The sequence below is a fragment of the Gorilla gorilla genome, chromosome 3 (assembly GCF_029281585.2).
Source record: "Gorilla gorilla gorilla isolate KB3781 chromosome 3, NHGRI_mGorGor1-v2.1_pri, whole genome shotgun sequence".
Classification (NCBI taxonomy): Eukaryota; Metazoa; Chordata; class Mammalia; order Primates; family Hominidae; genus Gorilla; species Gorilla gorilla.
Window position 1 is genome coordinate 93,918,537 of NC_073227.2, and position 72,089 is coordinate 93,990,625.

At 37.4% G+C, this 72,089-nt stretch overlaps 1 protein-coding gene and 2 long non-coding RNA genes across 3 annotated transcripts; 2 read left to right on the plus strand and 1 right to left on the minus strand.

Moving 5' to 3' along the window:
- Window positions 1-21,289: 21,289 nt before the first annotated feature.
- Window positions 21,290-42,109, minus strand: LOC134758253 (uncharacterized). The gene is made up of 3 exons (XR_010133234.1): window positions 42,023-42,109; window positions 27,245-27,483; window positions 21,290-21,490 (listed from the first exon to the last, which is right to left on the minus strand). It is a non-coding gene; the product is annotated as an uncharacterized lncRNA (long non-coding RNA).
- LOC134758252 (uncharacterized) lies at window positions 31,299-35,529 on the plus strand. Its single transcript, XR_010133233.1, has 3 exons — window positions 31,299-31,347; window positions 34,337-34,455; window positions 35,168-35,529. It is a non-coding gene; the product is annotated as an uncharacterized lncRNA (long non-coding RNA).
- Window positions 42,110-59,240: 17,131 nt separating the features above from the next.
- CXCL8 (C-X-C motif chemokine ligand 8) lies at window positions 59,241-64,773 on the plus strand. Its single transcript, XM_019025753.4, has 4 exons — window positions 59,241-61,782; window positions 62,602-62,737; window positions 63,009-63,092; window positions 63,505-64,773. The coding sequence occupies exons 1-4, from the start codon at window positions 61,719-61,721 to the stop codon at window positions 63,518-63,520; spliced, it is 300 nt and encodes a 99-aa protein (XP_018881298.1). The 5' UTR covers window positions 59,241-61,718; the 3' UTR covers window positions 63,521-64,773.
- The last annotated feature ends 7,316 nt before the right edge of the window (window positions 64,774-72,089 follow it).

Below are 72,089 nucleotides of genomic sequence, written 5' to 3' on the forward strand. Positions count from 1 at the left end.
TCCTCGGGAGGCTGAGGCAGAAGAATCGCTTGAACCCACGAGGCGGAGGTTGCAGTGAGCCAAGATGGCACCACTGCACTCCCTCCTGGGAAACAGAGCGAGACTGCTGAAAAAAAAAATTGGTTGAAGTTTTTCTTTTAATAGGATTTAGGCAGCATACATGATGCCAGCCTGCAACTATACCAGCCATAAGTGGAGTTGATTACATAGAGTATTCGAGGGGGTGGGGATGAAAAAGAGTGGGAAGACAGCAGGAATATATTGAAAGTGAAAAGTTGACAAAATTAGTAGAACTTCAGGATTGGTTAGTTATTGAAGGTCAGAGGGAGTAGTGAAGAATAATTCTGTTTCATGGACTCTGTTGGTTGGATTCTAATGTCATCAAAGGAGAAAGAGTAAGTTCGGAGAGGAAATAATGAGGTCAGATTAAAACTGCACTTTGGCTGTTGGCTATTCATTCCTATTGATCATACAATGTTAAGTTTATTAGAGCACTATCCAGTTTTAGTGATATCTCAAAATGCTAAATTCAGGCAAGGAGTTTATAGCATTTCAGGACCTGGGCTAAGTGATTTTAAGGCAGGTTCTGCAAGGAGGGTAGTAGAGATGAGTGAGGACAGTGAAGCAAAGGTCTTGAAGCAAGTCTGGATGAGAAATTATTTAGTCTTCATAAATAAGCTGTCTGGCTCACAGCCTTAAATTTCAGGAAAGAGTATTTCCTGGATGAAGCAGATAAATTATTTTGCTTGGCCCACTATTATTTAATATATACACGCAAAGAGTATATGCAGCCCCATGACCCCCTGCAGTTTAATGCAGGGACTAAGGAATTATCAAGATGTGAATGGAACATTCAGGCAGATGAGTTCACCAGGCTATCTAGAAACTAGGCGTGGAAATGGAAATAATGATTTCAAGTCACCTGAACAGAACATACTTTCTGACTCAAGCAGGAACTCAATAAAATATCTTGCAAATCTCCTCTGAGGGGTATTCTATCAAGGGTCATTCAGGAGACTAAAACTTGGGAATGCTCCCAGAATGTTAGTCACTTGCATCCAAACCCAAGAGGGAAGGATCAAGTCAACATGATCTTCTTCCTCTTCTCGTTTTATTCTCTTTGGGATCTCTCAAGCTAAGAAATTACACTGCACATCTCTTGTGACCTCCAGCAGAGCTTGAGGAAGAGAAGCGTATCTAAATAACTGTTAGATTTATTAGTATTTTGAAAGTTTTATCAAGCTTCCTGAACTTGACCAGTTAAGCCAGACTGACAAAACCAAGGTTGGAATTTTTTATAAAGGAGGGATGGAGAGATGCAGGTCATTATATATATCAGCTACCTCCTCATCGAGCCTCTATCCCTAAACTTTAGCCACTGCTTCACTATCAGAACAATTAAAGATTTAAAACATGCTTATAAATGTTCCTTCTAGGAAAATTACAGGTTTATAGTCATCTCCAGAAAATAAGGAACAAATATGCTTTTACATTGTCCATGATCTGTAATTGTTTTTTGAGATGAAGCCATTTTCAAGCCTTTGTAAGCGATAGCAGAGGAAAAACCAGGTGGCAGAAATGACCTTGACTATTTTTCCACCTGCCCAGTGTTTTAGCTTGTTTTAAAGGATGATCAAATGTATTGAATGTATTTAATTAATGCATTCAACAAATTAGACAGGTGTGTGTTTGTTAGGCACCTACTATATGCCAGCAGTATTATAGGATCTGGGATACAACAATGGACAAATAAATGTCTCTGCTCTTCTAGAGCTTGCATTCTAGTCACAGACACAAGCAAAAAATAAAAACAAATGAATATATTTGGATAAGTATATATGTTGGGAGTTACCAGGGCTATGAAAAAAATATAGCTGAGGAAGAAATACACATTCATAGGAGAATGCTTATCTTAAAAGGAGGGAGGTAGGCCTCTCATTCAATATTTGAGCTCAGACTTGAAGGAAGTGAGAGAGTGAGCATGCATATATATATCTGGGTGAAAAACATTCCAAGCAAAGGGAACAGCAAATGTGCAAAGGCCCTGCAGCGACTCTCTGTGTATTAATGGCATGTTAATAGAAGGAAATGGGCTCTCATTTCCACTTAAGTAGTAATATCTGGTGGCAGTGCTGTGGGACTAGCCAGGGTTGGTATGGAATACACCAAAGAGGGTATTGGTAGAAACCTAGGTGGAAACTAAGTGTCCATCAATGGATGAATGAATAAAGAAAATGTGGTATATATACACAATGGAATACTATTCAGCCTTAAAGAAGAATGAAATCCAGCCTTGGTGACTACGTGGATGAACTGTTAAGTGAAATAAGCCAGGCATGGAAAGACAAATACTGCATCATCTCACTTATATGTGGAATCGTGAAAATTTGATCAGATAGATGCAGAATGGAGTGGTGGTTACCAGAGCCTGGGGGTGTTGGGGGTAGGGGGAGATGTTGGCCAAAGGATACATACTTACAGCAGGATAGAAAAAATAAATTTCAAGGGATCTGCTATAAAGCAAGGTGACTATGGTCAATGATTATATATTATGTTCTTGAAAAATCTAGAGTATATGTTATATGCCCTTACCACAAAAATAACTATGTGAAGTAATGCACATGTTAATTAGCTAGATTTGACAATTCCACAATGTATATGAACTACAAAACATCATGTTGTGCACTATAAATGCATACAGTATTATCTGTCAATTAAAAAATAAAAGAAAAAAAGGATTTTGAATTTATGTAAGTATGCAAATCCAAGCATACTCATTTGAGACCACGATGTACACTGCAAAAGTCTTTTTTCTTCCACTGACCTACTTACCAAAAGATCTCTGTGCTGTCCCAGATTTCAGACTTTCAGGCTTAAACATGTTGTCTGGGTTCTGACCATTTCAAAACCGCTTTATCACTGGCTTCAGTCTCCTTATGGATACATATTCTCTACATGTTTTTTTCTTTCAGTTAATCTAACCTTGGTGCAAAGATTTTCTCTCTGTATATGAACTAGCTCTGCTGCCCCAAGGTTTCCTCCATATATAAGAATATAAAGTGCATTTGATGAAAGTAAAGGTTTTGAATCAAAGGGTATAATTTAGAAAGTTTAGGGCATTCAAAACTGTCCCCCTCTCCTGCCTTCTGAAAGAGCTCAATGTCTGTTACTAAAGAATGAGGGAAACTGTTTCTAACTGTAGAAATAAATCCACTATGTATAATAAATCCGCAATATTGAGAAACAACTCTGCATGCTGTTGTCTAAGGTCAAGCTAAAACTTCCCAGGAATTGGAATCTCAATAAATATTTGTTACATTGAACAGAACTTTGGCAGATTTTCTACTCTTTGTGTTGCACTTTCAGCAAATAATATTTTCAATAAGTACCTCCAGTAAATAACAGCAACATTTGGGACAATTTTGTAAATGAGATACTTATTAAAAATATATAATGCCTTTGTTATTCTCTTAGTAACTCAGTGTAGATATAATCTTAATTTACCACCTAGGAAAGCTCTACTGCAATGACTCATTCCTTTTTAGAGCTTAATGGAACCCAAAAGATTCCTTTGCTTATTTTGCATCCAGAGATATGAGCTCCAGAGAAGTTACATAGGGTTAGAAAACAAGTTCCTGATTCTCAGGCTGGGATTTTTTTTCATTACAACATTCTGCCCTTCATGGATTCCCATGATTGCTTCATAGTCCAGAAGCATCTTACCTTTTCTTGAGCAGAAAATAGAGAGAGAAAACATACAGCAGTAAATCTGAAATTCCGGAGAGAACAAATTTCTTTTTACTAAACCTTTGGATCATAATTTGGCCCAAGGCTGAGGCTAGATATAAGATGATATCCTGGTGTTACAAACAAATAGTTATTTCAGACAAACAAAAGATGCCTGCTTTTCTTTCTTACTATATTGACTACCTGGGTTGTTCTTTGACCGAACTTGTTTTGTCATCAGATAGAACTTGACGAGCTTTTCTAACTTATGATCAATGTGAGTGGAGCTCTTCAACAACTGGCTCAGAGTTCTGTGGAATGACAGAATAATAGCTCAGTCCATATTTTAAGCATAGTAACTAATTTCTTTCTTACTAGTCACATAAAATGACTGTTCATTATTCTTTTATTTGCATTGGGTAATAAGGTAACAAAGCTGCTATTCATGTCAGCAATCATTTTTCTACAGACAAAAGAACACATCTTAGGTAAATAGAAACCTCTCTGCTCCAAAAACAAACGCAAAGATTTTGATTCATAGCTTTGACTGAAGTCTTATAAAGGGTAACTCTTAATATATATGACTCATAAATAACAAATATACATTAAAAAATGAGACAGAGAAATTCCCCAATCCTAAGGTGGGCCTTGGTAATGTATAGTACTATTTTATATGCAAAGTTCAATGAATGATTACTTAAATCTCCCCCTCTCCTTCTCCAGTGTTCTCTTTTTCAAAAAAAGAAGTTTTGATTCCTCAGATGGAAATAGACTCACAGCAATCAGGGGAAGTTGGGCAGTGTGGCAGTAGTTACAGAGTAAGCAATATTTTGATTTCATTTTTTTCTTGCTCAAGTATAAAATGTTAATACTCCTTGCAAAAAACCCCACAGTTATTACTTAACCCAAATCTACTATGGAAAATAATACTCATAATAAAAAGAAAACAAAAGCATTTGCATAATAGTCATGATAAGAAAAATTAATAGATGTCTCCATTGAACTCTGCCTGCACATGACTTGCATAGATCTCATTCAGGAATAACACTCAGCTCTTTACTTTTTATTTCATATTAAACATTTGAATCTAGAACTGTTCTATTTGTCTTGAGATTATTATTTCTTGATTTCTTTTATTTTCTTCTCATTTTCTCCAAGCTTAGTCATCTTGATGAAAGTCAAGAGAGGAAAAAATTGACAAAATGAATTGTCACCACATTCTTTTAAAGAGTCTGCTACATGCCAGACTATTCTAGGGACCAGGAAAGCCAGTGATCCTCACTCACTTTGAGTTTACATGGCATAGGCAGGCAATATACAATAAATAAATGGACACAGTAATTATTTCATATAATAGGGGTTCATTTGGTTTGGGAATTCAGAAAACACCTCAGCTGGTGATGGTAGTTAACTGTAACTTGAAACCATGCGTAACTCTGGGGCCAGAGCATTCCAGGCAGAGCACAAGACTCTCCATCAGAAGGGAGATTAGCATGCTTGAGGATGAGAAAGAAGGCCTGAGCAGCTGGAGCAGAGTCAGTGCCACATGATAGGCAGGGATAGGCCAGAGTTTGAGAACCCTGAGGGGCCATGGTAAAGTGTCTGTACTTTATTCTAGCTATGGTAAGAAGTTGTTGGAGAATTGAAGCAGGACAACAAAGTGATTTTATTTATTTATTTATTTATTTATTTATTTATTATTTTTTAATTTAAAGATCACCCTTGCTGTTGTGTAAAATAGAAGCAAGGAAACTGTTGTAATAATCCAAGTAAGAAAGGATGATGTTTAGAATAAGGTAGTTGCAGTGAAGACAGAGAAAAGCAGACAGGTTTTAGATGCATTTTGAATGTAAATATACGAGGACTTGATGTATTAAGTGGCATTGTGGGAAGGATAGGGAGAAACTGAGGATAAGTTATTGGTGTTTGACTTGAGCAACTAGGTGAATAATGGTCTCATGTACCCAACTGAGGAAGCCTTGGGTGTGAGCTGGTTTGCAGAGGGAAAGAGCTCTGTGTTGGCCATAAGATCCTGGGGAGACCCCAAGACTTCCAAGTGGAGCATTATTGCTAATGATACCTTCCATTTATAGATTATATCATACACTGTTACAATTTCTATTTGTGTGACTGATGGATTGATTGCATGGGCAGATGAGGAGAGCTGGACATGAAGGAGACGTAAGTGAAGAGAGGAGAGGACACAGAAGCAGGAAGGAGAATGTGCTCAAAGATGAGATGATTGTTGGTGACTGTCATGCAGAATCTAGCCTTGGCTCTGCCATGTACCCCTGAGAGGAATATCAGTTCTCTTTTCTCTCCCATGTCCTCCTCTGACTATCTTTATGGGGACTGAAATGAGGCACTTTTCAAAAAAGGTAAGCAATAATTGACCCATATCTCCTTTCTTACGCAATCCTCATTTATCTTTGAGATGTTATCACACTTGATATATTTGCATTCCAGTTGTCATATTAAAGCTTCTTAGTCTATGAACTTCTAGATTCACTTAGATTTAGGAGCCAGGAAAAGAAAATATTTATTCTAATATGTTGACATTTACTACTCTGATATTTATATTTCAATAAGTATAACTTGAATGATTTATTTAAAGTATTTTCTAAAACCATAAAGTAACACTGAAGACAGATCTTATGAATGATGTATTTTCTATTATGTACTCAGTTGCCAACTGAATTTTAATTTTCAGAGGAATGCTATCTTAAATTACTAGATAATATTTATGTCAGTAACTATAATTTTTTTATTTTTTTATTTTGGAACACATTCATAGGAAATAGCAAAGATAGTACAGAGGAGTACAGTGTACCTTTAATCTGGTAACAGGCATTATTTTAAAAATCTGAATATAACACGCCCAACACAGGATGACCCAGATTCATAAAGTAAGTTCTAAGAGACCTACAAAAAGATTTAGAATCCCACACAATAATGGTGGGAGACTTCAACAGTCCACTGATAATATTAGACAGATCATTGAGGTGAAAAATTAACAGATATTTGGACCTGAACTCAACGTTAAAATAAATCTGATCTGTAGAGAATTATATTATCAGACCTCTACAGAACTCTCCACCCCAAAACAAGAGAATATACAGTCTTCTCATTGCTATATGGCACACACTCTATTAATTGACTAGCAGTCAGACATAAAACAATCCTCAGCAATGCAAAAGAACCAAAATCACACAAACACACTCTTGGACCACAGTGCAATAAATATAGAAGTCAAAACTTTAAAAATTGCTCAAAACCATACAATTACATGGAAATAAAACAACCTGCTTCTGAGTGTCTTTTGAGTAAATAATGAAATTAAGGCAAAAATCAAGACTTTTTTGAAACTAATGAGAACAAAAATACAACATACTGGAATCTCTGGGATACAGCTGAAAGAGTGTCCCAGGGATACAGGGAAATGTATAGCACTAAACACCAACAACAAAAGGGAATATTTCAAATTAACAACCTAATATTACAACTGAAAGCATCAGAGAAGAAAGAGCAAACCAACCCCAAAGCTAGCAGAAGATTAGAGATAACCAAAATCCAAGCTGAGCTGAAGGAAATAAAGACATGGAAAACCATTCAAAAGATCAGTGAGCCCAGAGTAGGTTTTCTGAAAAAATTGATGAGATAGATAGGCTGCTAGCTAAACTAATAAAGAAGAAAAGAGAAGATGGAAATAAACACAATTAGAAACAACAAAGGAAATGTTACCACTCACCACACAGAAATAAAAATAACCATCAGAAACTACTATGAACACCTCTATGCACACAAACTAGAAAACCTTAAAAAGATGGATAAATTACTGGACAATATAACCTCCAAAAACTAAACCAGGAAGAATTTGATTACCTGAACGCACCAAAAATGAGATCTGAAATTGAACAAATAATAAATACCCTACCAACCCCCCAAAAAGCCCAGGATCAGATGGATTTAGAGCTAAATTTTACCATATGTACAAAGAAGATCTGGTATCATTTCTACTGAAACTAATTTTAAAAATTGAGAAGGAGGGACTCCTCCCAACTCATTCAATGAGGCCGGCATCATTCTGATACCAAAACCTGGCAGAGACACAACAAAAACAGAAAACTTCAGACCAATATTCTTGATGAATATTAATGCAAAAATCCTTAACAAACTACTTGCAAACCAAATCCAGCAGTGCATCAAAAAGTTAATCCACAATGATCAAGTAGGCTTTTTCCCTGGAATGCAAGATTGGTTCAACATACACAAATAACTAAATGTAATCCATCGCATAAGTATAACTAAAGACAAAAACCACATGATTATCTCAATAGATGCAGAGAAGGCTTTTGATAAAATTCAATGTCTTTTTATGTTAAGAACTCTCAGTAAACTAGGTATTGAAGGGACAAACATCAAAATAATAAGTCATCTATGGCAAACCCACAGCTAACATCATACTGAATGCGGAAAAGTTGGAAGCATTCCCCTTGAAAACTGATAAAAGACAAGTATGTCCTCTTTCACCACTCCTATTCAACATAGTATTGGAAGTCCAGGCCAGAACAATCAGGCAAGAGAAAGAAATAAAGGCATCCAAATAGGAATAAAGAAAGTCAAACTGTCCCTATTTGCAGATGACATGGTTCCATACATAGAAAGCCCTGTAGTCTTGGCCCAAAGCTTCTTCAGCTGATAAACAACTTCAGCAAAGTTTTAGGACACAAAATCAGCATACAAAAATCTCTGGCATTCTTATACACTAATGACAGCCAAACTGAGAGCCAGATCAGGAATGCAATTCCATTCACAACTGCCACAAAATAAATAAATAAATAAATAAATAACCTAGAAATGTGGCTAACCAGGGAGGTGAAAGGACTCTACAATGAGAATTACAAAACACTGCTCAAAGGAATGAGATAACACAAACAAATGGAAAAACATTCCACGCTAATGGATAAGAAAAATGTATATCATTAAAATGGCCATATTACCAAAAGCAATTTACAGAGTCAATGTGATTTCTATCAAACTACCATTGATATTCTTGACAGAACTAGAAAAAAAATTTTAAAATTTATATGGAACCAAAAAGGAGCCTGAATAGGCATGGCAATCCTAAGTAAAAGAACAAAGCTGGAGGCATAATGTTACCTGACTTTAAACTACAAGGTTAAAATAACCAAAAGCAGCATGGTACTGATACAAAAACAGACACATAGGCCAATGGAACAGAATACAGCCTCCAGAAATAAGACCATACACCTATAACCATCTGATCTTTGAAAAAGCTTCCAAAAATGAGCAATGGAGAAAGGACTCCCTATTCAATAAATGTTGCTGGGAAACTGGCTAGCTATATACAGAAGATTGAAACTGGACTATTTTCAAATGCCATGTAGAAAAACCAACTCAAGAAGGATTAAAGACAAATATAAAACCAGAAGCTATAAAAACCCTGGAAAACAACCTAGGCGATACCATTCTGGACGTAAGAACAGGCAAAGATTTCATGATAAAGACGTTAAAAGCAATTATAAGAAAGGAAAAATTGACAAATAGAGCTAAACTAATTAATTAAACTAAAGGGCTTCTGCACAGCAAAAGAAACTATCAACAGCATAAACAGACAACCTACAGAATGGGAGAAAATATTTACAATCTATGCATCTAACAAAGGTGTAATATCCAGTATCTATAAAGAACTTAAACAAATTTGCAAGAAAAAACAACTCCATTAAAAAAGGGGGGCATGGGACATGAAGAAATACTTCTCAAAAGAAGACATACACAGTGCCAACAGTCATATGAAGAAAAGCTCAACATCACTGATCATCAAAGAAATGCAAATCAAAACCACAATGAGATACCATTTCACACCAGTCAGAATAGCTATTATTAAAAAGTAAAAAATAACAGATGCTGGTAAGACTGAGGAGAAAAGGGAACCCTTATACATTATTGGTGGGAATATAAATTAGTTCAACCATTGTGGAAAGCAGGGAGGTGATTCCTCAAAGAGCTAAAAACAGAAATACCATTCAACACAGAAATACTGTAGAACTTGGGTTATATAATAATTATATACTCAAAGGAATAGAAATTGTTCTATCATAAAGACACAGGCACACAAATATTCATTACAGTGCTATTCACAATAGCAAAGACATGGAATCAACCCAAATGCCCATCAATGACAGATTGAATAAATAAAATGTGGCATTTATACATTATAGAATACTATGCAGCCATAAAAAGAATGAGATCATGTCTTTTGCGGGAACATAGATGGAGCTGGAGGCTATTATACTTAGGAAACTAATGCAGGAAAAGAAAACTAAATCCTGCATGTTCTCCCTTATAAGTGGGAGCTAAATGATGAGAACTCATGAACACAAAGAGGCAAACAACAGATATTGGGGCCTACTTGAGGAGGAGAGGATCCTAAAAAAATAACTATCAGGAACTAGGCTTAGTACCTGAGTGATGAAATAATCTGTACAACGAATCCCATGACACTGGTTTATCTATATGGCAAACCTGCATATAGTACCCCTCAACATAAAATAAAAGTATTTTAAAAATATGAATGTATTTACCTTTAATTTGAAAAGGAAAACCTCTCTCACAATTAATTGAGTCCTTTGGTGAAAAAATATTCATTTCCATTGTGTATATATCCAGAGTGGAATCACAGGGTATGCATATGTTGATGACTAGCTGTTTAGTAATAAAAGTGATACATGTTCATTGCATTTAAACATTTAAAACAACAGTAGCAAAAAGAAGAAGAAAAAATTAAACTACTTTAATCCAAGAACTCATATAAAAATTGTAAAAATATGTGGAAAGCCTTCCTGTGTGGGTGAAGGGAGAGTGTTCCCAGAAAAGGGATAAGCTTACTGAAGCACGGAATTCTAGAAAATGTATCACTTTAAAGAACATAACTTTTAAGAACTGCAGAAATGACAGAATGTTAGAGTGTAAGTGTAGCAGAAGTCTAGGCAGAACTTGGTAGGAGCCTGTTAATGGAAGGCCTTATAACACCCAACCTAACTTTAGCCTTTATCCTAAGAGCAATGGGAAAGCCGTCCCAAAATTTGGAGATGAGAAATAACATGATCTGATATGTGTTTTAGGAAGATCATCTCTGCCTGCAGTGTAGAGAATGGCCTGGAGTGTACCAAGACTTGAGGCAGGAAATGAGATTTTCTAGTAATCCAGGCAAGGGATGATGAGTATGTAGACAGGTAAAATGTCAGTGGACACAAATAGGGTTTGGAGGGTTATTGATAGGATTCGGGTGGTGAGACAGGGACAAGTCCAGAAGACAGCCCAGTGTTCTTGCTTGAATTATGAAGTAGCTGGTGGTTTCATTCACAACAAGAGAAGAGGAGATCTGGAGCCAAGAGGGAGATGATTCATTGGCTTTGGATTTACTTGAGGGAGGTGAATCATAAGCCATGTAAATGAATATGTCCAGGAGACAGTAGAAACACAGTTTCTTAATTCAGGAGCAGTCTAAGAGTTATTAGTAAATAACTGGTTACTTGTGTAAAGGAATTTGAATGAATGAATAAAGAAAAAGACAGAGACAGAAGCCTGAGGAACAGCAATTAAAATAAAATGAAAGAGAAAGAAGACTCTGCAAAATAAACTGAGGCAATTGTAGCCACAGAGGAAATAGTGTAATCAGAACTGTGTAATGTCAGGGAAGCCAAATGAAGAAAGATGTGCAGGAATAGGAGTGTAGGCAGCAGGGTCAACAGTTCTGAGTGGTCATATGGAAAGAAGAAGTACTAGATCTGTATACATGCTCATCCTACCTAGTTTAATCAATATGAATATTCACATACCTCTAGAAGCATAAGTTTTTCAAACACTGAGAACAATTATAATTACCACTGCCTAGGTGGTAAGAATCTCACATAATATTTTATTTGAAGAAAGTTGTTGATAAGATTTGGAGACTGACTTATGTGAGTATGGAATGGAAGGGCCATGGAAAGATGTCAGAGGTGGGATGCCAGGGCACAAAGCACTCTCCATAGTGAGGGGCAAGGGAGGTGTAGGGGTATTCCTAACTCTGAACTCCCCTTACAGCCAATTAACACGGCTGGTAGAGAGAAAGGGATAGACAGGCATATTAGCTCATCAACTGGGAGTGATCCCCAGCAGGAGCCAAAGAGGAAAGCTGATGTCAACACTTAAATGAAATTGAAGGAGGGTAAAGAATAGTATTCTGGAGGAGAAAGAGATGACTTGCTAGGAAACAACAAGTGCTGAGAGGATGTGGAGAAATAGGAACACTTTTACACTGTTGGTGGGACCATAAACTAGTTCAACCATTGTGGAAGTCAGTGTGGCAATTCCTCAAGGATCTAGAACTAGAAATACCATTTGACCCAGCCATCCCATTACTGGGTATATACCCAAAATATTATAAATCATGCTGCTATAAAGACACATGCACACGTATGTTTATTGCAGCACTATTCACAATAGTAAAGACTTGGAACCAACCCAAATGTCCAACAATGATAGATTGGATTAAGAAAATGTGGCACATATATGCCATGGAATATTATGCAGCCACAAAAAAGGATAAGTTCATGTCCTTTGTAGGGACATGGATGAAGCTGGAAACCATCATTCTCAGCAAACTATCGCAAGGACAAAAAAACCAAACACTGCATGTTCTCACTCATAGGTGGGAACTGAACAATGAGAGCACTCGGACACAGGAAGGGGAACATCACACACTGGGGCCTGTCGTGGGGTGGGGGGAGGGGGGAGGTATAGCATTAGGAGATATACCTAATGTAAATGATGAGTTAATGGATGCAGCACACCAACATGGCACATGTATACATATGTAACAAACCTGCATGTTGTGCACATGTACCCTAGAACTTAAAAGTATAATAAAAAAAAGAAAAGAAAAAAAAGAGAATGTATTTGTATATCACTTCTGTAATTAAAAATATAATTTTAAAAAAAAGAAAGAGATGACTTGCAATGTATCTCTTTCTGGAATTCTACACTGGCTGTCTTGTATGCTCTTATCATCAATAATCCTTAGGAAGCAAAGAAACACACCACTAATCCAGTGCTTTTCAGTGATAAATAGCCCTAGTAGAGTCAAGGGTACTTAGTGTATGACAGTTTAGATAATGTTTTTGATTTGATTCAAGCCAGAGTGTTTAATGGCTTAAAATTGGAACATTTCCCTGCCTTTTTTATGTCTTCCAGAGAGGGAGGTAGAATCTCTCACTACCTTTCTGGATATTATTATCATTTTTTAATTACAAGAAATTGAAAAAGAGAAGACAGAAAAGACCCCAGGTCTCACAGTCTGGGACTATGCTAGGCCTAATGGATCCAGCTGCCAACAGCACGTGTGTTGTTTTCTTCTTAACTGTATTTGCTATTTTCTTTTGTTCGATTCTACAAGCACAAGTTGTGCAAAACCACGTTAAGCCATCATATGGAGGAACACAGATGAAAGACATGGCTTTTTCTTCTTCAAAAGCAGACGGTTCCATGGAGGCAGTGTCAAAATCCACCATATTTATGTCTATACTCCCAGCACCTAGTACATAAAAGGTGCTTAAAAATATTTGCTTAATGAACATACGAGTATTGCATGGAGGCCAGGCACATATCCAAGTAAGTTTAATAGAGACACTGTGATTCATGCTGTAAAAGCAGCACAGATATTGCTGATAATATCTGCAGGGAAACACTGAGATATCTGAACACAGGCACAAAACACAATCTACTTCATATTAATAATAAGCAAATAAAATTGTAGATTCATATGATGTGAAACTCAAAAATACCTTTAAGATCATCTTAGATACATTCTTGTTTCAAACCATGTCAAAGCTGCACATGATACAGGGACTCAACAATAAAATACCTCTTAATCCACTTTCTGAGGCTGAGTTTATAACGTCTGTTTGGACACTGTCATATTTACCTGTTAAAATTTGAAAGGCTTATATTTTGCAGATCTCTCTTTGCAATATTTGGTTTCATGTCTACAGTATTGAGTTATTCTATGGGAACCGGAAACATTCCTACCAGGTAAATATTTTGAGTATATTTGACAAAGAAATACAAGAGTGTCTGTGGGGTGACTTCACTAAACAATCAATAGAAATCAAACACTAAAACCAACAGCGCAACAATATGACTGTGTGCAATGGCTCTTTGAAAAGTTCTATTTGTGAGCTGATACACTTTAATTTTTATAAAAAGTGAAGTCTCTTAAATTATAGTCTTCTGTAAAGAGATGAAGAATTAAACTGATTTCAGGGAAGCCATTTAGAATTAAACTTTTCCTTTCAAAGAAAAATTCTTGGGCAAGAAGGATAATTTAACAAGTATTTCTATTAATTCTATTAGCATCAGAACAGATTGAGGCAATCTGTTGTAGAAAAAGAGAAATGAATGAAAGGCACTCCATCCCTTCCCTGTACCAGCCCTGCCTCTGTTGCCAGTGCTATTATCCTTGGAGTTTCTATTTCCTCGTCAGAGAGATGAAGGAGTTGGGTTAGATAAGTTGTCTATAACCATACAATTCAAACTCCTCCTTAGCATAATAAAAATTCTGTATTATTCCTTACTATCCAGAATTATATTATATTATAATAATTATATTATTATTTACTATCCAGATTATACTGCAGAAGAAATATTATCTCTGTGCACACAAAATTTAGTGAAATTGAATATAATAATCTATCTATAAGGTAGAAATAAAGGAAAAGCAATTTATATTTAAATAATATGTATTTTATTATATAAACATTCTGGAACACATAACAAAGCAGACAGATGCTTGAACTTTTTTATAATAAGTCTACATTTGAGAGAAGCATGTAGAGCCACTCAACATAAGAAGTATACAGAAAAGAAAGCCTAGAAATCTGAGTGTGGACAATAGAATTAAAAAAAAATTGGGATAATTAATATTAGACCTGGCTGATTTGTAGGTGACAAAAGAAAGGAAATGAACAAAATTAGTATGGCGTTTTTGTCAAAGTCACCAAAGATGTGTTGAACACATCTTTGGTGACTTTGACAGCTTTATTTGCTGTTTCTTTGAAAAATGTTATTTAATCTGGATGCTTTTACTACTTCATTTGGAAAAAAATGTTGGCAGAGTGACCACATTGGTAATTCAAATTCCATGGGGATATAAATGAAATAGCAAGAGCTAGGAGGGTTGTTGCCTTTTATGGTGTGATCAGAAGGCCCCTCTCAAGAGGGAACATTTGCACAGAGAACATAAAGAAGCAAAAAAGATGGTCGAAAGCAGAGGAAGACTCTGAGAAGTGTGTTGACATGTGCCAAGCAACTACAAGGAGACCAGCTCAAGAAGTCTGCAGCAGATAGCACAACACAAAGTGTGGTTGTGGCAGAGGATGAGGCAGAGAGGTGTGTGGGGAGTACTGGAAGTGGAGTCTTGAAATGGTGTCTTGAAAGCCACTGTATAAACTTCTGACTCTTATCTTAGTTAGATAGGAAGCCACTTAAATTTAATGTTGAGCTAAGTAGTAACATGATAAGCATTGCATTTTTACGGGAGCTTCTATTTCTTTCATTCATTCAAAAATGAATGCATTTATATTTGAAAATAGTGTGTAGGGCTGTAAAGGAAAATGTAAGTAGACCAATTTGACCAATTAGTAGACTATAGCAATACTGCAAGTGGGAGATGCTGGTGGCCTGGGCCTTAGTGGTAGCAGGAGAGGAACTAATAAGTGATTGAAATTTAAATATGTTAAATAGGAGCAGATAGAAGTTGCTGGTGTATTGTGTGTGGTCATGGGACAAAGGGAAGAGTCATGACTGAAACCAAGGTTGAGGCTTGAGCAACTTGAGGAGGGGACTAGGATTTACTGAAATGGAAGACTTAAGCAGAAGAAGGGCTGTGCGCAGGAGAGAAAACAGGAGTTGAATTTGCCATATTTGAGATGGCGATTAGGCATTCCAGTAGTGATTGTGAAGAGGTAATTGGATAAAGAAGTATGGAGTTTGGAAAGAGGTCTGAGCTGGAAATATAAATTTTGGATTTATCAGTGTAAGATGGTATTTAAAACTATGAGATGACATGAGATTGTTAAGGGAGTGAATGCAGGAGAAAAGAGAAGAGGAGAAGGCCTGAAGTTAATGAAGTGGATTTATTTCTGGAGACTGAGCAAGAGTAGCAGAAACGTATAAAGGGAATCAAGAGAGAATGGTGTTCTGGAAATCCAGTGAAGATATATGCTTCTAGATCAGCTGTGTCCAGCATTTCTGATTGGTTATGATGAGGACTGATATTGACAATTGTCATTAGCAACACATCTTTGGTGACTTTGACAAGAATTGTTTTTATGGGATAGCGAGGATGAAAGCCTTAATGAAGTAAGTTCAAAAGAGAAACAAAAACTAAGACAGTAAGTGTAGACCCTTTTTTGAAGAATTGTGCTGCAAGTGGTAGTAGAGAAGGAAGAGGCCCAGAGAGTTTTTAGTTTTTATTTATGATTTTTTAAGATGTGAGATTATAGAACTTTGTGGATAGATGGGAATAATCTTCCAGAAGAGCGCTATCCAACAGAACTCTCTGTGAGATAGAAATGTTCTATCATTCATGTCCATGCTATCCTATAGAGTAGCCACTGGTCACATGTCGTTACTGAGCACTCGAAATGTGGCTAGTGTAACTGAGAAACTGAATTTTAAATTTTATTTAATTGTAGGCCATTTGGATTTAAATAATCACATGAGTTAGTGGCTAGTGAATTGGACAGCATAGCTCTAAAGAGAGGAAAGTTAATGAAACAGAAGAGAGAAGGTCAGCTGCTGCAGTGATAACCTTGAATAGCTGAAAGTGAAAGAAATCCCATAGAGTTGAAGGGGTTGGCCTTAAAAAGGGGCATAGTAGTTGATTCACTGTAACAGAAGGTATAGAAGTTGGTTCAGATACTGGCATGTTGGTAGAGTGGTGGTGGTGGCTGGACGAAATTTCTTTTCCGATTGCTTATTTTGTTAAGTGAAATAGGAAGCAAGGTCTCTAGGCTGTGTGAGACAGTACAAAAGCAGTGTTGGAGTAATAGAGAGTAGAAGGGTCTTCCAAAGAGCTCTTTGAGATTAGTGGTCACGAATTTAGAGACACCAGTTTTTATGGTTTTATGTTTTTCTCCACTCATATTCAGGAGGCCAAGGTGCAGCTGAATTTACTTGGAATTAGGACTTTGGCAGAAAACTTAATCAAAGGAAAAGGGGCAAGGGAAAGATTAAACTGAAGGACCGTGGAGGCTAAGCTGGTTAGGAGCAAAGTGAGAACATGAGGAGATAAAGGACAGTGAAAATGTAGAGGAACAATGGATTGTAAACACTTTTACCTTATTAAATAAATGACTCAACGTGGAGATTTTGAAGATGAAATTCTAGGTGTTTCTTGCTATCATCAATGGTCCAACAGTTTTTTTTTCCTTTTTTTTACAGTAACAGTTGCAGGGGAATTTTTGATTTTTTGCATTCATTGTTTCAGGATTCCATATGGTTGTTTCCAGGAACCCACTCCAAGTGAATTTTGTCCAATTTTTAAAATACTAGAAAAATGGCAAATTTCCAGTTTCTACTAACTTTGTGATATGTATGCACCCTGTTTAATGCTTTGTGTTTTGAAGGACAGTTTTGTACTCTCAGAATCCTGCAGGTCAAATATTATTTATACATATTACTGAGAGCTATTCACATTCTTTGTTTGGTGATAAAATTTTAATTAAATCAACATTATTTTACATAAATGAGTCATTTGTTAAGGCTTATAAATGTTTGGATTGTACACAGAGCTTCATTTACACATATGTATCTGGAGTGCAACCCTTTCATGACACACTTTTATGCAGACAATTTGCCTTATCTTGTGTTATTGAGTCACAAAAGCACATGGAATAACAGATGATGCTTTTATGAGATAAGAAGTGGTCATTAGCTCTGTTGTATACCTGTCATATTTAAGATCAAGACCCATAGCAAAATCAATACCATAAGTTTACAATTCTGGGTTCCCAACCTGCCTTTAATAAAAAGTCCATCTTTTATCTACTGCCTCTCAAACACTTGTTGCTTCTGAGTCAAGGCCTTTTTAGTATCTTCAAGGTTTGTGTGATGAATAGGAATTTTACATTAAAATCTTAAGTATATGGGAAAATTCACATTCCTTTTACACATTCAAGTGATATTAAATTTGACCCTTACTCCCCATTCCACCAGAACTATGGGATATTTCATTTCAGTCTTTAATGGGCTCCTTGGTTTCTATCACCTTACTTCCTAGACACTTCTAAGGTCCCAGGAAACATGTACAAAACAAACAAACAAACAAACAAAATCACAAAAAACATTTGGAGAATGTCCCCCTTGTCTTGCTATTCCTAAAAGACACACTTTCCAAACCCACAGTGTCCATTGAATTGCAGAGCTGCATGTTTGGAGCACAGAAAGCCCAAGCATGGAACACAGATCAGGAGACCACAGTTGGAGTTCAGAAATTTTTGCCAAGTTGAAAACTCCAATCTTGGGTCTAACTTTCCTATGTATAAAATACAACCATTTTCCCAGAATCCTGTCACCTCTCTGGGGACCTGACAGGAGAGGTCCATGGTCCTCATTCTGAGTAGAAAGCCATATGTTTATGTACTTCTTTTCTTTTATTCTTTTTTCTTTCTTTTCTGAAATGGAGTCTCGCTCTGTCGCTCAAGCTGGAGTGCAATGGTGCGATCTCAGCTTACTGCAACCTCCGCCTCCTGGGTTCAAGCGAGTCTCCTGCTTCAGCCTCCTGAGTAGCTGGAATTACAGGCGTGAGCCACCACTAATTTTTTTTTGTATTTTTAGTAGAGATGGTGCTTCACCATGTTAGTCAGGCTGGTCTTGAACTCCTGAGTTCGTGATCCACTTGTGTTGGCCTCCCAAAGTGCTGGGATTACAGGCTTGAGCCACCACATCCAGGCTTATGTATTTCTTAGTCCTGGATAATGTACCTTCTCTTTCCTTCTCAGGTCTCTTTCTGCTCAAAGACACTCTTCTCTTTATCCTCTCCACTCCAGAATTGCTATGATAACCTCAATTACTTTAGGCTTTTACAAAAAATAAAATGCTTTATTTAGATATATTCTGCTTTAGACCCAATTAATTTGGAGCTCCCCTAGGGCAAGAGAGTACAAAGTGGGCAGGGAGCACAAAACGTAAAATAATGACTCCATAAAGTATGCTCCCCAAGCTTGGAAAGGCCATCTCCATGCTGATCTGAGCTTTGGCCCTGACCTACCTGCTGTTCAGTTAGTCATGTGCTGCAGGAGAGTAACAAATGCAGCACATTCTGAAATTCTCATTCTTAATGCTGTTATTCGCCTGAGTAGGGTAATATCTAATTAGAGCTTTGCCACTAAAACTTACTGTGGCATCCAGTTGCACGTAGCAGGGCTAACAATGTACCCTATTGCTTGTTCCTGGAAGAAAACAATAGCAAATTCCAAAGGCCTGTTCTGGCAGGACTGCAGCCAGAATGACCTACTTCTCTAATGCCCTACTGGCCTACTAAAATTACTGAGGTTCTGAGCTGTGTCATAAGATCACCTACAATAACAGCTGCTCAGGAGATCAAGCTCCAAAGGAGGAAGCACATTTCTGCTTCACTGAGTTGAGCCAGAATCTCCATTTAATGGTGCTTTCAGTGAAGACAAATGTGGTTCAGGGAAAAATAAACCTCCTAATTCATGGGGCTGACAATATAAGACTTATAACAAACGGAAAAACTCTTTTTGACCTTGTGAACAGACTCAGAGATAGGCTCTTGAGTTTCTCCAACTCTGTACTATATTTTTTAGATATTGGCTATATATTTTATTTTTTTTTTAAATTTCAATAGCTTTTAGGGTACAAGTAGCTTTTGATTACATGGATGAATTGCATAGTGGTAAAGTCTGAGATTTTAGTGCACTCATCGCCCAAGTAGTGTACATTGTACTCAAGATGTAGCTATTTCATCCCTTACCTCCCTCTAACCCTCCCTGCTCTGAGTCTCCAAAGTCCATTATATCACTATCTATGCCTTTGCAAACCCATAGCTTAGCTTCCACTTATAAGTGAGAACATAAGGTGTTTGGTTTTCTATTCCTAAGTGTAAGCCAGTATAGTTCACACATTCATTATAATAGCAGTCCAATGTTTTAGCTTCCTGTTTGTTAAAATCAAAATTTGAAAACAGAATAAATCAACTTTTTTTTTTTTTAAAGTAGACCTCAGTATTTCTGAATGATCAATGCTTGGAAGCAAGATCAAGTAATTATTTTAAAACTGTCCAAGGCCGGGCATGGTAGCTCACACCTGTAATCCCAATAGTGTAGGAGGCTAAGGCAGGTGGATCACTTGAGGTCAGGAGTTCAAGACCAGCCTGGCCAACATGGGGAAATTGTCTCTACTAAAAATACAAAAATTAGCCAGGCATGGTGGCGGGCACCTGTAATCCTGGCTACTTGGGAGGCTGAGGCAAGAGAATCGCTTGAGCCTGGGAGGCAGAGATTGCACTGAGCTAACATTACTGAGCTCTGTCACTAGGTGACAGAGCAAAACTTCATCTCAAAAACAAAACAAAACAAAAAACTGTCCAAAACTTACTTCGTGAGCTTCCGTAGTAAACATAGATTTATTTATTTATTTTTTTTGGTGGGGGGCATACTTGTTCATTGTTCTAGTGGCACACTCCCTAGACAGGTAAAGTCAATTCTGGGACTGATTCTTTTTCTTTAGGAAATCTTAGATGTTTTGAAAAATACTCCAAAGGTTTCAGACTGGAATATTATGTAACATCCTGTTTAGAACCTTAAAAAGGGAAAGGTATGCATAAATATTATATGGCAATAGTTTTCTCCTTCTCCTCTTTTCTCCACTCTTCCTCCTCCCTCTCCTTCTTTTCTTTCTTCTTTTTCTTCTCTCCATCCTTTCCTCCTTTTCTTTTTTTCCCTCCTCTTCCCCTTCTTTGTCTTCTTGTTCTTTCCTCTCCTCCCCCTGCTCCTCCTTCTCCTTCAGATCATCTGTTTCCCCCAGCCTACAGGGAAATCTGGGGTTCTGTGTAGGGCAGCGAAGGTGGTGAGTGGGGGCATCCTTTACTTAGAGAAAAGAGTAGGCGGAAAATGGGAACTTTGAATTAAGAAAAGAATTGCTAGCATCCTAGCTTGAAGCTACATTATTCAATATTGTGGCTTTATTTCCAGGAATAAGTGACTTGTATATGAATGTCTGACCATTCTTTCCAGTAAGCCAATGTATTACTTGCATTCTTGATTATGAGCCTTACCATCTTGAATCTCAGTCATATCCATATGATAAAACTATGCTAGGTGATAGGGATCCAAAGCTGAATGGTCCATGATCCCTGCACCGAAGAAACTCATTGTCTGTAATGGCAAATAAAAATAATTTGAGCTATATTACAGAGCTAAGTGGTAATAGTTAACACTTTAATTTCAATTTTTACAGAAAATTGTGAAGCATGTCTATAATATATTGTTTAAATAAAGTAGTCCAAGATCATACAACTATAGGATGTTACTCAAGGCTTGAACTGGCACGGTTTATGAGACAGCACTTGGAGTTTTGAAGAATGACAGAGGAAGAAGGACCTGAGGCCAATGACAGCTTCCGAGGGGAAATCATGTTTCACCTTAGTCTTGAAGAATGCACAGTAAACTCTGCATCCCTGGTGGACAAGACAGTTGAGGACATTTCATGTGGAAGAAAAGGAAGGAAAGAGATTGTGAAAAAAGAGATCATTACAGCAACTCTTGATATCTAATATGTCAAGTCCTCTTTCTTTGTTCTTAGTTCCATTGGGTAATTTTCTATATACATGTTGATATCAATTTGTTTTAATCAGATAATTGACCGAGGAAACTTTTTTTTTTTTTTTTTTTTTTGAGTCAGCGTCTTACTCTGTCACCCAGGCTGGAATGCAGTGGCGCGATCTCAGCTCAGTGCAAGCTCCGCCTCCCGGGTTCACGCCATTCTCCTGCCTCAGCCTCCCGAGTAGCTGGAACTACGGGGGCCACCACAACGTCTGGCTAATTTTTTTTTGTATTTTTAGTAGAGACGGGGTTTCACCGTGTTAGCTAGGATGGTCTCCATCTCCTGACATCGTGATCCACCCGCCTCGGCCTCCCAAAGTAATGGGATTACAGGCGTGAGCCACCAGGCCCGGCTGGAAACATAACTTTTAATAACCTCAGAAATAGACTACTGTATGAGCACTTGATATGAAAGAGGTAGCATTATATAACGCGGAAAAAGTTGCTGGGACAATTGAGTACCTGTATGGGAAAAAATCGAACTGGACCCTGTATTGTATGCTGTGGTGCCCTTCCCAGTTCTCCCCTTCAGAGTGATGACACTAATTGTTCCAGCTGCAATATTGCTGGTTGACAGGTCGCAGCTGAATCACTCCTCAGGAATTGCCCTTGGCCTAAAGGAGCTGCCTTGCTGAAGGCTGTGGTCCCTCCCTGAAGGCAGCTCACATCCAGAGACTGGCTGATGTGGGGATACAAATTCTATCAATTTGAGACAAGCTGAAAGCTACTATGGGACCTGCCAAGGCCTCCACTGCATATGCTTCACCATTCGTTTCTCCTCTGCCCAAATCTGCCTTCCTCACCTTTTTTCAGGTATAGTTCCCATGCTCATGCGCCAATAAACCACATGTTTACAAATCACCATCTCTGAGATCTTCCCAGGGAGGTCTACCTAAGACCCCTAACTTACACCCCACAATCAGCTCCAGGTAAATTAAAACTAAAGTACAGAAAGATGGAAATAATTCGCACAAGGTTATACATCTGAACAAGAAAAGAGCTGAGATTTAAACCTGAGAAGTCTGGCTCTAGAGTCTCTGCTCTTAATCCCTAATGGCAAATAAAATAAACCACTTATGGCTGCATGGAATGTCATGGATGAATTACACAAACATATTGTGGAGCAAATGAAGCAAGGCACAAAAAATACAAAAAGTATGATTTCACTTACGTGAAGCACAAAAGCAGGCAACATAAGTTGGATTGTTTAGAAATGCATACACAGATAGTAAAAGTATAAAGAAAGGCAAAGGAATGACTATGGAAAAAATCAGGAGGTGATTACTCAAAGGGAACAGGAAGAGGTGAAATAGGGGAGAGGGTTCTGAGAATGTTGGTAATGTGTTATTTCTTCATCTGAATGGTGGTTACACATATGAACATTTACCATTTATTTGTGTTTAACATTTATAATAATGGTTTTAAACTATAGGTATGTGTTCTTTCCTTTTTTTTTTTTTTGGGGGGGGATGGAGTCTTGCTCTTGTTGCCCAGGCTGGAGTGTAATGGAGAGATCTCTGCTTACTGCAACCTCTGCCTCCCGAGTTCAAGCGATTCTCCTGCCTCAGCTTCCCAAGTAGCTGGGATTTACAGGCATGTGCCACCATGTCTGGTTAATTTTTGTATTGTTAGTAGAGATGGGGTTTCACCATGTTGGCCAGGCTGGGCTTGAACTCCTGACCTCAGATGATCCACCTGCCTCAGCCTCCCAAAGTGCTGGGATTACAGGTGTGAGCCACTGCACCCAGCCAGATATGTGATCTTTTCACTTTTTTTTGTGAATGTGACATATCTTACAATTAAAAAATTGGAATAGAGAAATCCATGGTGAGAGGTGAGATGACTGCAGTAGAGAACCCTGTGAAAGATATGCTAAGTGTCAGGGTCACAGGGCTCTGTGTATAAGTGTTAGAGAGGGTTTTACTTCTTTTCTCTTCAGCCTTCACCATAAAATTTTGCAGAAACCTTCACAAGTTGTCTGGTTATGAGCAAGCAACTCTGAAGTCCTGGTGATCCAGAGAGGTGTTGCTTCTGATCTCTTTCACTATGGAGCCACAGAGACCTGAACTTCCCATCTCCCAGGGGAGCTTTGAGGCCCATGTTTTAATTTGCCTGCCTAGCTTTCTCTCCTGCATGGCGTTAGGCATCTCGGAGGCAACATTCTAAAACAAAACTCATCAGTAGCAGGATGAGCCTTGAAAATTCTTTCTTTTTCTTCCTGAGATTGAGTTCATATAGCATGAAATCATAAGTGAAACAAACATCCTTGTAACATAATCACACATGAGATGGCCACAAGATCTGAGTAGTATGAAAGGTCTGATTACCTTGCAGGTACTACTTCCCTCCAGGACAGCTCCCTCTCATCCTTTGCTCCTATGTCATTTGGCAGGCAAAGAGTTAGGGATAAAGGCTGATACTGAGGTTAAAAGGAGGGAACCACTGGAAGTCCTGAGCAAAGGGGGTTTGGGGTAGAAGAAAACAGTAGGATGAGGGGTATGAGGGTCCTTAACCAACTTTAGGGAGATGACCAACTGAGTGAACTGAAAGTCAACAACTGTGACATTGCAACAGTATGAGAAATGTGTGCCCAAGGCAGTGACTAGGGTTCAGACACCACCCTGGACTCCCAAGTCATTCCTACCTTATATTTTTGTAATTCTTTCCAGATATTTGTCAAACTAAGATTTAGGCCATGTAGGACAAGGATTGATCTGTTCCCTGTCATCCTCAATGGGAACACAGTTCTGGAGGCTCCACATACATTCAGTTTACCGACTCTACAAGCACATGTTAAGCATCAAGTATCTGAATAGGGCTCTGAAAGCCACAGATAGCACAATTCTTTCTATCAAGGAGCTCACAGTGTGGCTGAGGAGGCAACAGGCTATCTGACAAGGAGAGTGCCAAGCCCTTCTCAGGATGTGGGACAGGTCTCAGGGATAGCCCCTGTCTTAAAGAGTATACCTATGAGTTAAAATACATAATCATGAAAGAGAAAACTGAGATGAAGGAGTGTTAGACTTGAAGTAAGAGTTTTGGAAAAAAATTCTAGGAGAAATAGTTGAAGAGCTGAGTTTTGAAAACGAGTAGTTATTGTTACATTGAATTTAATTATCTTTCTGAAAAAAAGTTTTCTTTCAATTTATATTTTTTTCTTCTCACAGCTTTTATAGTGTCGTGCTTTGAATCCAGTAAGTGCATAAGGAATTGGGGAAGGACGTTTGGGGAAGGGGCTGGAGTAGTTTTAAAGGTTAAGACTTCCAGAAGGGACATGTAAGCATACATATATAAGCATTTATTTCTTTCAAATATGACTTCTTGGGCAATTAATGGAATAACACTTTAATTAAAGTCCTTTTATGATAACATAGAGCGGTGGAGCATGACTAGGAAAAATGAAGAATCATACTCTTTCCTGTCTTGATTCTTCAATGGATTCTTGAAAAAGTGTAAGAAGAGGTAAACTCATTATTTGATAGTTCAGAAACCTAGCCAACTCTGCAGGCATTTATCAAGACATTTCAATTGTTTGGTTTTATGAAAGTCTTTGTTTACATCATTATTGCAAAGAATAAACTTTTATTTGTTCACTGAAGAGTTTCTAAAGCGTTGGAATTTTAGCAGCAGGAAATCCATTTCTCAACTTGCACTTATCGCGTAAGAGGCATCAAATTGCTCATGAATTAATAGGCTAAAAGGCCTTATTGTTTCCTGGTGGGACTCTTTCACAGCGCTGGAGAAAACTGAATACCAAGTGTTGCTCATCATGTGTCTTGGGATATGTTACTGAGAGTCTGAGATTTACATAGAATGTATAGGAAGCAATGAAACCGAGTTAAGTAGAGAGGAATCTAGATCCTAGAGCAATGCTGTGGAGTCAGAAGGCTGTGCCAACAGAACCTTTAGCTACTACTTCTTTCGCACATGCACTGAGTCAGAAAATGTTGTTTCATGGGCTGTAGCTACTTGTCAGGCCGCTGACTCAACAAACTGAAATATTAGCCAAGTAAAATGTTGTGCAATTCCAGCTGCTCATTCATAGCACAATCTGTAGCCTCAGATTTGCCAGTCTTAGTCGACTAAGAGGAGCCGACATGAGGCAAAAGGAGAAACAGTCTGCCCTTAGCTATAAAGGACAACAGGATGCCAGCACACTAGGGTCATGAGTGCTCTTTTCCTCTTTCATTGAATTGGCGGGCCCATGACTAATTTATGCAAATATGACATGGAAAATAATTTCTTGAAGAGAGCTCCTTTGTGCCAAATGTTCCCTGCTTTTCTTTTGGTCTGGTCTATGGATGATATTAGCTTATTTTAGGGTCAGGCTTCCAATTTTCCTGCAAGACAGGGCCAAGAAATGTTTATTTCACAAAGAGGCCAAGGTCTGAGATGCAAGACTACAACTGAGTGAGGCTCCAGAGCAGGATGACAATAGAAGATGGTTTCACTGGCATTCCGTTCCTTTCTCCTCCCCACCCCCAATGTCAGAGTGGCCATGGTTCACTGAAGGAATAGTAATTGTCATCTAAACCTGGGAACAGTGGTGCTTGGTACTTGAGGGGTGACTCATTTAAATTTATTCACGTTCCCACTGGAAAAACTCTCTTCTCTCAACTAACAGGATACGAATAGCAATTCCCTAAGGTCATTAAGATATTAGAAGGAACTTTCATTATAATAAAATAAAGTATCTAGAAAAATTATTCTGCAATAGGAGAATGATAGTCCCTTGGTTCTATAGGAGCTCATTGTTGGTCAGTAAGTGTTTCCAGGCATCGCTTACAGTCCCTCTGAATTCTACCTGCGATGCGGTCTAAACATACTGCTCCTCCACCTGCACTGTCTTGAACTGGGTGGCTCCATTTTTTTCCCTAGATTTCATTCATTTTCTTTCTCTCCATCTAGTTAGCTCTGTTGGCAGAGAATGTTTGTCCTAGAGTTTGTTCTCATTGGACTGCTTGGTGAAGGTGGTTCTTTTAACACAAGCTGTAGCTCTAGAAATGAAGCATTAAAAGATCGAGTATTTATTCCTCATGGGCTAGACATCCCTTTCCATGTGTTGAACTGCCATAGCATTCTGTATTCAAGTAGGAATTCCCAGTAATTAGCTCTGGGTCCACTTTTATTGCTCCCAATCCATGTCTACTGGAAACACTGAGTTCTGAGCAATGACTAATGTCTGCATGCCCTGGTGAATGAATGATCATAAGTGAAGGTGGAGAGAAATAGCACTTCACAGGTGGAAGGGACCTAAAAAATAAATCTGCCCCATCTCTCTCAATTTCCTGATGAACAAAGAGATATTCAGAGAAGTTACTCATTCACAGTTGCTTGTTGGTGGTAGCCAAGTCCCTGATATCCACTTCTAAGGCACTGTTAGTTACACTATGATGTCTATTATCTTAACATTATGAAAAGGGTTGCAGTAAAATGTATTCAGTTCTACAAATAGTTATTGATTCTCTCTTATGTACAACTACAGTTTATCATATACTGGTCACAGACGTCAGTGCTGGGGATACCCACAAAGTCTTTGCTCTCCTGGAGTTCACATTTAACAGAAGGATAGATTACAAGAAAAACACAATTTGTATTATGGTTATGACCTTTAGTTATCACACTATGCAATGAGATAATTTTCACTGGAAATGGCTGGCTGCATGTTGCTTTACAAGTGTAGTAAGCATGTTATCTTCTGTCTTCTGTGGCATTCTGAACTTAAAACGCTTCTGCTCCATGAGTGCATGCTTAGGGCCAGGTATCCTGTTTTCTGGTTCTGAAGATGTGGTCACAGTAATCATGGCACTTGGCAGGGTAGGCTGTTTAGAAGGCATGCAACAAGCAACTGGAGGAAACCAGAGAGAAAACCAAAGAAGAAAGTTATCCAAAACCAGTTGGGAAAATTTGTTTTATAATATTTTAGATTATATATATATATATATATATATATATATATATATATATATATATTTGCTAAGGAATTATAGTAAATCAGAGTTTTCTGTAAATATTTTTTGTATAAAAATTAATTACCTCATGAAATAGAAAATAAAGGAGTTGAGGGGAGCACTGAAGAGACTCCAGCAATGTGGCCACTGGAAGGCAGCTTCTCTGTAGAAAGGCCTTGCTTTAACCCTGGTGAAATAACCCCTCAGAACTTTTTTGCTTTTAATTTCAAGATTTTTTCAAAAAAAAAAAAACCAACATTCTACTGACTGGATTACAGCCTAGAACACTGGCATTCTGAAGGTTTTAAACAAAATATTACTAATGCCACTATATATAAACCAAATTGTCTGAATTCTTCTAGGCAGCAACTGCGTCTATAACAGTGACTTGATAATTTAGACAAAAGTAATCCATCAAAGAAAAGTTATCCATGTATTCCCCATATGCCATGCTAAGTAGTCTTTCCTCCACAGACAAGACCTAGTTCTTGCCCTAGGGTAGCTTATATCCAGATGGAGAGACAACATGAGATAGATACTCCTGGTCAGATATTCTTAGCAGCAAATCAGACTAAAGGCCACAGTAAGTCCAGAACGTTAGTTTCCAACGACATAAATGCAGAAAACTTGTACACTCTAACTCATTACACTGATGTGAATGATTATAATATGCATAAAGATGTCTAGATTACAGACTTTTGAGAAGTCACAATCAGGATCCTATTTGAGTTAAGTAGAATATCTGATTAAAACATCTATGTTGAGTACCTACTATGTGGCATATAGTAGGTGCTCATTATAGATGTTTGCTTGCTATTTACTTTGATTGATCCCATGAGGGCTCACATTTCATGATGCTTTACAGCACGGTTCCCCAGTCCCCGGGCCTGGACCAGTCTGTGACCTATTAGGAACCAGGATGCACAGCAGGAGGTGAGTAGCGGGTGAGCAAGAAAAGGTTCATTTGTGTTTACAGCTGCTCCCCATTGCTTGCACTACCATCTGAGCTCCACCTTTTGTCAGATCAGCTGTGGCATTAGATTCTCATAGGAGCACAAATCCTCCTGTGAACTGTGCATGGGAGGGATCTCGGTTGCATGCTGCTTATGAGAATCTAATGTCTGATGATCTGTTACTGTCTCCCATCATCTGCAGATGGGACCATCTAGTTGCAGGAAAACAAGCTCAGGGCATCTACTGACTCTACATTATGGTGAGTTTTATAAGTATTATCTCATTATATATTACAATGTAGTAATAATAGAAATAAAGTGCACAATAAGTGTAATGTGCTTGAATCAACGCTAAACTATCTCCCCACCCCTTGTCTGTGGGAAGATTGTCTTCCATGAAACTGGTCCCTGGTGCCAAAACGGTTGGGAACCGCTGCTTTATAGCACTCAAGATAAGCAAAGTGCCTGCAGCCAAGGACGTGAGTCACCAGAACTAGGTGGAAGAACCACTCTGAGAAAGAAACTACTAGCACAGGAAAGCAAAAACGACTTCCTCTTGCAATCGTGTCCTAAGAATTTCTGTTGGAATTTTCTTTTCCATTTCTTTCTCTTTTTTATTTTCTTTATAAACTTTTAAAGCCAGTTTCACAACTTGCATATAAAGAATGTCAGCTGCTTTATTAGTGGTGTTCCACTTGGCATTTATAGGGAAGCCGGGCAGTCCCTGTTCTTAGCATAAACACACTTCATAGTGGATTTTCTTTATCCAGCCCAGCAGGCTGGCTCTTTCCTTGGGAATAATATTGGGCATGTGATTGTTCCATCTTCAGATCCTGTATCAACCCGCACATGCTCTTCCAGCTTGCAGCTTTCAAAACCAAAGACATGGCTCCCAAACTAGCTACTTTCCAAATCTATTTTAATAAAGGTGCTTCAGGGAGCTGATGATACCAATCCACAAAACAATTTCACAGGGAGAACTGGGCCCATTATCTCAGCTCTGTGTCTTAGTAGCTTTGCAAAAGATCATTTCCCAGAGCCTGAGTTTCCAATGACATAAATGCAAACAATTTGTAAAATCTAACTCATTACACTGATGTGGATGATTATAATATGCATATTGATGTCTAGATTGCTGACTTTTGAGAGTATAATAAAGCAAATGTTACAAAGAAGGTGAAAATGCAAATATATATTAAGAATCTGCTTTAAGCTAGGCATGTGCTGGCTTTATATGTGATTCTATTTATTTGATTTTTAATACAATTTTATAAGAAGAGAGTATTAGTTATATTTGATAGGTAAAATAATGAGGACTCAGTTATTCAGAGTCACACAGGCAGCAAACAGAGGGATTGGGATTCTACTTATAAACGATTTGACTTTATACCAGTGCTCTTTCAACTGGACTAGGTGGCTGCTGCCACACAATAAATCACACCATCAGAGAATCTCCTAGGTGACTGTTTCACTAAAATGCAATTTCTCTGAACAAAGAACGACAATTTTTGGCCAGGAGAGACATTCTGAAACTATACAAAAGTATACAAGGATCACTCACCTTCTAAAAAAATATTGTTCTGCCTGTGATCCTTTTAGAAAATAGAAAACAACAATAGAAAACTCCAGTGGAGATTTAAGAATTTAGTTCAGAATATTATATTCCTTTAGATTATAGTTTAGCGAAAATTGGTGGATTATTCATTTATGAAAAAGATTAAATCTCTGACAACGTACATAATAAAAACTACCATACATATTGATATTTAATTTAATAAATATCCATACATATTGATATTTAATTTAATAACTATCCATACATATTGATATTTAATTGATTTATTGAAAAGAATAGAGAGATTGGGCAAGGTTGCTAAGGGTCAGGTTCACTCTGACAAAGGTCTGGTCTCTCTGATTTCCACCATTGCTTAACTTATTCCAAAATATGCAGCCTCATTTTAAGGTAAATAACTATGAGACGAGTGACAAGTGTGAAAACATTGTGTTTTCTTTCCAGGATGCTGAATTGAATTGATGTCATTGTAAAAAGGGAAATGAGTTCTCTGGCTAGGTTTGGGGAACAAACCTCAGACTATCAAGAGTTCTTGAATTTTAATTGTGACCAGTGTCCTGAGCAATTGGCTTCATCTAGGCCTCAGATCACAAAACAGAGTTGTATAAAATGGAAAGTGCAATGCTTTTTTAGTAAAATAACTTTTCTCTTCCTTCCTTTCTTGCTTTTTTCCTTCCTTCCTTCCTCCCTCCCTCCCTCTCTTCCTTCCTTCCTTCCTTCTTTCCTTCCCCCACTTTTTTTTTGGCAGGGGGATAGAATGTAAGACTATATATATCAGATAATTCTTTGGGCTACATTTTGAAATTTTCATCTGATAATTTACTTTTGTTTCTGTGTGGTAGGAGTGAGAGCTCTCAATTATTTAGCACTAATTGTGTGCCAGGTTCCATCTGAAGGCTTGACAAGAGTCAACTTAATTCTTTGCCATATTTTGAGGTAGATACTACTGGCACCATTTTTTAGACTGAGAAAGGAGATGCAGAAAGGATAAGATGTTGTCCAAATCCACATTGACAGTAAGTTTTGGACATGAGTCTTTAATCTAGCAATATCTGACTTTAGAGTGTGTTCTTAAGCACTACTCTGTAAGTTTTAAGCAGCTCCTTTATGATGTCATTGAACCGGGTTTTCCAGTCACATTATACATGTGGAGATTAAGACCCATAATAACAATGACAACACTTTCATAACAGTTCATCTGTGTTAACATACAAATTCTCGCAGCAACACTCCAGGTAAGTGCTCTTTTTATCTCAGTTTTATGGATTAGTAACTGAATGCAGAGAGGTTAAGCAACTTGTCCAAGATCACATAGGAGTAGGTAGTAGAATTGGGATTTAAAGCCACACTCTTAACCACAATTCTACTCTGTCCCTCTGAGTTATAAATTTAATTAGTATGACATAAATATATGTGCAGCTCTTTTAAAGATTTACTGTGCATATTTTTAAAATTGTTACCACATAAGCATTCTAGGCTTTTATTAGTCCTCAAACTTTAACATTTATGCTTTCATTTTTATCTTGTAAAGTCTTAATTTATAATAAAAAATGGATGTGTACTGTCCCATATGTCTTATTTATTTATTTATTTATTTATTTATTTATTTATTTGAGATGGATTCTCCCTCTGTTGCCCTGGCTGGAATTCAGTGGTGCCATCTTGGCTCACTACAACCTCTGCCTCCTGGGTTCAATCTATTCTCCCACCTCAGCCTCCCAAGTAGCTAGGATTACAGGCTCCCACCACCAGGCCCAGCTAATTTTTTTGTATTTTTGGTAAAGACAGGGTTTCACCATATTGGCCAGGTTGGTCTTGAACTCCTGACCTCATGTGATCCGCCTGCCTCGGCCTCCCAAAGTCCTGGGATTACAGGTGTGAGCCACTGCACTGGCCCCATATAAAGAGGAAGATTTTCCAAACACTGATGAAACCTCTAACAACATACTCTGCAGTTCATAGATCGTTCCTACCTAGAATTTAATTTGTATATGCATACTGTTTCTTCAAAGCATTAAGAATGTGCAAACAAGACTTCTTGGAAAAGTGAGGCATGTGGCATGCACAGTCATGAGCTTCATGGCAGGAGGGCAAGGGGAACACTAAGTCACTTGGGGCCATGAGAAAGGAACTCTGGTCCTGTCCTGTCCTTTCCCAGAGCAGGGATCCTAACACTTCTAAGAGAAGGGCCATTGGTAGCCTCTAGTTCTCAGAACTGTTTTTCTGCTAATGAAAATTAACACCCTTGATTTTGGACAGGTTAATGTGAGATATCTATTATTTCCCCAGTGAGATATCATGTTGGCAGTTGGATATATTCAAGTCTTGAGTCAGTTGATACTGAGTAGATAGATAGATACATAAATACATACATACATAGAAAATATTAACAGCAAAATGATGCTGATGGCTCAGGATGTGTGTTGAGACAGACAGAACTGGGTTTTGTCATTCAAGCAGTTATTCACACCCAGTGTCACCTAGGCCAAGGTTTGAGCTGCAGTCACTTCAACTGTGAAATGAGGTTTCCTTCAACAGATATATATTGAATGCCTACAATGTTCCAAGCACTGTTCTAGGTACTGCATAGAGCAGTGAAAAAAAAAAAAAAAAAAAAAAAACTGACAAAATCTTCACCCTTCTTAAGTTTATATTCTAGTGTGTGTGTAGGAAGGAGGGGAACATGGAAAGTCAGGTACTAAATTGGTGAAAGGGGAAAATATATAGTATGTCAAATGCTTACAAGTATTAAAGAATAAAATAATGCAGAGAAGGTGAAAGGAAGTATCTGCTGCAGGAAGAGATGAGGAGCTGAAGATGGTGAGAGTTAGAATTGTAAATAGGACAGTCAAAAAAATCTTCACAGAGAAGCAAAAATTCTAAGGCAGGAGAGGGAGGGAGTCAGGTAGCTATCTGAGAGAAGACTGTTTCAGCAGACGGAAACAGTCTTCAACAGAGGAAAGAGCTAGTGCAAAGACTCAACGCCTTGTGAGATAAAGGGAAAAAAATCAGTGTAGCTGAAACAGACTGAATGGAAATCAAGAGGGCATAGAAACCACAGAGGGGTTGAAGATGTCACTGCAGTTTTAGGCTGAGAGACTGGAAAGATGGAGCTACTGTTTACTGAAATGGAAAACTCTTTGGGAGAAGTATATAATTTTGGACAAGTTAAGTTTGAGATTTCTATTGCTGCCCAAGCGAGTTGTCAAGGAGCCATTTGGATAGTCATATCTGGAGTCAGCAAAGGAGACCAGGCTGTACATATACATGTGCAAATTGTCAGGTTTTGAGGATATTTATAGCCACAAAAAGTGGGGATAGGTAGAGAAGGAAAGAGGTCTCAGTTCCAAGGGATTGGAGTTGGCTACTGTTTAGAAATCTAGGAGGAACCAGCAACAGAACAACAGAGAAACCAGCAACAGGGTGGTAGAGAAAATTCAGGAATGTGTAGTATCCTGGAAGCCAAAGGAAGAGGAAGAGAAAGTAAGCTTCTACGTGAAATGTCGTAGATAAACTACTTTCTTCACAGCCTTACTGCATGAGTTAAATAAAATGCACAGCATTACTGCATGAGTTAAATAAAATGCTATTTGTACAAAACAGCATAATATCTGGCACAGCACTGCAGGTAAAGCTTGTTTTCATTTTCTACAATGAAGTTTTAAATGAATATTTAAAAATATATTTTGGACTTCTCAAAGCGAAATGAAATCCCATTTATAATTTCATAAAGATATTTTATCTGCTAATATCAGGACATCATTTTCTCAAACACAATGAAACTTTTTAAATGTGAGAAAATAAAATATTTCTTAGAGGTATTTCATAAAAGCTTAAGATAGACTCTTTTTGCCTTATAACATTTATGTATAATTTAATAAAAGGTAGTAATGAGAAAATCAGATCTAATATATAGAATTTTGTTTCATAACCAAATTTTTAGAAATAAGTCATCTTATATATTAAAGAATAGCTAGAAGGAGAGAGGGATGAATTTTATGTATAAAATTTATGTATAATAATTTTTCCTTATAAAATTTATGTATAATTTTATAAAAGGTAATAATGAGAAAATCAGATCTAATACATAGAATTTTGTTGCATAATCAAATTTTTAGAAATAAATTATCTTATATATTAAAGGATAGCTAGAAGGAGAGAGGGATGATGAAAGGAAAAGAACAAGACATTTTTCATGCTTACTCTGTGTGACACACTCTGCAGGGCGCTTTATGTGTGGATCTTTTTTAGTCTGCGTATTAACCCTACAAGTTGGAAATGGCTCCTCTCAAACACTGGAGATAGAGCAGCCCAAATGTATCTGCTACTGTGGTGCCTTCCATGTGAGTATTTTCTCCAAATGCTAATTTGGAGAAAACAATTTATATGAAGGGAGACACCGTATTACTTATTTGCCCTCAAAAATGAAAGTAACCCAAGGCTGGAGATAGGAATTTGTCCCAAACAATGTCTTCAGCCACCCCTCCAAACAAAGTTTGAAAAGGATGTGAATAAGTAAATGCAGAATCAGAATTTTCTATCTCTTCTGGCCTAAGTTCTTCATTTCTTAGTTGAAGATAACCAAGGCCAAATCACGTAATCAAATGACAGAAAATTATTCTGGAGACACAACTAGGCATATCAGATCTGTGGGTTTTTGGCTTGTGATGTCCACACACAACACCTGTGAACAGGCACACTCAGCCTACCAGGAAAGGCACTCATCATGTGTCATCTACAGATTTTCTCAAGACTAGAGCATTTGTGAGAAATGACCGTAAGGCTTTCCCTGTGGAGTTGAATACAAAGATTGAACATAGACATTTTGAATAATCCTAGTGACTTGCGGATCCAGTTTCCATAGAGCACTAGGTTCTCCAAGCCCACATTCACTAAATGAGGTTCCATGGCAGGTGTAAAATCTCATTGGGTGATTGTGTCATGCTGTGCTTATAGCACTATGTTGGGGGAAAAGAGAGGAAAACCTGTTATTGAAATCTGTGCTATTTTACATGACATTTTAATTACTTATTTTTAAAACATCTCTCCTTCTAGAATGCAAAACTCTCTGAGGGGCTGAGAATATGTCTACTGCTACCAAAATTGTAACCCCCGTCATCTAGTAAAGAGTTGGTACACAGTGAACATTTGCTGTGGGGATGTATTCTGCTTCATTCCAGAGGCCTGCCAATTCTTAATCTCACTGTAGGCTGAAGAGCTGCTCACATAGAATACTTGTAGTGCCTTCCATTTTCACCAGTTTAGATCAGTGCACAGAGAGATGCTGAATTACTGCTCAAGAAATACAGATCCACATGCCTTCAACTTCAGAATCTTTAATTAGAGGTGAATGTTGAGTCTACTAAACTGTATAGCCTGTAAAGGCAGGAACGGTATTTATCTCAGTCATATTTAATCCCAAGAGTCTTCATAGTACCTGGCCCATATCCGTTGTTCAATAATTGGTTTTTTAAATACCTAATTTATTAAACAATGTGTTTGATTAAACAGCAGTGACAAAAAAGGGCTTACTCAGTCTTAAGTGCTAGAAGTAAAGACAGTCATGAGGGGCTTGCAATGAGCTCCACTGGGGGGAGTTTTTCTTCTTCACATTTTTGTACAATGAATGTCATCACAGGACACAGCAGATACCCAAGAAATATTATTTTATGGTATATTATACTCAAAGAAAACCAGGAAAGTCAAAAGACTCTTAATTAATAGAAAACTGCTGAGTCAATAGGACAGCTCATATAAATAAATTGTGTTCAGAATTTGATTTTCTAAATTAAAAAAAATTATTTACTACTATCTCGAGTATACCAAATGTTTTAAGAATGGATTTGTGAAACTACGGCCATTTAAATAATATCTTGAAATGTTCAAATATCAAATCTTTATTGAATTATATTCTACATAGTGATTAATCAAAAACTAAACTAGATCTTAATTCTCACTGTAGAAAGTAAGTAGTCTTATAATATATTTGTAAAATTAACATTTTAACTTTTGATTATGTCCATTTGGATAGAAACAAAGTTAGAGCTGATAGTGACCCCACTGAGGTCTGATAGGGTCTCTTAATGTTGAAGAAGCAGTAAAATCAGTAACAGCTTTCATTCATCTTCAGGAACTGTATATGGTTATACTTTGTTATACCAATGGTTTCTTAGACTTGTGAACCAGTTATAGATAATAGCCCAATAAGAACAGAATAGTAGCCCATAAATCAAGCTGTGTCTCCTATTCAACTACATAAAGATACAAATATATATATATATATATATATATATATATATATATATATATATATATATATATATATTTTCCAAACAGGTCTCACTCCATTGCTCAGGCTGGAATTTTATGATTTTTTTAAGCTCATAAGGGAGTAATTCTTAATTGTTAGGTGGAGCTCAAGAAGGGTCAGTGAAGACCCGCAAAGTGGTCAAAATGCCAGGCTGAGCTGCTCTTCAGTTTGGATGCCTGCAACAAAAATGAAACAAAACAAGAAAACAAGCAAAAAAAAAATCACTTTTTGTTCTGTAAAACTTTACATTTGGAAACTTACCAACTCAGGTAACATGAGAGGATTAAATGAAGATAACAATCAAGTAAAATAACTGGCATAGCACCTGGTTCTAATAGGCTTCTATAAATGCTGCTTCCCACCACTCCTCTCTCTTCCACCTGTTTCACCTTCTGAGAACCCTGAACCATGATTTCCAGCTACATTATGCCTGGGCATCATGACTATTCAGCTCCCTGAAGGGAATGCCTTCTGACGATTGACACTTAGTATCTCTTTCTTACTCCTCTGCCTATCCCCTTGTCTTATTCCCTTACTACTCTCAACCAGGAAGGTGGAATAGCTGAAAGTAGATTTCTTCCAACATGAAAATGCCTAGGTCATTAGGTACATAAGAGGTGCTAACTAATTGATAAATAAATAAGGAGAGAGACAGAGAGAGAAAGGAAGGAAGGAAGGACAAAACCTAAGATAGTATAAGCCACTGCTAACCTGTGATGTTAGATCTAAGACGTCAAAGAGGAACTGGAGTGCTGGTGATTCCACCACTGTGATGCCTTGCTGTGGTCACAGTGCAAGCGCTGGGTATATATGTCATTCTAAACTGGAGATATAGGACCTATTTCATGTGAGAACAAGCCTGTTTGATATCAGGCATCACCTGGTCAAGCCCTAGCATTGACCATTATTCCAAAGAAATAAAAAAACTCCTCTGTGAGATCAGGCTCAAAGGACAGGACTTGAGTTTAAAATAGATTTCTGAAAAGACTCAAAATCAAAGAGCATGAAGTTGTGGCTAACCTGCAGAGAATGCCTATGGATTTCGTTTTAATTCTCAGAAAACGAGATGAGCGGGGCATCAGCTGAAGTTGAGAATGACTAAATGTAGAGACACCTAAGAAGATTACTACTTTTTATAGTGATTAATGCTCTTAATGAAGTCATTCTTCCAACTTACCACTTTGTAAGAGGTTTATATACATTCACAGCTGCCCCTCTTCCTTCAGCAAACCAATGGTATGGGAGATATAGTACTTGACTTGGAATCAGGCAGTCTGATTTATAATCTGGCTTTTCACTATCAGCTGTATCAGCATGGTAAGTCACTTAAATGTTCTAATCCTTGTTGTCCACTCCACTCCCCACTGCAAAATGAGGATATAGTAGATTCTGTTGGTGCCCATCCATCCCCATTCCCTTTCCCAGACCAGTGCACCCACTCTCCAGCTACCAGAAGTGCTGGCTGATAATGGCTGACAGTTGCCACTTTGCCAGGAGAAATGTCCTTGTCTGGAGAAATGTCCTTGCACCTCACCTCCTTCCCCTCATAGCTCACTGGCAATAAGTAGCCAACATCAGTAATGGGGAGTAATAATGAATGTGTATTTCACAGAGTTGTTAGGATGAAATAATTTAGCATACATGAAAATGCCTATGATGCTAAAGTAAATGCTGAAATTAAAAAAAAAAAAAAAAAGAACAGACCAGGCACAGTGGCTCACGCCTATAATCCAGGCACTTTTGGAGGCTAAGGTGGGAGGATCACTTGAGCCCAGGAGTTCAACACCAGCCTGGACAACACGAGGCAAGTCCTGTCTCTACCAAAAAAAAAAAAAAAAAAAATTACCCAGGTGTGGTGGCACGTGCCTATAGTCCTATCTACTTGGGGGACTGAGGCAAAAGGATATCTTGGGCCCAAGAAGTCAAGGCTACAGTGAGCTGTGATTGGACCACTGCACTCCTGAGCAACAGGTGAGACCCCGTCTCAAAAAAAAAATTAAAAAAGGAACTAAGAAAATTATAGCCCATTGCTAACCTCTAAAATTAGACTCATTATGTCAAAGAAGATAGCCACAAATTTTTACACTTTCTAAGAGAAAATTCTGGTGGAATGGATGGCATATCCGATTCAGAATGGCAGTGTTTGTGTTCTCACATGTGGAACAGGCTTTTTACATCATCAGAAGAAATGCTGTCAAATGGTTATGCCAATAATGTGTGAGGTAAGAGGATATTGTCCTCGATGTCAGGCTGTCTTCCTTAGCAACTTCCTGGAAAATTACAAACATTTATACTTTCAAATAAGTAGAATGTTTGGCGTGGCTCATTGCTGCTCTTTACCCATTGGAAGCTGATTTGAGATTTGTTTTGATTTAGGCCTTTCAAATAAGCAACTAAGAGTAATTCTCTTTGTAAATGATAGTGACCATAGTTGCACTCTTTGTTGAATGCATATTGTATACTGATTACTCTACATACACTAATTATATCAGTTAATCCTTCAAGGGAGTTACAATTATCCCAACTTTGTACACAAGGAAATGTGGACTCCATCATTAAATAATTGGCTGAGGTCACCCCACTGGTAAGTGTGTCAGATTCATGGTTGGAAGCCGGCTTTGTATGACCATACAGTCTGCGCTCTTGCCACCATTTTCTTTAGAGCCGAATTAGGGCTGTGTGTGGAAAGGCACATGTCCATGTTTTTATTTTATGCTTTCACTCTTTTTTTCCCTTCACACAACTTGCACAATGAACCTGTTTTTGTCTCTCTCTTCAACTATGTAGTTTGTTTCATTTGTTTTTTAAACTCTTAGTGAGATTGCTAAAGCTGGGAGAAACAGTCACCGATGGGCCTCTCCTCAGGCTGCTCAGATGACTCTCTTAATTTCCATAGAGTTTGATATTTCTATGTCGACTGAGGAAACTGAGATATTTCTGACCACATATAGTAGACCAAACACTTAACTAAATATTTTTGCCTATGCTGTCTTGTTCAGTTCTCAAAACAGTCCGGGAAGTAGTAATTATTAGCCCCAATTTATATATGAGAAACTTGGGGAGAAGACAGATTAAATAACTTGGTCAAAGTCACATGGTGGGCAGCAGGTTTAGGATTTTTTTTCTAATGCACTTAACTCCAAACTCTGTGTTATTTTTATTGCACATTGCTGCATGTTGCCTAAATACCTGAAAGCATTGTTTCCATTTTTCCAGTTATTCGTCTCTTTTAAGAATAATAACTTCAGTTCTGTCATTTTGTCATGATCTAGTGGTAACCCAAGGAGGAAGGAAAACTATTGTCTCAGAGAAAATGTGCTGTTGAAAGTCTAAAGAGTAGATTACCTTGTAAGTATTTTGGTTTCTAAAGAGAAAAATGTGAAGTCATCGAGCCATGAAAAAAAGCTGACTCAAATTTAAAAGATTGTTTTGAGTATTAGTGTTCTAGCAAAATGACAGTGGTTTGTGGCAATTTCCTCCTTTAGCACAGTCACTGTGGAAGGACTAGAATGGTTAGAATTACACCCTGGCCTAATCACCAGAAGATGGAAGAGAAGTGAATAATATGTAGGAACTATTCTGAGCACAGATATTTACAAAGAACTACTAAAGGGATTACAAAAGGAAGATTCTCATTTATTGGTGAATCAGAACTGTGGAATTGAATGGTGCAATTATTTTATATAATGTGAGAATGGGCTAATGTGAGAAATCATCCTTAATACTCATATCTTGCACAGATTGAGGAAGAAAATCTTCCTGACCCTGCATGCAGGATTTCACAATATTTCAATGTTATTATGAGTACATAGGTAAAAGGTAGAAAGAAGATGTGATAATGATATGTCTGGCAAACTTGTGGCTGCTCTGCCAAAGATAATCACAAGATACCAATAGTGGGATCAAGTGAACCTGAGTTGAGGAAGTTAAGTAAGAATGTTATTACTAAACAGAAGTACCTCAAGTCTCCCATGAAATATTCTGGCATTACCTCCCTTTTCAAAAAATGTTCTTCAAAATTGGTTATTATTTGGGGCGTGTTGATCATTTTCCCCTTTAAAGATGATGCTGAAACATTATGGTGGCTGCTTATGTTAATCTATTCTGAAAACATGTTTTGGGAGCAACAATGAATTGCTCATAAAAATTTTCCCTAGAGCCACGTTAGTTATATTCTTAGCAGTTGCTCAAAATTCAAGATGCTGGCAATGATTGTTTGCTTGTTAAAGTATATCTAATCTGGGGATTCATTCAGCTAACCTCTACTACATAGATTGTAATCTTTCTCTTTTTTAAATTCATTTTTTTTGTTTATTTTTTCGTAAGGCTGGTCAAGGTATGCTGACTTAAAAAGTGAAGTGTCAAAATGACATACCATTAAGCTGACCTAATAGGGTAGCTCAAATAAATATCATATTTGGACTGAACATAGAGATTATTGAAAACTTTCTTGATAATACATGGTTATTCTTTAGAATTGCATATCGAAGCTTAGTTTTGTAACAGCTCATATATCTCAAAGATTTTATGATTTTAAATACAAGCACATATTCCTATCAGAAATTTGAATTTAAATTCTGAAATGTAAAAAAATTCACGTTTTTTGAGAGAGATGACACAAAGGCAAAGCATATCATGGCCTTATCATAGCTATACTTTGAGACATCTCAACTTTTTGTGGGTATTTGACTGAGGAACTTTAAAGGACCTATTTACTTTTTCTGACATATCCCTCAAATGAGACCAACACTGTTGAAGTTCCATTTGTAAATTTATCACTAAGACAGCTGCAGAAAGGGATAAAGAGGATGAGTGTAACTCCAGCCACTAGTTTAGTAGATGAAGAATCTGATGTCCAAAGAGATTAAGCGGCTTTCTCAAGGTCACAGAGCAAGCAAGCAGTGGAGCCAGTGCTCAGAACCCAATTTTCTGAAGTCCTGCTTAGTTTAGACCACTTGGGAAGTGCTTTAAAGCAAGGAGAAATTATGTAAAATAAATGAATATGCTTAATTATCAGCCTTTAATATTGCAGGACAGAGTCTATTAGCTGAGATTTATCTGGTCTGCTAAGCACGCAACAAGATGATTTTAATAATCGAGTTTTATAAGTGATTTACCATGAAAACTGTAGTCCACATCTTTCAGTCAAAGGGAAATAGAAGATCAAATGATTAGTTTAGGTTAGTCCATAGATAAAATTCCAAATTTTATATGAGTTTCCTTGAGAAGAGCCCTCTAAAGAGGTCTTAACACATAGGTTAGCTCTTGTGCCACTAAAAATATTGTCCTTTTTGACATTTAGAATCTTTGTTCACTTTGTAAGTAGAAATCTCTTGCCCATAAAAACATGGCCAAATATTTACAACTCTTCAAATTGTAGTTCTATTTTAGGTTTGAAATACACAACATTTGTACAAGTTAAAAATGGAGATTAGAATCTTATAATGTAGGATTTGGACAAGATGACTTCTAAAGACACCTATAGTTCTCAAATCTTAGGTATGACAATAAGTGATTGTATTAGTTCATTTTCATGCTGCTGATAAAGACATACTCAAGACTGGGCAATTTACAAAAGAAAGAGTTTTAATTGGACTTACAGTTCCATGTGACCAGGGAAGCCTCACAAACAGGGTGGAAGGCAAGGAGGAGCAAGTCATATCTTACAGGGTGGCAGGCAAAGAGAGAGCTTGTGCAGGCAAACTCCCATCTTTTAAAACCATCAGATCTTGTGAGATTCATTCACTATCACAAGAACAGCACAGGAAAGACCCGCTCCCATAATTCAATCACCTCCCACCAGGTTCCCCCCATGACACGTGGGAATTATGGGAGTTACAATTCAAGATGAGGTTTGGGTGGGGACACAGCCAAAACATATCAATAATTGAGTAATTGCTATATCTTATGTACAATGGGATTAGTGTGATAAATTTACTCATTCGGCAAAAAGAGAAAGGATCAGCAAAAGGGAGAAAAAACTTTCAATATTAATAATTATTTATTAGTGGTCTTAGTATTACAGAATCCAAATACCATAGAACTTTAAAATAGTCTGAAAACAAAGAGATTTAGATAATTTTTTCTCAAATAATTATTATTAAGAAGATTGCTGAATCTTGGATAATCAGTATCTTTATAATTTCTTCATTATGCTAGTGTTGTATATTGTGCAATTTCCTTATTACAATGCTTCATGGGCTAATGACACAATAGCAGATGTGTATCATGGATAAATGAGAAAAGCTTGTAGATTCTCATTTCTGGAAAAGCCTTGGAGCTCATGGAGTGTGGTTAAGAAGGCAGGCTCTGGAATTTGATATTAAAGTTTGAATCCTGCTCTGTCATATACTCCTATGGGACCTTGAACAAGCTGCATATCCTCTCTGCCTCAATGTACTCATTAGCTAATTGGGATAATAATAGTACTGATCTCATAGGGTTATTGAGAGGATTAAATGACTTAATACATGACAAGCGCTGAGGATAGTTCCCGGCACATAGAAAATACAGTGTTAAATATTCTCTGCTATACCTGGCCAGGATTCTCATTTAAAAGATGAAAAAGTGAAACTCATCAGTAGCAAATCACTTTTTATATTCCAGAGAATAGAGCTTTGTTTGTCATAGATATAAATCTGTATGATAAATCTCACTGTATTCTACAGTGAATAATGACAGCTCATCCTGAACTTTGAAAATAACTTTTTTTTTCAATAAAAGAATGAGTTCAGTTTGACTCATGTGGTCCAGTACAGGGTCACTCCAGGGCTGGCCTTATAAGTCATTGGAACATCTAACTGTCTATGTCGTGTCTTTAGGATATCTGGGAAGGCCCCTTGTCAAAAATAATTTCCACCCACTGACTGATGTCTGCAGTTTTCTTTAGTTTAAGGAGTTGTCCCCTGTTGAAACACACATTTTTCTATTAGAAATAACAATTTAAGTTTTTAAAAATCATTTCTATAATCTTGTAAAAGACAATTCAAGAGATAGATTTTGATAAAGGGGAAAGGAGAAGAGAAAATGAGGATTCCGGGTCCTACAAGTGAAGCATCCAATTGAAGTGGTCTGGGAACTTTGATAGCAGATTACCCCACATTTTTTAATTTGTATAAATTTACAGGGTATAAATGTAGTTTTGTTATATGCATAGATTATGTAGTGGCGAAGTCAGTGCTTTTAGGATACCCATCACCCAGATAACATACATTATACCCATTCTCCACAATTTTCCTTGTAATCAGCTTTCCACCTCAATATTCCTAAAACAACATCTATCCTGGAATGAATGAGTCTGACTCTTTGCAGTGCACTAAGCCATATGCTGGGCATGATAAAGGAGGCAGAAGACTGAAATGACACAGTTTCTGTCCTTGCAGAGTGTACAATCTAGTAGCAGACAAAATACATGCACATGTAACTACAATAAATTGTTAAGCACAGCAGAGGCATGGAAATGAGCAGAAGTCAGTGGGAGATGACAGACCAGCACTTCTCCCCCTTGCAAGCAAAGTGCCTCCAATGGTATAGGAGAGAGCATGCAGAAGAAGCCTGATGGCCCATATAAGAGTGAAATTCCTTTCAAAGCATCTATTTCTTTTCTTGTTTATTTTAATGGAGCATCAAATCAGTATTTTAATTTGCTTTACAACCATGGAAATTTATGTTCCAGGGAGATGCCACGTTGATCCCGTGGCTTCTCATATAAGCAGATACAATGCCTTATAACCCTGAGAATCAGGGTGACTTAGTCTGGTGCTTAGGTGTACGGAAGTGTGCAATCTAGCACCTAGAACCTTTCCTGCGTTAATGTCGTCATTCATCACCCACCACTGCTTACATAATTCCATTAGAAGCTATGATTCACAGTCTGGAAGGAAGCAAGGGATAGAGTGGCCTATGCTTTCTTTTCCATACACCAATTACAACCTGCTGATATTCCAACACCATTTGAATCAATAACTGGCAGAGAGAGAAAAGGATTGGGGAAAAATTAAGTCTCTGTAGGAGGTTCATGGTGATCACAACCCTACAGGGACCTTAACATTGTCAAGTGTGCCTGTAAGGGCCTGGCTTTCCCATTTGAAGTCCAATATTTTGATATATGCAAGATTATCCAAGATTCAGAAATCTTCGCAATAATAATTATTTAAGAAAGATTTATCTAAACGTCTTTATTTTCAGGCTATTTTAAAGTTTCATAGTATTTGGATTCTATAACACTAACAACACTAATAAGGCTTATTTTTTTTCTGTTCTAAGCAACATAAACAAGGAGATACTAGTCTTTAACCACTCTGGAAATAAATAAAGCTAAACTGAAGCATTCTCTACTCCCCTTCATTTTCCTTCCCACTTTTGAACTAGTTGGAGTTTTGTCTAACGTATTCTAATCGCTTTTGTTTGTGCAACAAAGAAAACATTGAAATTTGTACAATTTCTGGGCAGAACTAGTATGTTGTACTTCAAGGCTTTTTTATGTTTAACTTTATGAATGTAACTTTTTTGTTTAAAGTAATATTGATGTCACAAATATTTTCAAATTCAGTAGATACTAAAAATTATTATAATTTTTTTTTGAATTGGAGTTTTACTATAGTGCTCAGGCTGGAGTGCAGTGGCTACTAAAAGGCATGATCGCACTATTGGCCAGCAAAAGAGTTTTGACCTGCTTAGACTCACGAGAAGGTCTTGTGAGTCTGACTTCTTAGAAGCTGTCATGCGAAAGCTGTGCCGGTGACTGGCTTCCCTGATCCTGCCCTGCTCCAGTCTGAGCCTCACTGACTCCGAGTGTTCAGCGTTTTAGTTGTGGAAATGAGTTGATAATTTGCACAGGCTGGCTCACCCTTTCTTGGGCAAACTGGTGGTTCCCCTGCTCCCCGGAGGTCACCATATTGATGCCAAACTTAGCATGGACACCCAATTGGCATAGTGCACTATAGCCCAGAACTCCTGGACTCAGGTGATCTTCCTGGCTCAACCTCCCAAGTAGCTGGGATTACAGGTGTGTGCCATCACACTCAGCTAGATTTTTTTTAATTTAAAAATGTTACTGGACAGCGTTAGCACATTTTAACAAGAATTTATTTGTGCCCAACACCATGCTTAGCACTTAATGGGCATTCAATAAACATTAATTCAATGGATGAATGAAATACTACAAAAAGCAAATTAATCACAGAATCCCTTTTAAAAACATGAATGAAAGCACTGCTATGATTATGTCGTAGGTAAATTCATGATATTTTCTATCATTGGTGTATTTTGGTGAATAAATATTACAAGATCAATTCATAAAATCTTCGAAGAAATGGTTCTCTAGAAATAATTCAGTTTTTTGTCATTCTGTAATTTTGGCCAACTGTTATGAGAAAACATTTTCATTTGTGTCTGTCTGTATGGTACAGCTTTTTAGGTTTTCTGAAGTCCAGCACAGAGTTGAATAATGTTGAGTGTGTTTCTTTTGGCTGAAACATAGAATTGTCCACTTTTTACTAGAATGGCAGGTTAGAACTCCTGAGTTTTAATTGATTGGTTATTAAATTATTGCATATTCTTAGTAGAATATGCAATATTAGTAAGAGGCTAGAACTCCAGAAAATGTCACTGGAATTGTTCAAGATAAATCTTACCCTGATATTTCAGGAGGGAGGGGAAAAAGGTCTTGTTTTATCCCACACTTAATATTCTTTATAGGTAAGAATTAGCTGAAATGTGTCTTGCTTATGGCTGTTTCTTTTTTGTTGATTAAATATCTATAAGCCATCCATTAATTATTGATCATCCATGGGGTACATCAGTGAATGTTCGCTTTTGAGTTCAGCTCCCTGCACATGTGTTCATGTACCATCATTGTGCCCCGTTGATCATGGTGTTAATAAAGGAAAAAAACAATCAGAATTGGATGGCCTCATAAAGGCTAGGTAACAATTCCAATGAAATTAGAGAAAAACATGTACTTAGGGAGTACCCTCCCATGGCCTGCCTTGATTTTTTTCATTACCGGGAAGGAAAACTATCTTCTAAGCCTAGCCAGTCCAAGCTTGCCTTAAAATATAAACTTTATTTCACAAGGTTCCTAAAAAATATGGAGCCACCATGAGTTCTTTTATTTTCTGTTACTATAGAAATTGTTAGCACTTGTAAATGAAGTTACTAATGTACAAATTATTAGCGTATTTTGAAAGACTGTCTCAATACCTAGAAGTTTAACACGTAAAACGAAACAAGAGCACTTTAGGGAAACTGCACATTGCTCCCTGACTTCATGTGATTCTGGGAAGCTGAATGAACAATGGTTTTCCTGAATTTAGTAGATTTAGGTTTAGATTGGACATGTCATGTGTGTGAAAGCAGATGTGGTTAATAGGGTGGTGGATAGAACAGAATTCTTCCCAGAAAGAGCTTCTATTAGGTCATATTCAAAGGAACTTTTCTTCCCACGATACCATATTTGCGTTGACACAAAATTTCACCTTTTTTCCTTCTTACCCTCTTCCAGAAACACAAATAATTTTTATGTGAAGAAAATGTTTACCAAAATTCTAAGGTAAACCTTATATAGCTTCCTGTATGTCATTTTGTGGCTCCTAATGGCAAAGTTAAGGAGAGAAGTTTCTGCAATTGTGACTTATCTACAGATAAACAATGCCTTATTATTATTATTCTTGAGGCATCTGTGAGGGAAAATTCAATAAGGAAAGGGGATTCAAAGGGAGATTTTAAAAAATCCTTGGGAAATTCCACACGTGGTCAAGGGGCTCATACCCATGACTCCTGAGGCATGTCAGCCAAAGACATTGCACAGGATTTTATACTGAGTCACCTCTCTGGAATCTGAGATCTGAATGGAGCCTGGAGAAGGAAGTTGAGTGTCCTTGGTCACAGTTACCACTTACTTGCTGAGCCAGAGGAATTCTGGAAGAGTTCCTCTCTTCAGGAGATTTTTTTATGTACTCACCATACGTGAGGATTTTAGGATCCAATTCAGACCCTGTTACACAGAGGTCACCGTCCAGAAGGGAGACACAAGAAATCACTTATGATACAGCACATTGGACTAAAGCAGTGATTCTTAAGTTCTGGTGCCTGGACAAGCATCATCAGCATCACCTGTGGGCTAGTTGGAAAAGACAATTTTGGAGGCCTCCTTTTCCCTTCTGAAACAGACATGGTGGGAGTGGAGTCCAGTGAGCTGTGTTTCAGCAACCCTTCCAGGGGATTCTGACATACTGTAAAGTCTGAGAACCCACTGGGCTAGAAGGAAGCCTCCTGGCATTAGGAGAGCATTGTTCTGGAGGCCTTAAATAACATGGGAGTAGGTTGAGGACAAGGTTGAGAAGGTGATGGTGCCTAGACCTTTTAAAGGATTAATAAGATTCTTGAGAAAAAAAAAAAAGCCAGCAGAGGGAAGAAGAATGGAAAAGCTAAAGCTGAGGGTGACAGGGAGGAAGATAGACCCAGAGAAGAGTCTGGAGAGGCCAGAAGGGGCCAAGTGAGGAGAGAATTTTATCAGGGCTGGGAGTATAAACTGTATTATGAAGACCATGGCACTGGGATAAAGGCTGAAGGCTAAAGTCTGGGAAAGACACACTCAGATTTGTAGAAAAGCTATAAAAATTTCAGATTTTAGAAAGCTCACTTGGCAGAAGTGAGTGAAAAGTGGAGGGGAGGAAGCTCAAAGTTGAAGCAGTTAGGAGATTTCTATGGTGATCTTGGGCCAGGGAAAGCAGGACTCACCTAGCACAGCGGGCTAGGAAGGGGAAGGGTCCCAAACAGGAGAACAGTTGAGAAAAGGGAGTTAGTAGAACCTCATGTTATAATACATCACAGAAGCCAAAAATCATGAGGTAGAATACTGACTGGCAGCAAATGCCTATGAGATTGGAAAGTGAGATAGGCAGAGAACCTAAAATGGTATGCCCCATGTAATGCCAATTTAAAAATGTATGTACATGAATACACATGTAATACTGAAACATGTACATTAAAATCTTTATCTCTGTGTAGTGAGATTACAGCCAATTTTTATTTCCTTCTTTATATTTTATTTTCCAAATTTGCTACGCTAAAAGAGAACCATATTATAATAAGGAACTGCAAATGTTAAAGAGGGAGGGAGGGAGGAAAGAAAGAAGGAAAGAAGGGAGGGAGGAAGGAAGGAAGGAAGGAAAGAAGGAAGAAAGGAAGGAAGGAAGGAAGGGTAATATTTGAGAGCTGAATGGGATAATGTATGGGAAGTCAGAATGGTTCCATAAATAGACGGAAATTACAATTCCTGCAGGAGCCCTTTAAACTTAACCTGTCTTAAAAATTTCCTACAAATCCAGCCTGACAGGCTGTGACAGGGAGCTGAGGTATTTAGCGGGTAGCAGGAGGGTCACTGTACATGCGAGGAGCCTAAGCTGGGGCAGTCGGTAGGGAGGGACTACCCACCGGTCCAGCCACTCCTTTCACAAGAAGGGGATGTGTACACAAGGAAGAAGGTCTTGTGAGTCTGACTTCTTGGAGGCTGTTGGGCGAAAGCTGTGCCGGTGACTGGCTTCCCTGACCCTGCCCTCCTCCAGTCTGGGCCTCACTGACTCTGAGCATTCAGCGTTCTAGTTATGAAAATGAGTTGATAATTTGCATAGGTTGGAACACAGTTGTGCTAAAGACGTACTCTTTGGTTACCTTGGTAGTTACTTATTTTTTTTTTCCGGTCCCATTTCCCTGCCATAGGAAATAATACATAGCTCTAAAAAACAATACACAAAATAATGTAAGAGATCTATGGGGTAATAGGGTATGTTTGATCTAGTGGGGAGGGAAGTAGCTTCGCTAGGTGATTATGGGAAGGTTTAGGATCATGTTATTCATGAAGAGGAAACAAGCAGTGAGAATTCCAGGAAATCATAATAATAAAACAAAGAGTTCCAGGAAATCATCATAATAAAATAATGGCTACTATCATTTATTACTATACTAAGCATTTTACAAATATTGTTATTAATGCTCACGACAACTCATTTCCGTTGTTTTTTTTCATTAAAGTCAGCATTTACACATGAGAGAAACTGGGGCCTCAGACACTAAGTGATTGTAAGTGTCAGAGCCTCAATTTGAACAAAGACTTTTATTCGGTACTAAGAGTTCTGGAGGCAGATGATGATGACGGTTTCGCAATAATGTGAAGACTTAATATTACTGAACTATACATTCAAAAATGAATGAGATTATAAATTTTATGCTGCACATATTTCACTACAATTAAAAAAGAAAGTCTATACCTTGTATACTACATTGCTACATATTCCAAAGATATTTTGATGTTACTATTTTGATAGACCCCACATTAAGGAATTGCCTGCTTTCCCTTAAACAGAAAGAAAACAGGGTCCTAATACCCTCCCTAAAGTGGCTCAAGGAACCTCAGCATAGGTTTCCTTTCTGTCTCCTTTTTTCCCCTCTCCATCTTTTAAAAAATTATTCTCCTTCTGTCCCTTCTCACATCCTTCTTTCACCTTTCCTCACCCTGAGCAGATGGATAGACTGCCTTCCTTCCCAACATACACACACACACACAGACACACACACACACACACACACACACACACACACAGAGTCCACAGCCACAAGTGTCTCTGACCAGCCAGTGTTGCTGAGGCTGCACCTCAATCTTCATGGTGTTCACAAACTAAGGGGATTCTGATCAAGTCCTCTTGATCCTAACACTGTAAATGGAAGAAGAAACAGGTTTGTTTTAACCTGGGAGGCGTAATTTCTTTCTTTCTTTTTTTTTTTTTTTTGGTCTTTTTCTTTTCTTTGGGATGGAGTCTTACTCTGATATCCGGGTTAGAGTGCAGTGGTGCAATCTTGGCTCAATGCAGCCTCTGGCTCCTGGGTTCAAGTGATTCTCTTGCCTCAGCCTCCTGAGTAGCTGGGATTCCAGGTGCCTGCCACCACACTCAGATAATTGTTGTATTTTTAGTAGAGACGGGATTTTGCCAAGTTGGCCAAGCTGGTCTCGAACTCATGACCTCGGGTGATCCACCCATCTCGGCCTCCCAAAGTGCTGGGATTATAGGTGTGAGCTACTGGGCCCTGCTGGGAGGCCTAATTTCAGAGACGTGGAAGTTCCAATGAAGATGAAACTGGGAGGAGGTGGATGCAGAAAATGACAAGCTCCAGTGTTTAAATCCAACAACAGCACACACATACACATACACAGAGGAAATGAGCAAGTGAACTGGTACCACTCCACAGAAATGAGAAAAGCTGAGAAATAGAGGACAACGTGCTTGCCTAAGATTCTGGCTGCATTTACTGAAACTCTCCCAACCCTGCCTTTCAGCAGTTCTTCTGTGGATGGGAGTGTGACAGTGCTGCCTTCTGGCCACAAGGTGGGGCTTATACTGGGATATACTGACTATCAGAAGGATTTCTTGTTTGAGCCTTTTCCTTTTAGAAATCTTTCTATATTGCCAACTAGATATGATTAAGGGCTTACTATACGTTACCTTACCAAGCTCCAAGATTCCAAAAACATCCAAGTTGGAATTTGTGCAGAGCTTAAGACCTGTACTTGGACACTTACTTACCACAGAAAAGAAAAATGTGTCATTTTTCCTGAATTTCTTTTTCCCTCACTGTGGTATATTTATTAAGGTAGGTGGTGGCTTGCTGTGTTGTAAGTTTCTACTACAGAGCCCTTGTGAAGGTCAAGGTGGGCCTGAGTCATCGCCTTTCTTTTCTTATTCTTCTTTTTAAATAATATCAATATTTTAAAGAGAAAGAAGAGAAGAAATGTCACAACAAAATTATAAAACTTTTACAAATACATTAACTGCCTATATTTAATAAATTAACATGTTTAGATTGCACAAATATATTGCAATGTATTTGTGGTATTAAAAGTATAAGCATTTGGTAGTATACTCAGATTCTATGTTCAGGACAGGATAAGATTTTAAAGTTAAGTATTATGTGTCTTCTGTTTTCAATCTTATCAAAATATCTCTGGCTGGCAGCTTGACCTTATTTGTTAATAACACTGAAAATCAGCTTTAAGGGTTTTTGTGAATGCAAAGCCCTGGACAAATATACTCCTCCCACCCCACCCATTTGATGAACTGTTTACAAACCACAGATGTCATTGAATAGATTTAATGGAGGTGAGGTCACTGGGCATGTTTCACCCTTTTAAGCACAAAATTCAGACCCGTCAGAAACTTTTCCTGATGCTCTTGCAACCTTATTTACTAAGCTTAAAAGAGTTTTGTTAAACTAGTTTTCAAGACTTGGGCCACTGGGACATGAACACTAAGTGGGCTGCCAGAGCTCTACCCAGGCTGGACTTCATTCTGCAGAGGGAAGAGAGCTCAAGCTTTGGGGCCAGAGACCTGGGTGCTGATTTAAATTCAGGTTTGGGTCCAGCTGCTTGCTTGCTATGTGTGTACAATTTTAACTCCCTGAGCCTGTTTTCTTAAACATAAAAATGGAGAAAATAGCACCAAGCACATAAATTTGTGATGAGAATTAAATGAATTAACTTTTATAAAGAACCCAGTACAGAAGCTGGAAGACAATAAATATTACCCTGCCCCCCACCCCTCTATCTGCCTCCATGCCTCCTCATTATTTCCACCACCAGCCATAGCCACTGGGTCACACAACTATGGGCCTAATTGCCTAATTGAGGATATCCACTGAGGATGTGGTCAAAAGAGTTCTATCAAGCAAGAGTTGCCCCACATTCAAATAAGTCTGCAACTTTAGTTTAGTTGCTCCATCCTTCCAATTGCTCACACCTGAAGTCTTCATCGTCTGTGACTTCTGTCTTTTTCTCATGTCTTATACCTAATCCTTCAGGGTTTTGTGCTGTCTCTACCTTAAATTATCCAGAATTTGACCACTAGTCACCACGCTTGTCTAATGTAAACAATTATCATCTCTCTCCTGGATTTCCATCATGCCCTCTAACTGGTTATCCTGCTTTGCTTCCCTTCCTCCTGCCATACTCCTTTTTACCCTAGCTGTCAGGGTGTCAGATCATGTCACTGATTTTCCAAAGACACTGCAATGGTTCTCCCCACAGAGTGAAAGCTGGAATCCTTGCGATGACCCGCAAGGCCTATCTAGTGTGGCCACTTGCTGTCTGTCCTCCTTTCCCATTCACCAGCTCTCCCTGCTCCAGCCACACTGGCCTCCTTACTGCTCCTCATACACGCCAGTCATGCTCCCAACTAACTGTTAACTCTCACTGTCCCTTTGCCTGGAATGCTCGCCCACATAGTCAGAGCCAATTCCTACTTTCTTCCATTTGTAGCTCGGCATCAATCTCTCAAGGAGGCTTCCTCTGACTCTCCAATGCTGCAGTCTGCTCACTCCTCACACATCTGACTCCCCTAATTCCCCCATCTGCTTTATGTTTATTTTTCCATAACATTTATTCACCGAAGGCACTTCCTAAGGGTAGGCATTTCTATTTGTGATATTCATTAACCTTTCCCAAGCACCTAGAAAAGTGTTTGAGATATAGAAAGTGTTCTGTAAATATCTGTTAAATGGATGAGTGATGGGAAAGTTAAGCCTCTCTACATATATTTTCAAGCAATATTCACTAAGTTTGATGCTTTTGCTTCAGAGCAAATCAGTTGGGTTTATTTCCTTCTTTCTTACTTTTTTTTTCTTAGTATTTTTCCAACTCCAACCACATTACTTGTTTCACAACGACAGGTCAAACGGTTGCAACTTGTCTGAGAGTCATGAGGAAATCAGGCAAGAGGAAACGGTGTTGGCAAGAGAAGAGCGCAGGAAGCACTTCCTTCTTTTCCTGGGGGCAGGGAATAGGCATCTGATGGTAATGCACACCATCCCCATGGCCTCCAGTTACAGCTCCTTACTTCATTGAACCCATGCCCTTCTCCTCTTGGTTGAAGAGAACTTTGCAAATGGCAATGTTTAGTTAGCCACATTGAAGGACGAGTACATATTCTCTTACAGTTTTGCTAAATCTGAGAGTTGGGTAAGTGTCCTCTGCTGTTACAAGTGGGCAAGTTTCCCAGAGGAAGTTCTCCATTTCACATACCTTAGCTTACAGGGTAATAAAACAGTCAGAAGAGCTGTATAGGCAAACCCCATCATTTTACAAATGAAAAACCTGAGGCCTTGATAGGAGGGACTCGTCCTTCTACTGGGTTATGATGTCCCTCTCCCCTCACTGAATCAAGATTCTCTTCTCCAGTCTTCTAAGTCTAATCTGGCAGGAGAGGAGGGGAGAAAGAAGATAAATGTGCTCAAAGGAAAGTCTGTAAGACTTACAGACACATGAGAGAAACCCCCTGAGACAGCACAGAATTCTGGACTCTCTGCTTAGGTTCTAATCCTAACTCTGTTTCCTACTTGCTGGATGACCTTCTGCAAGTTATTAAATACTTAACCTAAGTTTGTTTTCTTATCTTTTAAATGGGGATATTTAATACTAAAATATAGGGTTGTTGTGAATATTACAAAAATAAAACATGAAGTACTCAGTAATAAGATTCTGTAAGTACAATTATTCTTGAGTGAGAACTTTGTATACCCATTGCTAAAGTCCAAGCAAGTCAAACCTAGAAAAGAAATGTGCTATTTTTAACTTTTCTCATTAACCTTGGCTTTCTAGTACCTGCTTCATTTATCTTTGGGTCTCTTGATGATGTGCTTTCATGGTCCTGTTTTTCTGGCTGGTTGTGTTATTTCTTACCTACCTCCCCCACCCACCCTTCCCATTTTGCTTTTATATCCAGCTTTGTAGGAGATGGTGCCAGTTGTGTTTTCCAGGTCCACCTCCCACTCTTGGGGGAAAGGAAGTGCATAAAAAGTTCATCCAGCAAGTTTGGAGCAGACAGCTTTTCCTTTGTTTCAAAACTCCAGTAGCATCTGTGAGTGGTGATTTCCTCCTTCCTGGTTTAGGGAACACATGGAGTGATTTAATATAGACAAGTAAGGTGATGCAGTCAAAAAACATTCTAAATGAGTTTTGAGATAAATGCTAGATGACAGAATAAGCCACCTAAAAATGAAAAGGGCTCAAATCTGGAAATCAGACAATTTGGGGGCACCAGGTTATACTGAAAGAGATAAAGAAGTTTTATGTCCTTATTTTGCCATAAATTTGAGGAATGCTGAGAGATTGGCCAGTATCTCAAAACTCATACACAATCTGAATTATTTTTTAATTTTGTTTTCTTTTTATGTGAAATAATTATGTAGCTTTTCTTGAATATATCTATTTTGGGGAAATGAAGAGAATTATGGAAGAACTAAAATGTAACCCTTCTCTTCAGCCTCCTTTTGCCATTGACACTGCTTTTCAGTAGATTTCTGAAGGAGGCTACCTCAGTTGAAAGTAGTACTCAGTTTTGATCTTTTTCTAGATGGATTTGGGTCTTACTCTTATAGATCACAAGAATATGAAAGGTCACTCAAATCTTGACTTTATATACCAGGAGTGTTCTCTTCCTCCTCATTCTGCTCCTTATCCATCTCCACTTTCTCTTTTGAAAACTTCAAAAAACGTTTTCTGAATTCTGTCCAGGACATATCCGGAAAGAGCAGGCACCATTCAGAAAATGCCACTTCTCTTTCAATTGATGTGACTTAAAGGTAATATACATAGGATTAGCTCATTATTGTCAAATGTAATACCTCCAACTTACCCTTTACTGATTTTAGCCCTTAGGGATTTATAAGGGAGTTCAGTAAACTCCCTGAAACTTCATGCCAGCATTCATCCTTGAGGCTGAGCAGAAGGTATAAAACTTTCATTATATTTTCAAAGACTTAAATGGTTAAAATAAGAAAGGTTAAGAACCACTGAGATAATACTTAAAATGGAAGCTAAACTGTTTTAGTCTTAGCACAGTCAACGTTAATTAGACAAAACCTATAGAACACCATTTATATTCACTCTCTGGCCTCCAGAAACAGTGTGTGGTCCCTTGGAGTCTCCACAGTTCTGTGAAATGCAGTTGATGGGAAAGAGCAAGCAGCAGAGCCTCTCCCCCAGTGGTGGACTTCAGTTGCCAGGACTTCCCGCATGCTGCTCACCATCCTTTATGTCACTGTATCCTAACCTGTTATTTCTTACCTTTGCCTTCAAGGAGCCTAGAAGATATCGGATGGTTAATTCACCAGTAGAATGAAACTGCTGTTTGGCTGCACAGTTTACTGCTTTATCTATCCACCACTGCTAAATTAGAGCACTAACTAAAACTGTATTTTCCATGCTAAGTTCTTCTCTGTTCACGGAAATAAAATAATTGTCCCCAAGGGAGAACAAAAACAAACATAAGCATTTTCGTTTTCTTTCGTTGACATTGTTCTTGTTTGGATAGGTTGTAAGAACTGGGAAATTTCTGCTTTCGTTCTAGAAATGTTTGTAGAACATTGTTACATGCAGGCGCTAATCTGGAAGCTGGAACACAGTCTAAATAAAGCAGTTGTAGTCTCTGATTTTGTGGAATTTCCAGTCAAGTGGGTGAGACAAATATCAATAAATGGTTACACGAATGGGTGGAGAGCTCATCATTTCAATGGAATCCATCAGTGTGGAATGTCTATGTGGGTTAAACTTTGTCTTAAATACTTCAGTCACCCCAAGGCCAAAGTGAGAAGAAAGATGCAGTTAAGATGAAGCTCATATTGTGAAACAAAAACTTTAAAAATAAAAGTTTTAGGAGAGTTGTGAGAAACAAAATATAGAAATTATAGCATAGTAACTGCTTTTTTTCCCTAAGTCACTTTCTTCAAGTTGCTAAGAGTTTTATCTCAACTGAGCTTTTAAAAATTTTACATCTATTTATAAAAATAATAGATCAAAATAATAAGGAAACTTTTGAGAAAATAAGAAAAACATCACTACATATCACTACAGAATCATAACCTCCTTTGAATCAGCATGAAAACTTTTCTTTTTTTCCCTTAGTCATTTGACTTATTGCTTGGTGTGAGTCTTGTTTACCACAAGACACAATTAAATGCACACATCAGTTCAGTCATTTCTAACATAGCAACTTCCCTCTTTGCCAAGTGATCTCATTTCCTATCTTTTCGGAAAGAAATCCTAGTAACACGTAACGTGATCACTGTCATGTCAAAGATACATTTTTTTGTGTAAACATTGGAGTAAATAATGCCTAAATGTTTTAGAATAAATCTAATAAAGAAATTAGGTCTACACATAATTTTGTTTTACTTTTTTTTTTCTTTTCTTGCGACAGGCTCTCTGTCACCCAGGCTGGAGTACAGTGGCATGATAACAGCTCCCTGCAGCCTCGACCTCCCTGGCTCAAGTGATCTTCCCACCTCAGCCTCCTGAGTAGCTGGGACTACAGGCATGCACCACCACGCCCGGCTAATATTTGTATATTTTTGTAGAGACAGAGTTTCATCATGTTGCCCAGGCTGGTCTTGAACTCCTGGGCTCAAGTGCTCCACCTGAATTGGCCTTCCAAATTACAGGCATAGCCACCACAGTGAGCCCTTATATATATATATATATATAAATTTAACAAAGAAAAAAATAGCTACAAGTAAATATTTACATTTGTTTTTTTTTTCATATTGAAGATTGGCTGATCTCAGCTTTTCTAAGTCCTTAATAAATTCCTGTTTATACAACTGGTGTCTTCCCCTAAACCTAAACTTCAAACTTCAAACTCCAAACTCCACCGATTTGGATAGTATTAGAAATGGCATTCATATTAATGGTTATAGTACATTTTTTTTACATATGAATGCGAATGGAATTGTTAGGCATTAAAAAAGAAAGCTTATATAGTGGAAGAAAATAAAGCATCTAGACATAAGCTTTAAGAGATCTATTGTGTTAATACAGCTTTACTTTTTGAGTGGTAAGCTTTTAAAAAGAAATGTGGTACTCTAACTCCAGGAAAAGATAAGGGTGACTGAAGTGATAGTCTAGAGGAAAAAGATGCAGACATTTATTGAGTACCTCCAATGTGCCAGGTGCCATTCTGGGCATTTTCATTATGTTTCCTCATTTAATTCTCATGGTGATCCTTTGGAACTGTGTTATTCTCATTTTTACAGATGAGGTAACTGAGACACAGTCAGATTAAAGAACTGCCTATGATTGTTTGGCTAATAATAAGTGGAGGGGTGAGACTTGAAGGCAGGTTTGTCTTATTCCAACACCCATACATACCCTTAGATTTAAGTTATTCTGACTTGATGTTGCTCAAATCCAATGTGTTCAGCTGTTTGCTTCTCCAATTACCAAGATTTTTCTTTAAAAGGTAGGACACTTTTAGCAACACGAACCAACTTTGCTCAGTATTGTTATAAACTGTTAACTGGAGACATTTGAATTTGGAGATGGAACTGAAATGGTCTTGGGGTACTAGAGAAGATCAAGTTATCACATAAACAAAGTACAGAGCTAAGAACATGTTTTAAATCTTTCCACTAACTCTGACTTTTATTGACTAAAATTTTAGTGGGCAGTATGTTTATGTTTATGACTCTTAACATTAACAACATCGTAAGTCAAACTCACTAATATATGTTAAGCATTCTGTTTATGATTCTTTTAACCTAGATGATTGCTGAGCTGGGACTAATTTCCTCAAAGGGGAAAAAAACCCAGGTGAGAGCTGAGACTGCTCCTGAGACTGAGAAAGGAAGCTCTGACGGGATCTCAGATTTTAGCAGCAGGAGTCGAACAATGGGCATAGAATCAGCTTGCCCAAGATCTCCTGATTAATAAACCATGGAACAAGATTTAAACCCAAGTTCATTTCATTTCAAAGCTCATACCACATTTTGCCCACCACATTTTGCTTTGTTATATGAATACAACTTAGTTCAGGCTTACAAAAAAGTCCTAATTCTAAAATTTCTATGGCGTGGGTGGGAGGGGATTTAGATGATTTTGCATAGGCAAGAAACACCCAGTTTCATGGAGTTTGATGGAAGAGTTATGTACTAATATGGGAAAAGTAGAGGCCATCTTTGTCTTTGTTCTTTCTTTTTTGAGACGGAGTCTCGCTCTTGCACCCAGGCTGGAGTGCAGTGGCGCTATCTCGGCTCACTGCAAGCTCCGCCTCCTGGGTTCACGCCATTCTCCTGCTTCAGCCTCCTGAGTAGCTGGGACTACAGGCGCCCACAACTGCGCCCGGCTAATTTTTTGTATTTTCAGTAGAGACGGGGTTTCACCGTGTTAGCTAAGATGGTCTGGATCTCCTGAACTCGTGATCCGCCCGCCTCGGACTCCCAAAGTGCTGGGATTACAGGCGTGAGCCACCGCGCCCGGCCGTCTTTGTTCTTTCTTGAACTCTTCCCTTTCTTGGGTGATAGACTTCGTCAACGTCTAATGAGGATATCTAGGTGCTATTCTCTGCTCATCAAATGATTCTTATCGCTCAGGAGCCGAATGGGACGTAAATAAACAGTTAAGTCTCATGAACTCACTCTGCATTCATCTCTAGAAGATGACAAAACATTTGTATTTATGTGTAGCGTGGCACTTTAGTTAAACTTTGTACCCCACTTTGCTCTATTTTAAAGCAGAATATCCTTAAAAAGGATACTTAGTCCTGCTTTTTTTTTTCCACCTAAGCCCATTTAGTCCTTCTACTCATTATGCAAGGACTCAAATGGTTATCTTTACAGAAGTGAGACAAGATAGAATCAATGCTCTTGTAGTCACTTCATCTTTGTCCATTCCCACTTCTGATGGAGAGGGTTCTAGGACGTAATGCACTGAAGGTTACATTGTGAGAGATGAACAACATTTGCAAAAGAGGACTTTTTGCCTTGGAAAGGCTTCATTCTTAAAAAAAAATGTGAGCATCAAGGTTAAGTAGAAGTCATTAGCTCAAACTTTAAGGATGATATCAGGTTAAAGTTGGGCCCATGAGAAGAGAATGAGAGGGAGATATAGTGACATGAAAATAAGGAGGAAAACGAGGTGTCTATGTTAGTTGGGCTCACCATAAATACAAAGGCAACCCTTAGGGAAAAGCAAAGAAGTCTTTGCACATCCTCAGAACTCTGAATGTCTTAGTGATGCTGTATGAGGGAGTCTTAATGATAGTGAACTGAATCAGTCAAGCCAGGTTGTGTCCATATGAGAATGTGTCTTTGCTAAACATGCCAACATCACTGAAGCAAAGAAACTTGGAGTTTTCTTTAAGATATAGGTCTTTTTTACCTATCCGGCCCAAGCTTTCTCTTCTTGTCACTCCATGCACTGTGTTCCGTGTGCTAAATAGTTTGAGAAACCCAAATGGGCCATGTTCGCCTACATTTCATTGTCCTGTACTTCCTGTCCTGTACTAGCAAAGCAGTCCCATTGGTCTTTCTTCTCCTCATTAACAATAAAGGTAACACTTTTGAAGTTGTTTCTTCAGAAAACCTTCATTCATCAAAACCGCCTCAAAGATCATGTTTGTTTGATTCCAGAACTTCCTGTAATTACCTGTATTGTAACACTCATCACTGTATTTTACTTACTTGTGTAACTAATTTTCCATATTCTTCACTAGACAACAAAGTCCCTTAAGTCAGGTACTGTATCTATTTACATAGCATTCACATCTCCTACAATAAGTGACATTACCAGATAAACAACACATATTAAATGAATAATGAAGTTTCTGAAATACTACAGTTGAAAACTATAGGAGCTACATTATATAGAATAAACATTTACTTTGCTATAGAATTCAGTGTAACCCAGGCATTACTTTAACCTCAAGTCTTAGGTTGGTTGGAGAAAGATAACAAAAAGAAACATGATTGTGCAGAAACAGACAAACCTTTTTGGAAAGCATTTGAAAATGGCATTCCCCCTCCACAGTGTGTTCACAGTGTGGGCAAATTCACTGCTCTGTCGTACTTTCTGAAAATGAAGAACTGTTACACCAAGGTGAATTATTTATAAATTATGTACTTGCCCAGAAGCGAACAGACTTTTACTATCATAAGAACCCTTCCGTGGTGCTCTTTATCTACAGAATCCAAGACCTTTCAAGAAAGGTCTTGGATTCTTTTCTTCAGGACACTAGGACATAAAGCCACCTTTTTATGATTTGTTGAAATTTCTCACTCCATCCCTTTTGCTAGTGATCATGGGTCCTCAGAGGTCAGACTTGGTGTCCTTCGATAAAGAGCATGAAGCAAGGGTGGCTGAACCAGTGTTTGAACCCAGATGCTCTTTCCACTAAGCATACAACTTTCCATTAGATAACACCTCCCTCCCACCCCAACCAAGCAGCTCCAGTGCACCACTTTCTGGAGCATAAACATACCTTAACTTTACAACTTGAGTGGCCGTGAATACTGTTCCTATCTGGAATGTGCTGTTCTCTTTCATCTTCCTCTATTGAAGCTCTCCTATTCCTCAATGCCCTGCTCCAACTGCCTTTGGAAGATTCTGCTCTTATGCCTCCACTGGAATTAATGTCTTAGTACCACTTGTCTATTCTGCTATATAGTCAGTCCTTACATTGCTTTCTTCTTCTGATAGACCAAACTCTTTAAGGACAAGTACCTAGTCTTATCTATTTCTAGATCCCCCACATTACTCAGAAAGTTACTCCATAAATGTTTGTGGAACTGATTTCTATGTGAAGCACATGTGCCCCTTCACTCTGTTAACATGCATTAGAAAACCAAATCTTTTGAAAAGTTGTAGTATGCCCCCTAAGAGCAGTAACAGTTCCTAGAAACTCTCCAAAATGCTTAGAAAAAGATTTATTATAAATTACCTCCCTAATAAAATGATTGGCTGGCTTATCTTCACCATCATGATAGCATCTGTAATTAACTGAAAAAAAATAATTATGCCATTAAAAGAAAATCATCCATGATCTTGTTCTAACACCTGCCACTCTAGTACTATATCTGTCACATGGTACTATGATAAAGTTATCTAGAAATAAAAAAGGGATACAATTGATAATTCACCAAATTGTGGAGCTTCAGTATTTTAAATGTATATTAAAATTAAATTATTTTAAAGATCAAAGAAAACTTTCATCATACTGCATATTTGATAAGGAACAAATAGGAAGTGTGATGACTCAGGTTTGCCCTGAGGGGATGGGCCATCAGTTGCAAATTGTGGAATTTCCTCTGACATAATGAAAAGATGAGGGTGCATAAGTTCTCTAGTGGGGCGATGATATAAAAAGCCACCGGAGCACTCCATAAGGCACGAACTTTCAGAGACAGCAGAGCACACAAGCTTCTAGGACAAGAGCCAGAAAGAAACCACCGGAAGGAACCATCTCACTGTGTGTAAACATGACTTCCAAGCTGGCCGTGGCTCTCTTGGCAGCCTTCCTGATTTCTGCAGCTCTGTGTGAAGGTAAGCACATCTTTCTGACCTACAGAGTTTTCGTATGTCTAAATGTGATCCTCAGATAGCAAAGCTATTCTTGATGCTTTGGTAACAAACATCCTTTTTATTCAGAAACAGAATATAATCTTAGCAGTCAATTAATGTTAAATTGAAGTTTTAGAAAAAACTATATATAACAATTAGGAAAGTATAAAGTTTGATCAATATAGATATTCTGCTTTTATAATTTATACCATGTAGCATGCATATATTTAACATAAATAAGTAATTTATAGTATGTCCTATTGAGAACCACGGTTACCTATATTATGTATTAATATTGAGTTGAGCAAGGTAACTCAGACAATTCCACTCCTTGTAGTATTTCATTGACAAGCCTCAGATTTGTCATTAATTCCTGTCTGTTTTAAAGATACCCTGATTATAGACCAGGCATGTACAACTTATTTATATATTTCTGTTAATTCTTTCTGAAGGCAATTTCTATGTTGGAGAGTCTTAGCTTGCCTACTGTAAATAACACTGTGGTATCACAGAGGATTACGCAATATTGACCAGATAAAAATACCATGAAGATGTTGATATTGTACAAAAAGAACTCTAACTCTTTATATAGGAAGTCATTCAATGTTGTCAGTTATGACTGTTTTTTAAAACAAAGAACTAACTGAGGTCAAGGGCTAGGAGAATATTCAGGAATGAGTTTACTAGAAATATGATGCCTTCCACAGTCTCCAAATAATCATATTGGAATTAGAAAGGAAGTAGCTGGCAGAGCTGTGCCTGTTGATAAAATCAATCCTTAATCACTTTTTCCCCCAACAGGTGCAGTTTTGCCAAGGAGTGCTAAAGAACTTAGATGTCAGTGCATAAAGACATACTCCAAACCTTTCCACCCCAAATTTATCAAAGAACTGAGAGTGATTGAGAGTGGACCACACTGCGCTAATACAGAAATTATGTAAGTACTTTAAAAAAGATTAGATATTTTGTTTTAGCAAACTTAAAATTAAGGAAGGTGGAAATATTTAGGAAAGTTCCAGGTGTTAGGATTACAGTAGTAAATGAAACAAAAAAAAATAAAAATATTTGTCTACATGACATTTAAATATAGTAGCTTCCACAACTACTATAAATGTTATTTTGGACTTAGACTTTATGCCTGACTTAAGGAATCATGATTTGAATGGAAAAACTAAATACTAATCTGAACCATTTCTTTCTTATTTCAGTGTAAAGCTTTCTGATGGAAGAGAGCTCTGTCTGGACCCCAAGGAAAACTGGGTGCAGAGGGTTGTGGAGAAGTTTTTGAAGAGGTAAGTTATATATTTTTTAATTTAAATTTTTCATTTATCCTGGGATATATAATCCAAAGTCAGCCTATAAATTTCTTTCTGCTGCTAAAAATCATCATTACGTATCTGCCTTTTTGGTTAAAAAAAAAGGAATAGCATCAATAGTGAGTTTGTTGTACTCATGACCAGAAAGACCAAACATAGTTTGCCCAGGAAATTCTGGGTTTAAGCTTGTGTCCTATACTCTTAGTAAAGTTCCTTGTCACTCCCAGTAGTGTCCTATTTTAGATGATAACTTCTTTGATCTCCCTATTTATAGTTGAGAATATAGAGCATTTCTAACACATGAATGTCAAAGACTATATTTTTTCAAGAACCCTACATTCCTTCTTATTAAACATAGCTCATCTTTATATTTTTAATTTTATTTTAGGGCTGAGAATTCATAAAAAAAATTCATTCTCTGTGGTATCCAAGAATCAGTGAAGATGCCAGTGAAACTTCAAGCAAATCTACTTCAACACTTCATGTATTGTGTGGGTCTGTTGTAGGGTTGCCAGATGCAATACAAGATTCCTGGTTAAATTTGAATTTCAGTAAACAATGAATAGTTTTTCATTGTACCATGAAATATCCAGAACATACTTATATGTAAAGTATTATTTATTTGAATCTACAAAAAACAACAAATAATTTTTAAATATAAGGATTTTCCTAGATATTGCACGGGAGAATATACAAATAGCAAAATTGAGGCCAAGGGCCAAGAGAATATCCGAACTTTAATTTCAGGAATTGAATGGGTTTGCTAGAATGTGATATTTGAAGCATCACATAAAAATGATGGGACGATAAATTTTGCCATAAAGTCAAATTTAGCTGGAAATCCTGGATTTTTTTCTGTTAAATCTGGCAACCCTAGTCTGCTAGCCAGGATCCACAAGTCCTTGTTCCACTGTGCCTTGGTTTCTCCTTTATTTCTAAGTGGAAAAAGTATTAGCCACCATCTTACCTCACAGTGATGTTGTGAGGACATGTGGAAGCACTTTAAGTTTTTTCATCATAACATAAATTATTTTCAAGTGTAACTTATTTACCTATTTATTATTTATGTATTTATTTAAGCATCAAATATTTGTGCAAGAATTTGGAAAAATAGAAGAAGAATCATTGATTGAATAGTTATAAAGATGTTATAGTAAATTTATTTTATTTTAGATATTAAATGATGTTTTATTAGATAAATTTCAATCAGGGTTTTTAGATTAAACAAACAAACAATTGGGTACCCAGTTAAATTTTCATTTCAGATAAACAAAAAATAATTTTTTAGTATAAGTACATTGTTGTTTATCTGAAATTTTAATTGAACCAACAATCCTAGTTTGGTACTCCCAGTCTTGTCATTGCCAGCTGTGTTGGCAGTGCTGTGTTGAATTACGGAATAATGAGTTAGAACTATTAAAACAGCCAAAACTCCACAGTCAATATTAGTAATTTCTTGCTGGTTGAAACTTGTTTATTATGTACAAATAAATTCTTATAATATTATTTAAATGACTGCATTTTTAAATACAACGCTTTATATTTTTAACTTTCAGATGTTTTTATGTGTTCTCCAAATTTTTTTTACTGTTTCTGATTGTATGGAAATATAAAAGTAAATATGAAACATTTAAAATATAATTTGCTGTCAAAGTAATCAAGTGTTTGTCTTTTTTTTTAGTTTTAGCTTATTGAGATTCTCTTTGTTTATATTTAAAATTATACTTTGATTTAGAAAATATAAATGCTTCCCCTTAGCATTTTGTTTATGGAAAATTACAAACTTTTATTTTTAGAAAACAGAACTCCTTTCCAGAAATAGGTTACAAACAGTAGTGTCCTCCACAGAATGTTGGAAATGTTTTCAACTCCCCACTGTATACTATCTTGCTAATAAGTCTGTCTTCAGATTTCGATTAACCAGTTTGTATGTCTGTGTGCTTTAGCATAGCTGGACATTTAAAGAGGAAAGAGAGTACATATTATAAGTTGCTTATCAGTAACTGAGGAGTAAAACTGATAAGTGTGAGGCAAAGAAGTTTAAAATATGGTTAAAGCCTAAGCATATTTGCAAACAAATCAAACAATACTCTGAGAAGTGAAAACATAATTATTTAATTAAAAAATTTCAGTGGATAAATTTTATAACAAATTAGACACAGTTGAAAATAAAATTAGAAAACTAGAAAATAGAACCAAAGAACTTCTGGAATTCTTATAAGAGAGATAAAGAGGTAGAAATTTGGAGAAAGAAGTCGAAAGGCGTAGAGGATACAGGTGTAAGCTCTAATAGATGTCTAATTGGATTGTCACAAGCAGAAGAGAGAGGAAAGGGTCAGAGACAACATTTGAAATGACAATGGCAAAAGTCTTTCTGGAAATGATGAAAAATAACAATCGATGTTTCAAAAAATCCAATGTGTCAACATTTACCTTTATATTCCTACTCAAAAAACAAGGATTTTGGAACTTTTACGTTTAACCACCTTCTAGCTCATATGATATTGTTGCTGGGTATTTTAAGTTCACTTCTTTTTTTTTTTTTTCTTTTTTTAATTTTATTATTATTATATTTTAAGTTGTAGGGTACATGTGCACAATGTGCAGGTTAGTTACATATGTATACATGTGCCATGCTGGTGTGCTGCACCCATTAACTCATCATTTAGCATTAGGTATATCTCCTAATGCTATCCCTCCCCACTCCCCCGACCCCACAACAGTCCCCAGAGTGTGATGTTCCCCTTCCTGTGTCCATGTGTTCTCTTTGTTCAATTCCCACCTATGAGAGAGAACATGCGGTGTTTGGTTTTTTGTCCTTGAGATAGTTTACTGAGAATGATGATTTCCAATTTCATCCATGTCCCTACAAAGGACATGAACTCATCACTTTTTATGGCTGCATAGTATTCCATGGTGTATATGTGCCACATTTTCTTAATCCAGTCTATCATTGTCGGACATTTGGGTTGGTTCCCAAGTCTTTGCTATTGTGAATAGTGCTGCAATAAACATTCGTGTGCATGTGTCTTTATAGCAGCATGACTTATTGTCCTTTGGGTATATACCCAGTAATGGGATGGCTGGGTCAAATGGTATTTCCAGTTCTAGATCCCTGAGGAATCACCACACTGACTTCCACAATGGTTGAACTAGTTTACAGTCCCACCAACAGTGTAAAAGTGTTCCTATTTCTCCACATCCTCTCCAGCACCTGTTGTTTCCTGACTTTTTAGTGATTGCCATTCTAACTGGTGTGAGATGGTATCCCACTGTGGTTTTGATTTGCATTTCTCTGATGGCCAGTGATGGTGAGCATTGTTTCATGTGTTTTTTGGTTGCATAAATGTCTTCTTTTGAGAAGTGTCTGTTCATGTCCTTCGCCCACTTTTTGATGGGGTTCTTGTTTTTGTCTTGTAAATTTGTTTGAGTTCATTGTAGATTCTGGATATTAGCCCTTTGTCAGATGAGTAGGTTGCGAAAATTTTCTCCCATTTTGTAGGTTGCCTGTTCACTCTGATGGTAGTTTCTTTTGCTGTGCAGAGGCTCTTTAGTTTAATGAGATCCCATTTGTCAATTTTGGCTTCTGTTGCCATTGCTTTTGGTGTTTTAGACATGAAGTCCTTGCCCATGCCTATGTCCTGAATGGTAATGCCTAGGTTTTCTTCTAGGGTTTTTATGGTTTTAGGTCTAATGTTTAAGTCTTTAATCCATCTTGAATTAATTTTTGTATAAGGTGTAAGGAAGGGATCCAGTTTCAGCTTTCTACATATGGCTAGCCAGTTTTCCCAGCACCATTTATTAGACAGGGAATCCTTTCCCCATTGCTTGTTTTTCTCAGGTTTGTCAAAGATCAGATAGTTGTAGATATGTGGCGTTATTTCTGAGGGTTCTGTTCTGTTCCATTGATCTATATCTCTGTTTTGGTACCAGTACCATGCTGTTTTGGTTACTGTAGCCTTGTAGTATAGTTTGAAGTCAGGTAGTGTGATGCCTCCAGCTTTGTTCTTTTGGCTTAGGATTGACTTGGCAATGCGGGCTCTTTTTTGGTTCCATATGAACTTTCAAGTAGTTTTTTCCAATTCTGTGAAGAAAGTCATTGGTACCTTGATGGGGATGGCATTGAATCTATAAATTACCTTGGGCAGTATGGCCATTTTCATGATATTGATTCTTCCTACCCATGAGCATGGAATGGTCTTCCATTTGTTTGTATCCTCTTTTATTTCATTGAACAGTGGTTTGTAGTTCTCCTTGAAGAGGTCCTTCGTGTCCCTTGTAAGTTGGATTCCTAGGTATTTTATTCTCTTTGAAGCAGTTGTGAATGGGAGTTCACTCATGATTTGGCTCTCTGTTTGTTTGTTATTGGTGTATAAGAATGCTTGTGATTTTTGTACATTGATTTTGTATCCTGAGACTTTGCTGAATTTGCTTATCAGCTTAAGGAGATTTTGGGCTGAGACAATGGGGTTTTCTAGATATACAATCATGTCATCTGCAAACAGGGACAATTTGACTTCCTCTTTTCCTAATTGAATACCCTTTATTTCCTTCTCCTGCCTAATTTCCCTGGCCAGAACTTCCAACACTATGTTGAATAGATGTGGTGAGAGAGGGCGTCCCTGTCTTGTGCCAGTTTTCAAAGGGAATGCTTCCAGTTTTTGCCCATTGAGTATGATATTGGCTGTGGGTTTGTCATAGATAGCTCTAAGTTCACTGCTTTTTAAGAGCTCCACAAGTCTGCTTGTATGTAGGTATGTAGATTTACCTGAATATTTATCAATTCATTTGTTTTCCATTCTTTCTCATGTTATGTCTCAGGCCTTTTATACCAGTTTCTTTCTGCCACAAAGACATCCTTATAATTTAGTTTAGTGATGGTCTGCTGAAGACAAATTTTCTCATTGGTTGTCCAAAGGAAACTTAATTCCAAGTTTGTTCTTGAGAGGTATTTTTGCTGGCATATGTTCAATTTGTCAGAATATTTGTCAATTGTAAACTTTTGTGCACTTAATAAAAGAATATCAAAAATATATAATGTATACATTCTTATAACTAGAAGGAACAGGCAACACATAAACAAACCATCGCAATAGGAGACTTACAATAAACTCTTAGTAATTGATTGTCCAAGAAGACAGAAAGCAACATGGGCTTAGCAAATTTTAACAGCACATTATCAAGCCTGACCTAAGAGATATGTATGAGACATGGTGGATAACAACTTTAGGATATACATTGTTGTGTAAGTCTCCATTGACAGGACTGGCTTCATAATTTGAAGAGTGTAATGCAAAATAAAAATGTAGGAACTTGTGTTCAAAAATTATTAAAAATGTAATAGTAACAGTTGTGATAGTAAATCAATAACACATGCATGGAACCCTTCTGAACATGAGCCCTGTACAAGTATACAGGTCACGCACCCATGAAGCAGACCCTGCCCATAGAATATTTATGAAATTTATCACATTCTGAGACATAAAACAAGTCTCAACAAATTTCAAAGAATTCATGTTATATAGACCACATCATCCAAATATTTTTCAATTAATTTAGAATTCAACCACAAAAATATAAGTACTAAAAAGCCCATATGTTTGGAAAACAATAAACACTTCTAAATAAATTGTCTGTGCAAAAAAAATCAGAACGAATATTCAAAAATTTTTAGAATACAATTATATAAATACTGCATATCAAAACATGTGTGCAGTTGATACAGTAATGGCATTCCAAGAGATGTTCATGCTCTAACCCGTGAAATCTTTGAATATGTTACCTTACACAGCCAGAGACTTTGCAGGTGTGATTATGTTAAAGATTTCAAGATTGGAAATTATCCAGGAGTATTTGTATGGGCCTGATGTAATTGATATAATCATAAGGGTCTTCATAAGAGGAAGGCAGGATGGTCAGATACAGAGAAAGAGATGTGATCATGGAAAGGAAAGAAGTGTTACAGGGAAAAGCCCAGGAGTCAAGGAATACAGGTGCCTTTAGAAGCTGGAAAGGCAAGGAAATGGATTCTCTCCTAGAGGCTCCAGAAAGAACATAACACATCTACACTTTGGATTGAGAACTTCTGACCTTCAGAATCCTAAGATTTATAATAATAAATTGGTGGTATTTTACGCCACAAAGTTTATGGTAACTTTCTTTAGCAGCAATAGAAAACATAAACTGTTTAATGAAATTAATTTAATATTACTAGTGTTTTATACTTACAACTGTAATGATTATATTAGAAAAAAAGAATAAGGATAGTAAAATAATAAAAATAGAAAAGTAATAAAGAAATGAGCAAAGCATTAATAAATCAACAGAGGATTTACACAAGTTGGTTGTTTTGAAAGATTAATAAAATTGATAAAATTGAATTGAAAATAAAACAAACTATGATTAACAGCACTAAATTTGAAAAGAGATTAATGGACATATTTCTACAATATCGTATTTCCAAATCTAACTCAAGAATTTAAAAAAAATCTATATAATTCAATAACAATCAAGGACATATTAATCAATATTTTAAAATATTTCTACTAAGAAAAAAATAAGTAAGCCACACAATTTTATCAGAACTCATTCATAAAAACACATTACAAAAATTTTTAGAGAACACAGTATTAAGACAAAAACATTTAAAGATTTTAATACATCATAACAAACAATACAACTTAATAACTGAATACAACTTAAATAACTGAAGATCAATTAATGAAACTCACAAACATTGACAAATGATATTAAGGTAGTAAAGGAGAAAAAACTTGATCATCTCAATGGATTCAGAAATAACCTGGGATATGACTTAACATCCAATCATTTTAAAGAAAAAAAATCCTCTAGGAATGAGAGGAAACTACTTTAAACCTATAAAAGTTACAATAAAACAAACAAAAATCACAGCATACTCAAGACTTAAGAGTTAATTTAAAAATAGTAATATATATAATTGAAGCAAAACAGGTTTCCATTATCACCACTTCCATTCAATTTTTTTTGAAAGTCCTGGGCAATGCAGGAAGATAGGAATAAAGATATTAAAAAGTAACAATCGGGAAAGAAAAAAATAAAAGGTAGAACTCAAAAGACTATATAAAGATAATTGATTAACTTTAAAAAATTTTGCTGGGTATGAAAACAATTTATAAAAACAAATTGCTTCTCTGTATACCAGGAACAATTAGAAAAGGCAGCTTAAAGCATACTATATAAACTAGCATCATCATTTAAATCAACAGGAAATAAATCTAACAAAGCTGTGTAAGAAATGTGTGAAGAATATTATTATACTTTATTAAACCCCCAAGATTGGAGATCATCCTATAAAAACCCTAGAAGACAACTTAGGCAATACCATCCTGGACGTAGGAGTGGGCAAAGATTTCATGACAAAGATAACAAAAGCAATCTCAACGAAAGCAAATGTTGACAAACGATATCTAATTAAACTTAAGAGCTTCTGTGCAGCAAGAGAAACTATCAACAGAGTAGACAGAGGGTGGAGGGTGGGAGGAGGGAGAGGAGCAGAAAAGGTAATTATTAGGTACTAGGCTTAATACCTGGGTGATGAAATAATCTGTATAACAAACCCCCATGACAGGGGTTCACCTATGTAACAAACCTGCCCACGTCCCCTGGAACCTAAAATAAAAGTTACAAAAAAAGTCATCAAAGGAAACCTAAAAATAAGGTAAATATAACATGTTGCATGAATTGGAAATAAATCTTGTAAAACAGATGTCACTTATTTCCCAATTAATTTACAGATCCAATGCAGTTCTAATATAATTTCCAAAATCTATGTATGTAACTTGTCAAGATGATTTTAAAATTTGTCTTGAAGTGAAAGGTTCGAGAATATCTGAGACATCTTTGAAGAAGAACAAGTTGAGACACACTCTTATTAAAGCATTGGGGTCTCATTCCCAGTAGCCTTTAGAGAAAATTATAGCTGTTAGCCTTGACGGAAAGAGTTAGACTAGGTGGCTTATTGAATTGATTCAAAGCCAATCAATCTATGTGAAAACACTGGCATTAGTAAGACATCTAAAGACTGCAAGGAAGACATAGGCTGAGATACTTTCATTAATCAGGTTTGCATGTTCCAGATGATCTGAAGTCACAAAGGGTTCCCTCTTTCTTTCATATTTAGAAAATATGCTATAGGACATTTAGAGTGAGGAAGAAAGTCTTCTCTTATTTTCTCACTAGTTAGTTCACATTGCAACCTGCTTTTCCTATGTCATTTGGCTTCTTAACAATTGCTCTGGGTACCTATAGTTGCTATTATCTCTCTGGTCTCTTTTATAACTCCCAGTGCATATTAACACATAGGTATTCAGCATAATAGAATCAATGCAAGATTTAAAAGTGACACACCAGTAGGAACCAACTGAAAATTCTACCTGTTATTCACTGTTTAGAAACAACTTCCTTGTTTCCCTTTAGGAGAGGATTTTTTCCTGCCTATATTTCTTCTCTCGCTATGTTGTGGGGCTTCTTTTTCTTCAGAGTTCTGCCTAAACTTCATTTCCATATTCTCCTCTTCAAATTCAAGATGCCTTGTCCCACTCCCATTTTTCAGTTTCTCGTCTTGTGTATCTCATTGATAAGTAAATAAAACAGATAGAAATAAGTAAGTTTAATAAAATATTGCTAGGAGATGTACCAAAGTTCTTTGCATGAAAGTTGATCACATGAATTGGATCATTTTTGTCACTCAACTAAAACAGAGTCAGGAGGCCAGGGAGGGGGCGGGGTGGGGGGAAAGCACCCAGCACAAAACATTGCTCAAAAGATGTAATTCTCTGCAAGCTGGGCAGCTAAAGCTGCTTGCTATAACCTGAAACCAGTTTGATCTAACTGCTGAAACCTGCTCAAACTCTCTGACTAGTTTTGCCCACTGCTGTCACTTACCTATCAGAGTTTGCTAGAACCTTAAAATCTTACTAGTGCTAATGAAAT

Excerpts from the sequence above, each read along its gene's own strand:
- CXCL8 (XM_019025753.4), top strand. The coding sequence starts at position 61,719 with ATGACTTCCAAGCTGGCCGTGGCTCTCTTGGCAGCCTTCCTGATTTCT. Across the intron at positions 61,783-62,601 it reads TTCTGCAGCTCTGTGTGAAG|GTGCAGTTTTGCCAAGGAGT; the intron begins GTAAGCACATCT and ends TTCCCCCAACAG. Across the intron at positions 62,738-63,008 it reads TGCGCTAATACAGAAATTAT|TGTAAAGCTTTCTGATGGAA; the intron begins GTAAGTACTTTA and ends TTCTTATTTCAG.